Here is a 72,089-nt window from a genome sequence, read left to right on the forward strand (position 1 = left end):
AAAACTTTTGTGTTATATTATTCCATAAATATTACAAGAGAGCTTCGAGAGCTAGTACACGATCTAAAAGATCAGATTATTTGAATGACAAGTGACCTTTAATTTATGGATTAATTCTCTAACGGCTAGTTGGCTTGATCCCCGTCAAAGTAATCTCGACCATTGATAAAAATTTAATTATCTTTTAATCTTCTCTGTCGAAATTATTTTATTTTTTGATTAAATTCGAATTTTTCATTTAATTGAATTTTAATCGACTCAAACTTAATTATTTTGAGTTGATTTCTTCAAAAATTGACTTTGACTTAACTACCAAGGCCCAAAGGTCTAAAATCTCTTGAAATTTTCAATATTCCCTTAGCCAGAGACCTCCAAAAATTAATTCTTCTAGAACCCACAAATTTTTTAATTTGGAGAATTATTTTTTCCTATGACTTAAAATTAATTAAATTTCTGGCTTATGATTTTAATTTATTTTTGTCAGAGAAATTAAATTGACTCATGAAGGGATTAATAATTTTTCCAACCCTCGAATAATTTAGCCATGGTGTCTAAATATGAAGGACCATGCACTAAGATATTTTTTACATCAAGATATTACATTTTAATACATGAAGGGGGAAAACCTGTTCATTATAGACCTTCATTATTTTTACCAAATTCTGCGACTCAAATATAATCTAGTAGACCAAGTGATTTGTAATAAAATAGTTTAGCCAATTAGCTAAAATTATTCACAAATCACCTTTACAAAGACTCTTATCTAAAAACACTAGGACTCGCCTAAGATCTTGACGACAAAATCCACCCAACTTTGAGGTGAGGTTAGAGGGAAAAACTTTGCCAATCGTTTGTCTAGAAATACAGATGAATCAGTGAGATGAGAAACATCCTAGGACGAAAATCGTGATCAAAACAATAAGTTTACCTAAGTTGTTACATACAGATATGGTCTCTGTCTTACTAAGATTATTTACATTATAGACATGTAGAATGGGTTTACAACTTTAAACAGTCTCTCTTTGATAAATGCCCATCAAACAAAGAGATAATTGACTCAAGCAAATATGCATTTCTCCCCTTGAAACAAAACTAGCAAAGGTGTACAAGAGAATAGCGACAATAGAAATTAGAGGGAGACGATTCTACAAAGAAAGACTAGATTGACTATAAATTGGTAAAAATTATGGTAAAAAGGCAAAGTCAAGTGATACTCCTAGGAGAAAGTAGAGAAATTTTCCTTAATCTCCTCCCCTAAAATCATTTGGGGCTAAAAACCTCCTAAAATAGGAAGGTAGGATTCAAAATGGATCACTATATAATTTGTCGTCATTTTTGGTGCTTTATAAGGTAAAAAATCAAAGTTGTGGACATATAAGGGTTCTTTTCAACACTAATCCTAAAACTCACTTAACATGGAGAAAATCAAAATTGGTCATTTTGGGCTCCAAAATGCACTTTTTAGCATCAAAAAGGGCATCACCAGCGTACTTGAAGGCCCTGAGGGTAGTACGCATTAATGGCTTCGAAATGAGCTACCATGGATCTCCAACAAAGCCCATGTGAGAAAGTTATGGACTTAGTAAGTTGACCTATGCTTTAACCATCACAATATCAAGTCAATGCCACATCAACCCCCATTAGGGTCAAAACTCTAACCATAATAAAGAATAAAGACATGCTAAAACCCTAATGCCAACCCTAGTGGTGAACATGACATGTTAAAAATTGAACAAAGGAAGGCTTCCACCTCTATTGTAATGATTTATATAATGAGATACATGAAGGAAAAAATATACTAGGATTTACATCATTCGTTTCGAGTATTTGGCATCTAATGGCATATGTCCCAAGCTACATGTTCATTAATGTTTCTATGTTAGGTGCTTATTGTTGATTGTGCAAAGAAGGTTCTTATTGTTGGTATTGTAAAGAGGTTGGATATCAAAGCAATTCAAAGGAAGAAGAGCACACTATAGCATCTTACACATGCCATAGTTTCTACTTGCTTCACAATGAGCTAATCATTCTTTGGATCTTGCATTGCAAATCTAAGAAATAGAAGACCAAGACATCATTTATTTCTCGTTAGAGCCTTCCTCTCATGGGTTTTTATAGGGTACATCTTGTGTTCAATGTATTAATGGTGTGCAGTTTTTAATAATATAATTTTGTTATTTTCTCAATTCATTTTAATATTTTAGGCATTATGTCTTTAATATTGCATCTTAATCATAAATTATCATTGCACGGTAGAATCTGATCTCACTATAGTTGCAATAACATATTCAAGGCTATTGTGATTAGTTGTTTTGTGTAATATCTACAACAAATCACAACTCACATATAAAGACCTTGGTGCATCAACTTAATTTACAGTAGCATTGATTAGGTGCATCAAAAACACAAAAAACTATGTTTTATTCTCACATCCTTTACCAATTTTATTGTAACTGATTAGCATATGGGCATTGGGAACATGTGCCATTTTTCTCTACTTATAGCCAATTTAGTGCAATGCTTAAAATGTAGAGTGTTCTAGTTATGGCAATCACTTGAATAACCTCAAAAAATCTCTATAAGCAAGAATCCTATAAATAGTTAATAAAGAAGACTAAATTAATGGTTTTTTTTGTAATTAACCTTGTCAACAACTTTCAAAGTTTCTATTACACAAAAACAAAGGAGATTTCACAACTTTGGGTGCAAAAAATGTGGCATGCAGAAACTAAAATAGGAAAGAAAAAACATTTGGCATCCAACCTCCAATGTCAAAAAGTAAATTCAAACTATCATAGATACATCTTAGCCCCAAATCTTTTGAGGTTAGCACCCTTACAATTGGAACTCTTCCTTAACTCTATAAGGGAGCTCATAGATATGCTGCAATCCTAGATGCCAAAAAAGGAAAATTGCATTTTTCAATGATGATGTCTCCACAACAGTGTACTGAATATAAATCACCCTTACAATTGGAACTCTTCCTTAACTCTATAAGGGAGCTCATAAATGCGTTGCAATCCTAGATGCCAAAAAAGGAAAATTGCATTTTTCAATGATGATGTCTCCACAACAGTGTATAGTGAGATACCACATACTACATACTGAATATAAATCTACATGTATTTTTTTGTTTATCTACACTTATGTGATATCCTCTTGTGACTTTTTTTCAAACCTCACTTTTTAAAGTTTGTTAAAAAAACTTCGGCTTTAAATTTGCATAAACAATAATCAATAAAAAAATAAGCTCATTTCTCTTCAACAAAATTAACCAATCTAACCTATAAACAAGGCCATACCAAAAAAAAATTATTTTTTATTTGAGTCTAGGTATGAGAAATCATTGTATTTAATATTCTTTGTAAAATGTTTTCAACTTCCTCTATTCCATAGAAAGTTACCGTGGATACTTAACATCACATTAAGTTCCCATATATAGTTCAAGATGCCCTGGGAATGGAATCCCCTTAAAGTGCGCAATCGTTTTGTGCACGCTTTTATGAAGGAAACAGTTACTACTTTCACTATTAACATAATCAACATATTAAAAGGCATAATAAAAGGAAGCAATGACATCTTATCTGTTAACTCCAAAAGGATAACACGATGAAATTGTCATCCCCAATGAATCCCCAGGGAAATTTGTACGCTAGCAAAACACAAACCCCAGTATCAATCTCTACTAAGGATGTAATCAGCGCCACAAGAGAACGGCAATATGCAGAGCCTATCAAAATTATGGGTATGAAGGAACCCAATCGAAATTATGGGCGCGAGGAGACCCAGCGGAAGCACATGTCCATATGTCACCGGTCCAATACAAAAATAAGAAGCACGAGTCTGCTTTGACAAAATTTGTTGCCTATGCCAGACCTATATTTTTAGATGCACCGTCTATTTCGCAGAAATCAGTGATACAAAATTATGGTCATTTATAAGACAGCTGCTAAAACTAAGATATATGCCCTTTACTGTGCATGGTCATGAAATTGTCACCATGATTTCTATCTAAAGGCATCAAAAGATCTAAATATGAGAATTCTTAAAACCATAATGCGGGAGAGCAAAAATCTTGTTCGATTTGGACAATCAGTTATATCAGCCAGAATTTGGACACAATGCAACTAAGACATGGTGCAGTGATAAACTATGCTCATTAAGATAATTGCGTTGAATCACATTAACTTCTAGATAATCTCCATTGCTCTGCGTTGTAGCCAACACCAGCAGTTAACATTTCAAATAGTCTACTATAATAGTCTTCAGAGATAGGGATATAGAACTTTGGGTCATCACAGCTTTGGAAGATCATAATCTAGATTTATGGTCCAATAGCTCCATTATTGCATTGCTTGGAACTTCATCCAAACTTCTTTCCAATCTTCTCCCGAAAATAGCTACATTCGAGCATAAAGGGTATCTTATTCCCATCCCATCCATTTGTGACAATAGATGAGTTTCTAAATGTTAAATTCACTAGCCATTGAAAAGATATTTCAGAGGAAGGGGAATCAATGAACATTTGATCTTGGTCCATCATCTCTGATGACATCATAAAATCATTCTGACAGGAGAGGTAAGCTACAAAGGCATTTCCAGCTTGGTCTTGAAGTTTTATTTCTGCCCTAAGGCTACAATATTGGCATTGTTATACATGATTTTCTCTTCTTCAACAACTAAATTCAAGTATCATAAGCTCTGGTACTTAACTGTCCCAATAAAGCATTTCTAAATCCAAGCAAGGATTTATTTTCTTCAACAACTAAAACCAAGTATCATAAGCTCTGGTACTTAACTGTCCCAAGCAAGGATTGGCTAAAACTGCAATTAGCATTTTGCATAGGACCACTAAAAATATTGGATATAAACTGCAAAAATTGGTTGGATTTGTGTCACAGGCAATTTTCCTCTACAAACAGCAATTATTGCAGGACCATTAACTTCAACACCATTTGACATGCTATTTCTGAGCATCTGACGCAACAAATTGTGTGCACTGAATATGTATAACATTAAGTAAACATGAATTCCTATTTATATTTGACTTTTATTTTCTTCTCAATTCCAATATATTACAAACAAATTGACAATATGTAATCTAGAAGACAAAAAATTGTTTCATGAAATTGAAATTGACTGGCATTCCATTTCAGACTACGAATGCACCATGATTCATAACAACATCAATCAATATAGAGAGCTGATTATTAACTAGAGACAGTGTACTTCGACTATTAGGGCGATGAATAACTTATCATGTTCTTCAATAAATTTAGACATATTGGAAGAGAAAAACAAATCCAGTGCAAGCAAAACAAAGGAGAGGTCACAATTGGTTTCTGAGACTTGAAACATTTTCAAATCAAATGTACCACATAACCAAGGCCCCATAGAGTTTAGTCCTAGAAAACCAGCTTCTAGTAGATTATATGATATCTAGAAATCTTTAACTGAATGCTGAACAGACCATTATAGGTGTTCTTACGATATAACAAACTTGTAAATGTACTTGCCTAATACATAAGCAATGCCCACACAAAAACTGCTATGGCACCTAAGAAAAACACAAAAAGTAAGCCAGCATGCAACCCCCCTGATGTTTTTCGTTGTGTGACCAAATCTGCTGATTGGAAGCCAACAAAGCTGCTTGCAGGCCAACTGGATGCAAAAGACCCTTGCACAATGCCATTACCAACACCACATGAGCAAGTAGGTAATTGAGCCCCAGATGAATGTTTTATCTTGGGTTCTAGAACCATAGAGCATGCAAAGGTAATAGATACAGCAGCAACATGATTAATTGCAGTTTCAACAGTCACTGAATCGACCTTGGGCACTAGTGAAAAATATTTGCTTTTGAAAGGATATTCAGCTGCCAACGCAAGACATGCAGGAATAAATGCCAGCATGCTTGCAAATTTGGAAGATGACTGTTGAGCCCTGAACTTGCATCTCTCCTACACACTTTCCTAGACTTTTTCCACTCACCTGAACCTCCTAAGCTATCAACATCATTGCATATTGATTCTAAAAGAGCACATAAAGTGGTTTTCTAACTATGTTTTGTGTTTTTTGTTTAAACTAGATTTTTGCTCATTAGCAAAGGAATTCAGTCACTTTCCGCAGCTGATTCAACTTTCCGCAACTGTTTTTGTTAAACTCTATGTTGCAGGTGTCACCAGGGAAAACAAGCCACATGGGCAAGTTAGAAATGACCTAGACATGGATCAGGGCCTATTGGTTCAGCCGAATTCATCAAGGGAAGCTGTGGTCAACGGTGGTCCTACATAAGAGTCCTACGGCAGCCAGACTCTGTTTTCCAGCACGTGAATGATTTTGAAGGATGCGTGGTCATTCCTAACTCTCTGGGGTCTGTTGCCACCTGTAGACTGACCCATGACGAGAATCTAACAGCCACAAGTTGATAGATTTAATATTTTCGACAACTAGTACACTAAATCCATGGACACTGTCTTTTACATGTCCCCTGTTCACGCAGTTCTACAAGGAAACAGTTATGTAAACTTTGTTATAAATAACGCGTTTCTATACGCATAGTAGTTAGTCCTTTGAATGTAATTTTTGTTGTTCAAGCCCACTGTGCCGTGACACTAGTTTTATTGTTGTAACCGTGTTATGAAATATATGAGAAGACTCTGTTTCTACATGATTGCGTGAACATAATCTTGAAATGATAGTCTGTTGACCGAGGTTGTGCAGAGGGCCCCTGTACGCTGAGGTTTCGTTTCCATTGTTGCTGTATAGTCTTTATGTCTTGTTTCTTTATTTTCACTGCACATGTTTTATAATCATTCACCTGTATATATTTCTAACATTTCACTTCTGTTCATGACTCTACAAGCTTTGTATAATGCTGATCAGTGTATGCATGTTTCAGGATAGAGTAGGCAGCCCGGGCATCTGCATATAATTTTCACAATGACTAATGACATGGGATTAATTCTCCGCTGACTTTGTTTTTCCTAGTTTTTTATTCCAATTCTGTTTTGTTGATTTCAATTTCATTTCCTTGCTTTATTAGTTAGCTTAGATATTAAATTGCTCATATCATTGACGGTTACCTCCGAAAGCCATAGCTGGACTACTGGCGAGGGATCGAATTATGAATGTGTAATTTGATTTTAGTTTTACTTTTCTGCAATTAGATATTAAATTGTTCATCTCATTGACGGTTACCTCCGAAAGCCATAGCTAGACTACTGGTGAGGGATCGAATTATGAATGTGTGATTTGATTTTAGTTTAACTTGTCTGCAATTAGATATCAGATTGTTCATGACATTGATGATTACCTCCGAAAGCCATAGTTGAACTACTGGCGAGGGATCAAATTATGAATGTATCATTTGATTTTAGTTTCACTTTCCTTGCAATTTTTAATTTCTTTGAGTGCAGTAGCTTAAATCATTTTTCTGTTTCATTTTTTAGACAGCAGCAGAGACAATAGTTTCATGTTCAGTAGTTCATTATTTACTTGTTTTGAATAGCAGCACATTTCAATTCTTGTTCAAGCATTACTTCCATCACTAGTATGTTCTAAGACCTTCTGGAGTGTTAAGTTTTGGAAACCATTATAGAGAGGACATAATTGCCTTACAAATTGTATCCATACTTGCCTTCTAGAAACTTAGGAATAGGAATTTCATTCACATCAGGAGATAAAGGGAATCAAAACCCCCAAAACAACATAAAAATCAAAAACGACAAAAGTAAGAAATAGGTTATCTTGCACATATAGTGCACCACACTTCATCGGCTTACGAATCCCGGATTGATAATTAATGTAGCAATTTAGGACACACTAAATTGACCAAACATTTTGGCGATATCAGAATCCTCGTGATTCTTTAAGTTTTGCATTCCAGCACTTGCATCTTGTCTTTTTGTCATAAACTCATAATCTGAAAAGGAAAATTATATTAACAAGAAGGAAAACAAAATTTAAAATTCTCTCTCTTGCCAGTAATTAGTATTTGAAGAATTGTCTATACCTGCTGAAGGAACCAGATTTCTTGCATCATCTACTTCCGAAAAGGTAAAGCCATTACTAGCATTATTGATCCATTGTTCTTGCATCCAAGATAGAGATCCCAAATTTTCCCCTAGTGGACTGGAAAATGGGTGTCTTTCCACATTAGAAGCCTGTTGTAAAAACAATATTGAATGCATAATGAGAAAATGGACAGGAAATACCATGCCCAAAATTTTAACTTTCCTGTTCAAGTTTACTGTGTAAGATTTATGTGAAACCGCAGTACAAAAAATACTCTCTGACGCTCAAAGATCAAACCTGAATGAATGCTATATTCTCTGCCAGAACATAGAAGTGCATACCTCTTGGAGCACACTGTATCCATATGTTGGACTATGAGTCTGGTCTGACACTTCAGTTGACATCTTTTGTTTACCCCTAAGAAAACGTAAATCAGTATTCTGGTTTTGACTCTCCTTAGGATACAAGGCAATCGATGAAGCAGCAAAATTATCTGGGGAATCTGAGACATCGAAGAAAGTATCCTTTATATCAAAGGTCTCCAGATCAGAAGAGTTTAGCTCAACTGGATTTGCAGGATCCTTCAGCTCTAAGAAAGATCCATCAAGAAATGCAGGCGATGGTTCATGTGGATTTGATATGAATGGATCAATACTTGTAGATACCCGCTCTTCAACTCCCCTGCCATCTTGCAAATGAAAGACACCTGCATAATCTTCCATATTTGTCTGCACAGGATTATTTATGTTGCCAAACAAGTCTCCGAAATCATTAAACACCTCAACATCTTCAGTTTGCACAATGGTATGTTCTAATGTTTCTTTTGAGATCAGAGCATCCCAGTCCTGCACATAATTAATAAGTTACAAGTCAGTCTGAAAAAAATTTGTCTTGTTATTATGCTTGAAAAGCATGCAAAAGTCAAAAATGATAACATGAATATCATTTGCCATGCTTAATGACACATGCCATAAATTAATCCTTAGATATGATGCTTGCATTATTTACTTCTTCAAGAAAGAAATAGCCAACATTCATTTTTTGGGTTTGACAACAACCACTGGATCAAGTGCCAAATACAAAACAAGAATCGAATATAAGCATTCAGTTAGCACAAGTTCAATTTTATAGAAATAGAACATTTATCTCACAGAAGTGAGTATTGTCGCCTTGCAAATTGATTACCTGATTTCCTTGCACCAATTCATTTTCATTAGTGTTTGGCTCCATATCATTTGGGTTGTCAATCCATTCTTCCACGATCCTATCAATATCATAATCAGATCTTGCAGGGGCTGGTTCGTCGACTTGGGCAACAATCTCGTTATCCAATGGATGATTCTCTCCACGGTATGAAATAACTTCCTCCATGGTTTTGCTCAAAGTGGAATCATTTGTACTAATGTGGTCCATTTCTACAGAAGATTTTGTTTCAGCTTTGCCAAGGATGTCTGCATTCCAATCCTCTTCCCTGGAAGGAGCACCATATTGTTCCCCATTTTTGGGACCAGGACCACCATTCTGGAATACCCGACATAGTACATAGGAGTCCTGCAACCACAACATAATTATAAGAATTCAAAATTTAGCCATTTCATTGATGATTTAGGCAAGCATATTATTAGCAACAAAAATGTGACATTGTTTTATTGCGCCATATATTTCTATTTACTACAGGGATTTGATATCAATAAAATCCAATAAAAACGTGGAACACTTCCAGATCAAGATATTGAATTTGAACTTTGTAGGCCATCAATTTTGCAAATAACATGTCAACAATTAGTCAGTCAAGACTCAAGAATATTCTGACAGAATTCCAGCAGAGAACTTCTGACCAGAAGATTTGAGTTAGCTTTCAAGTTTCAACTCTATGCTTCCCCAGATCAAAATATTGAGTTTCAACTTTGTAGACCATCAGTTTTGCAAATAACATGTCAACAATTAGTCAATCAAGAAAACTTCTGAATAGAAGATTTGAGTCATCTTGAATTCCATGCACCACTGGCAATCTGTCCAGGGTAAGTTCAAATTTCACGTGTGAATGCTAGGGGAAACAGTGAACACGTCCAAAAGGATATACTCTCATGAATGAAAGAGATGCATCTGATCCTGTTTCTTTATGGCATGAGTATGAAGCAAACCAGCCAGAACACACTGAAATTTTCATGCCAAAAGTGAGGTGGTCTAAATTTCCCAGAGTAAGAAATCTACAAAACCCATTAAACTGCTGGTTCAAGAAAAATTTTAAAATATATTAATAATTTTAAAACAGCCCAGTTGTGCCCACCAGTCTTCCCCAAAGTGTCACCCTGCCCTAAAATGAGCCCTATCTATCCTCCCTCAATATTTTTCTTTCTAAATTTATTTATTTATTGACATGTTGTCTGTATATATTTTTCAAGGTTGAAGGGAGTCTTCAGTATGGATCTCCAAATATAGGCTATGCAATATATAGTTACATCAAATAAACATAAATATAAAGATAGATCGATATGAAAGGAGGATGAGATGGAGCAGGGAAACGACAGTTTTTTGCAGAGGGGGTTTGATGGTGGAGGACCAAAGAAAAAGTCAATAGATATTAAGGAAAGTTTTTTCTCTCCTAACGACTTTTCAACTAAGGATTTGGAGGTCAGAAATAGTTCTAGTGGACCTGCATTTTACATAGGTCCCCTCGTAATATTTCTTCTCCCTCATGGAGAGACATTGTAGTCCAGACTCAGACATGACAAGACAGGAGGCAATCATGATAGTGTCAGCAGTACAGATGTAGGTGTTGAGAGGATCCGAGGAGGCGCTAATCCGTATTCATGATGGTTCAAGGCCACGTCTGTCTCATGATTCATCTTCCATTAATACCAGCAAGCAGTCTGAAAAATTACTGCAAGAGTTGGGGGGAAGAGGGTATTTTCCTTGTAATCCAGAAGAGTTATGGATGGATCTTAACCTAACCCCCCAATAAAAGACTGTGGTGGCTACTTTGACTATGGAGGAACTTTCAGGGAGTAATCCAGGGTTTGAAAGATATAAACAGAGACCTAGAAAGGAGCAGCTTTTGGGGGATCTGGTGAGGGAGAGGAGAAAGAGGGCAAAGTGTGTAAAACAAAGAGCAGAAAAAATGAGGTTAGTAACTGAGTTAGGAAGTAGTCATGGATCAAGTTTTATTGGATCAAGAAACTACTTTAGTGGGCAAATTTCATGGAGTGATGATTTGAAACAAACAATGAGTATGTGAATTCATCAGGTTTGACATCAGCAGCTAGACATGCCTCTATTTTCCATTTGTTGACTAGGAGCTGTATCAACTTCATCTGCCAATGGGTGAGGGCTCAAGAGAATATCAGGGGGTATAGTGGTATTGGGACAGCTCCATTCAGCCCCTGAAAGGTTGGACGCCATTATCTAATCCAATGAAAGAAAGCGCTGGCATAAAGCTGCTCTAGATTAAGTTGCACTCCCTGGAATAAGATAGGTGGATTCTTGGATATTGATAAGAGGACAAAGAACTTGGATAAACCTCAATGGCTAGGATATGCATGGAGATGAAACTTCAGAATGGATTCCCTGATAGTTTAGATATCGAGATAGGTCCTTGTTCCTAACGAGTGTTGCCAACAATGCAATATTTTTGCGAAAGCATCACCACTGTATCACAATTTTTTGAAGGAGACAATAATATCGTCGATTTTTTCCATGTTCATATTATTGCAATAATATAGTAAAAATTGAGAAAAGTTAAAACAATGTGAGTCGATCAAAAAAAAATCATGGAGCTGCGCCCATGTCAATTTATAAACTCAATTTTGGTTTCTTTTTCCTCATTTTGCAAATAGAGGCCACAATTTAGAGAGCAGAGAAATAGGAAAACGAATTTCCTAGGGTGAAGGAGGAGAAAATAATTATTTTTAGGAGCCAATCCCGAAAAATTTTGCACTATGGACTGAGTTTCCTCAACAGGCCACACACTGGCAGGTATGGGCATCAAATTCGGCCCTGTTTTTTTTGTTTTTTCTTAGTTTTTCTTTGGGTTTTCAGTCACCCATTTATTTTCCATGGTTTTGCTAGGAGGAGGGGGTGTACTTTTTTTGCCATTTTCATTCATTCAGTGGAGAGGGTTTCGTGATTGTAAAAATGCTGATTTTTATTTTTTTTAATTTTCCTTCTGCCCTAGGTTCAATCTTACATTGAAGTTTAAAAATGCTGGGAAATTTGGGCCCTATGTGGGAATATGGTAACTTCAGGGGGGGGTTCTGTTGGAATTTGAGTAGCCATGGTCGGTATTTTCATATGAAAAACATCAGGTCGGGTCCATGATAAAAAGGTGGTGACTTCAGGGGGGGGGGGGGGGGGGGGGGTTCTGTTGGAATTTGAGTAGCCATGGTCGGTATTTTCATATGAAAAATATCAGGTCAGGTCCATGATAAAGGTGGTGACTTCAGGCCGGAGGGGGGGGGCCGGGGGGGGTTCTGTTGGAATTTGAGTAGCCATGGTCGGTATTTTCATATGAAAAACATCAGGTCGGGTCCATGATGAAAAGGTGGCTTTTTAAGGGTTATGACCCTTCACATCAATCACTATATATTGGCCAGCGTGCTCATTTTTTACAAGATTTCGGGTTCTTCTATGGCAAGGTATGCGAGCCTACTGAGGCCTGCAAAAACAACATGGTATCAGAGCTGGAAAAAGATCGAAGATCTGAGCAGAAGGCTCACACCTCAGTGACTCGCAAATTGAAGGCTCGCATTTGATCTCTGTGACTCCAATATCTCTGTGATCACTGTGGCTCGCATCACTTACAGTGGTTCACATATGATAGCAATTCCCTTAATTGGAAAAATAACAGTTTTTATGTTCAGTTGTGTTCGTTATAATTGTTCTAAGCTCCTTGTTGTGTTTACCAGTGACAACTGTAAAAATATATTGGGACTTGCAAATGAGTGCGACAAACCATTCAAATTGAGCCAATGATTTGCCTTTCTGTAATGGTTAAGGCCTGATATTTGAATTAAATACCAGAGGAGCTGTGTAATGTACCAGGTCATTGAAGAATAGTGTAACTCAATCCCCATATGTGAATTAAGAGCTCAATGTCAAACTTGCCTATCGTGAATGAGATTGAATGTAAACCTCAACCTTCAGAAACATAAACGAAGCTCAAATCCCTGTTATGGTCTGGTAAAATTTGAAAGGAAATGGGAATCCAAGTAAAATTAAGAGCCAGTGAATATACTCAAACAAACAGACACTGAAAAGAATGCATACTTAAGATTTACCTTAAATCTTATGTATTGGACTGCAAAACAATTCAAAGACTTTGAATCGACTTCTGGATCTCATAAGAACGGAATTCTGCAGGGTTGATACAATGCCCTCGCCATGAGTGCACATAACAAATGAGGATTCAAATGAATACCATGAGTCAATTGATTATCATGCGACTCCAGAAAATGGGAAAAAAATTTTTTTTATTGTAGTACACATCATCAACCATCTAGAACAATCTAAAAGTCATAAAGTATGTAGTTTCATCTGCAGCTTAAATTTAGATGAGCTTGTGAATAGACTAACATGAAATATATGACAAACGAAGGTTTAAGATGTGTGCTCTCTTTGTTACGCAACCAATAATTAGTGTTTTACAGAGCTTGATAATGCCATGTTCAAGCTATTACTCCATGGCATTGTTTAACTCCTTATGTTTTGTTTGTCTTTCTTTTTTTGGTTGGAAAATGGTGATATATTTTTGGGCAAGATTATGATCTTTGGTTGTTTAAAATGTATTTTTGAATGCATAAATGAATTCAACACTTTAAAAAAGCCTGTGGCATGATTGTATAATTGTCAAGGTTCTATACATAAAATGAAGATCGACCATTCTTCAAGGAGGCTGACCTAATTGATTTGATTTCAAGAAGAAAATTATTTCTGCTTTGAATAGAAGCCTCCAACAAGGAAGCCATAGGAATGACCTTGTGGTTGTCAAGCTCCAGAAAAGGGGAAAACTTGACTAATCTTTCTTTTGTTAAAGGTTGGAATCAAGAAGGCTAAAGATCAAGAGGGAGAGGTCTTGATCAAGATAAGTATCTTGTATCTCTTTTATTGTTTTTAAATTATTACTGACGTTGGTTTTTTTATTGTTTGTAAACCCTAGGTAGGGTTTGGAGAAAGAAATCCAAGGCTTATGGACCATTATGACCAATTGATAACACTTTAATGTTGATATATACTTCTTGTTGATGATGTGGTCTCCTCGATGATGTGGATTCCTTGTTGATGATATGTTTCTGATAAATGTTGAGAACCTCTTCTGTGTAAGAGGGAGCTGATCGAAAGTATTGCATGAGCCTGATAAAATTCTTGCTGAAAAAGTGGCATGATGAACTATGAGTCCATGGATACTTGCTTAAGAAGTTGCAAGACTCCGCTGCTAATGTGTTGATTTGGCTCGTTAAGCTAGGAAAGAACCTGTTAGGTTGTTGATGTTTGCTTCTATACAAAGCTCCAATTAGAGCTAGATAAATAGTTGGATGTTGTTACTGAAACAAGTGTTGAAATCCACCATGGTTACTTTTCTTCTTTTGAGCAGGGTGATGATTATGTAAGAAGCCTAGAATAGTTGAGGATCCCTTCGAGAGGGAGCTTTGGTTTGGTAGCATATTTAGGTTATTGTAAGACCTATGTGGTCAGAAATTTGGTTATGAGGATTGTAGTCATGAGGGTGTATGGTGGGGGAGATTGATGGTGTGATCTCTTCCTTGGATGTTCCATGAGACCTATGATTTGGTCTGGAAGGATGAGTCATCTATGTGAGAGATGGATTGTGATGTGTATGGCCTCATGAACAATGGTGTTTGGTTTGATGCTATCAGCTTTCTTTATGTTGAGATTGATTGAGAGAGAGAGAATGAAAAAAATACCTCCCTAGCTAAGAGGGAGTGTTGGAATTTGAGTAGCCATGATCAGTATTTTCATATGAAAAAGATCAGGTCGGCTCCATGATAAAAAGGTGGCCTTTCAAGGGTCATGACCCTTCACATCGATCACTATATATTGGCCAGCGTGCTCCTCATTTTTTATAATATTATGGGTTCTTTTGTGGCAAGGTATGCAAGCCTATTGAGGCCTAAAAAAACAACAATTTCAATGTTGAAAATGTAGCGAGCAAGGTCTTCTTAGCCAATGAAGACCTTGATTTGTCCTCATGAGTTAGACTTCAATAATGGTGAGTTTATTTCAAGTTTACGGGAATAATCATCAAGAGTTCATGCGTAGTGTTGTAGGTCCAATTAAGTGGAAGTCTTCATCAACTTGAATACAGGATTGATTGGCAATTAGCAGTTCAGTTAGAGAGAGTTAGTCTCCAGTCTTGATTGAAGGAAGAGCAACTTAGATCTCCAGTGATGATTGGAGAGAGCATGAGATAACAACTTTAGTGATGATTGGAAGGAGAGTAACACTCTCAGTTAACTCACTATCACAACTTGAGTTCTAAAATTGAATTAGCCTAATTTAGCAAGGATCAAATCTATAAAGGAAGGACAAAGGCACAAGTAAATTCAATTGTTTTGTGCACTGAGGTTGTGAGACAAAGCAAGCTCACGAGATTGTGAGAGAGAGAGCCTTGATTGTGGAGTGTTGGCATTGTGTCCTAAATAATAGGAGCACAAGTGCGCTAGAATTCAGCGCATTGATTGTGCGCAAGTGTGGAGTTGGGGTAATAAATAATAGAGTTGAAGTGCGCATAGAAATAGGGGCCAAGTGCACTACAAAATAGGATATTTTGTGCACAAGGAGATAGGCCCAAGTGCGCTAAGAAATAGGGCCATAAGTGCACTAGAGAATAGGAGATTAGTGCAAGGATTAAGGAGGCTCAAGTGCGCAAGGAGGAGTAGAATTGAAGTAAGACAACAAGGTTTGCAGAGCAATTCAAGGAGGCAGCAAAGGATGAATTGTGTGCTAGGAACCGAGATCAAGTTGTGATCAAGGCAAGCCAAGATCAATTGTATTAGCTAAGATTTGTGTGAGAAGCAAAATGCTTTCTCAAGAGAGACAAGTTGCTTTGTAATAGATCCAATTGCTCCAAGGACAATCAATAAAATAGCAAGCAGATTTTCCCTGTTGGGTTTCCTGAGAAAAGTGTGTCAATTTGTGTGATGTTTTAATCTCTATGTTTTTATTCCGCTGCTTATAAGTTGTTAAGAGGCTCTGTATCTTGGTGAAAGTTAACTAATTTCAGTTTTTAGTTATTCATATAAGTAGTTGCAGAGTTTCATGAAAATTTAACATTCAACAGACAAAATTTGAGTTGCAAGTTGTGTGGGAAGCATATGATAGGGGAAATATCCCGATTGCAATACAACCTTGCACAAATTCTGGGACATGGCATAGAACTTTGCTTATTAGATGCATCTCTGAAAGTCATCTGTATTTCCATCAAATCATTAGAAGATAAAGATTCTGCCAAAAGTAACAAGGTAGTTGTGAAACTTCAAATTGCATAGGGAGGAATGGGGACAAGTGAAAGTGGTTCTTTAGCATCACCTTCCACAATGGCCAACCCCACATCTACCTCATCATTTTTTGTTCCCATAACCACACTTGGTGCACAACCTTCTATCAAGTCAACACTTAAAAGAAAGGAGAAGGAAGAAGTCGACAAGCTGGTTGGTAGGTGTTTTTTATGGAGTGACATTCCTTTCAGCATTGCCAAGTACAATCCATTTTACTAGGCTATGTTTGATGTTATTGTTATTTTGTGTGGTTCTCTCTTCCGGATTCATCGCATTTTACTTGTTTTATGTATCGACGTTTCGAACCATCCTCCGTGGTTCTCTGACTTCTTCACATATCTAATCTTGATGATGAACCACAGAGGATGGTTCGAAACGTCAATACATAAAACAAGTAAAATGCGATGAATCCGGAAGAGAGAACCACACAAAATGCAGATCGCAGAAGTCTCAAATCTATTAGTGTTATTGTTATTGTTAACCTGGAGTACAAAGCCCCTTCCTATGATGACTTGAGAGGGACTATTCTTCAAAATGAAAAGGCCAGTTGCACTACAAGGTAGTTGTGAAACTTCAAATTGCAAAGGGAGGAATGGGGGCAAGTGAAAGTGGTTCTTTAGCATCACCTTCCACAATGGCCAGCCCCACATCTATCTCATCATTTTTTGTTCCTAGAGCCACACTTGGTGCACAACCTTCTATCAAGTCAACACTTAAAAGAAAGGAGAAGGAAGAATTTGACAAGCTAGTTGGTGGGTGTTTTTTATGGAGTGACATTCCTTTCAACATTGCCAAGTACAATCCGTTTTACTAGGCTATGCTTGATTTTATTGCTATTGTTAGCCTGGAGTACAAAGCCCCTTCCTATGATGACTTGAGAGGGACTATTCTTCAAAATGAAAAGGCCAATGGCACTGTTATGTTGGAGGAATTTAGGGCATCATGGGAACACACTGGATACAGTACGATGTTGGATAGTTGGACTGATCAAAAGTGTAGAACCCTTATTAACTTCTTGTCTAATTGTCGCAAGGGAACAATGTTTATGAAATTTGTTGATGCATTTGCACATATCAAAGATGCATGATTCCTATGTGATTTGTTGTATGTCATTCAAGAGGTAAGTCTATAGAAAGTTGTCCAAGTCATAATGGACAACGCTGCAAATTATGTTGTTGTTGGCAGGTTGCTTATGGAGAGGTATTCTAACTTGTTTTGGACTCCCTGTGTTGCACATTGTATTGATTTGATGTTAGAGGATATCGGGAATATGAATCCAAACCATTATACACAAATATGCAAAGTTTCTCATATACATAGCAAGGGTTCATATAACCAAAATAGCACCTAGTGCAATCCATCTTCGAACCAAAAATACATCAACGAAGAGGCTCTATATGGCCTCTAGAGTCCAAAGAAAATCATGCTACAAAAAATACTTACATATCATCAAAATAATTGCCTATATTGGGATTCTCATCATCAATATCACCTTATAAGCATTAAAATAATATGGAAAAAGCTTAACCTATCAATCGAGATTTTGTTTGAGTGATGGGTACATTTTTACTAGAACCATGATAGAGGAGTTCAAAAATCAATGCCACCAACATTGAGGTACGTAAAGGGCGTGCTACTCTCGACTAAATGCTAGTTTGAAACACTCATACATGACAAAATCCAATGAGAACACTACAATCCCCCTAATCCTCATATCCTGAAAGTTGTTATATTTGTTGGATTTTGGGCGGGATCTAAAATTCTACTTTCTCCATATAAAATCCAATGAGGTTGGAACCGCTCTCAAACATCCTAAAACAATTAATGGTAAAGTTAAAATTTAAGTAAAAGGATGAATATTAGTCTACACCACTCAGATTATTATTTTTTTGTTAATTTGCATTTCGAGGATCCTTATTCGCATTGTAAGAAATTGGCCAGTTCCATACTAAACTATAACTAGTTTGTGGAAAAAGGAAAGCTTGGTACCAAATTGGCCTTTTCTAGTTCTATGCCACCAAGCGGACTAGTTATGGCCTCAAAACAATTGGCCCAATTGATTCAACCAGTTCCAATTCAGTTCTAATAGCACTCGTTGATTGATGGGTCAACCTAAGAATTGTTCCTTCCCTTAGGGTTGGAAGCAACTTATAGGGCTTTTGGATAACCCACCCATATCTAAGCATGGTAACTTGTTTACAAACCCTAAGCTAGGAAGAAATTTGAAGATGATATGTGTAACACACCTCCTCTAATATCTACCCACTTTCACAGGCTTGCCCGGGTAAACATGAGCTCAGGGGCTACTATGATAAGACTCAACCTCCTATATGACCTTCAGGAAATGGAATCGACAACTTAAGACCTCGCTGACTTCTCTCAAGTGCTACGGGACCTCCAAGAGCAACCCAACCCCTCCAAGTGTCCAACCCCTGAGATAACTCTCATTTTTCCTGACTTAGAGCCCTAGTCACTCCCTTGCCAAGGCCTACAAGCGACTATGGATCTCCAGTCACTCCCATGAGCCTTCCCAAGTGCGACTGTAACCTTTTTCTGCCAATGTTATGCCAGTGACTACGAGATTTAAGGCTATTTTCCAGGGTTGGGGCTTAGCCTCTGCCTAGAACTCTATGAAACTTTCAGAACTCATAACAGACATGAAGATAATGCTTTTGATAACAAACTTGATCAAAGACTTGACCTACCCTGGTCTAATCATGACTGACATTTCGTCAAACACTTGGTAAATATGCAACCTATAGGTCATGAATGCAAGTTTGAACATAAGGGACTGAAAACTTATCTGAGGTTTAACAAGGGTCACTGCCTTCTCACATTAGCTGAAATAACACCAATTAGGTCTTGCATTCATTATTCATTCAGTTACAAATAAAAACATGAAAGAGCCATGACTGAGAACTGTCATATAACCATGCTTATAACCAGCATATAACCAGATAAATAACAATGAGAGAAAAGCCATTAATCCACATAATAACAAGTACATTTACTCATCAAAAGCAAGGGAAACTTAGCTCTTATTAAACATAGGCAAAAGCCAACCAGGTTCGGGACTTCCACGTACCACCCAACCATAGATTGGCTTAACCAAATCTTTCTTTCAGCCAATCACCCTCATGCCATATTCCAAGCATGAATGTGGGATCTCATGGGATAAACCAATCCATAAACAACCAAGGGAATCCAGAGGTTAAACCACCTCCACCCTCACCATACCGTGACCTCACCTAAACGATGTCGAGATCACAAAACCAAACCGAGCTTGGATGCCTCAGAATTTCTTCTCCAATACCTTGAGGAATTTTCCCATCTCCACCCTCAGGCTTTACCGTGTATCCCACCATTACCAGTCAAGGGATTCCTAGGCCTTTGGGAATTTTCTTGAGACCACCTCACCCAGATCCAAAATCTTCCGGCAATCCAAAGCTCAAACCGAGAAAAGTCCCATCACACCATGGCTATCCGAAAATGGCAAGGTTAGGCTAAAATCCATTGTCGAAACCCGGCAAAATCCATGCCAATGACAGCAAAAGAACCAAATACCAACATGCACATACCATGCATGTCAAAACCAGTTAGGAAATCATATATGCAACCTGTTACCTGCAAGTATTCCTGCTGAAGTTGCTTGATCCAACTTTTCCTTGCTTGATCCTTGCTTTCCTTTGCTTTTCTTGTCCTTCCTTTGCTTGCTTGCTTTCCTTCTCCTCTTGGTGCTCTTCTCCTCTCTGAGACTAATTCCAAAACTGAACTAACAAAAGGCTACCAACTGATGCTCTGATGTCTTTTTATTATTCATGTCTCTAATTTCTTCAATTTTCATCCATTTTCCTCCATTTTCCTCCTCACATGCAACCTGTGACCTTTCACCTCCCTTTTCTCCTAATTTCATTTATTTTCATAAATAAAATGCCAAAAATACCTTTTTTCCTTTTGAAAGTCTTTGCCATTGTCTTTGCCAATTTTCCTTTAGCCATAAACACATCAAGTGATGCCCACTAAGATATTTTGCCCAACATTCAGCTTGGAATAAGTGTCCCTTGACCGTGGTCTTATTTTTCCTTTATTAACTTTTATTACATGAACTTTTAACCCAGAGTTGTTACAATATGTGGGAAGTATTTTGGTGCCTTTTTCATAATATATGGCCCATGATGCTACTCTTATGGTTATTATACCTATGATGATGATTTCACCTAATTTTGATGGTATGACTTAGATACTTTCTCCCATAATTTCCATCCCTTGAGGGACTATTTGAGACTTCTCCAACACTATAGAGAGGACGTCCAGCCCTACTTGATGACCCTTCTAGGCACCATAGTCAGGACATTGACCACTTTATGAGGAGTGTTGACCTTGGGATGTATCCAGCACTGATGGTGACCTTTTCCTCTCCCTCTAGAGCCTAAAACACTACACATTGAAGCTAGGACATTTCCTAGAAGACAGATGTATTCCAGAGACCATAGGATGCCCCCAGGCTAGCATCGTACCTTCTTGATAGGCATTTCCTTATTGTTGGGGCAGACTGATGATGATGATGACTTGAGACCCATCTAGAAAGGATGGTACACTTTTCTAGATGATGATATCATGCCCTAGCCTTGTGACATCACCCTCATGTGGTTTGCAGTGATGATGTGGGCTTGGTTGATGATGACATGTTGATGAGGAGGGTTTTGCTTGATGAGTAGGCACCTTGTTAATGAGGAGATTTTTAATGCTTGGAGGGATTTTTCTCTTGGATTGATGAAGTGATTCTATGGTGATTTGTGCAAATTTATTGTGAGTAATCTTCTTCCACTTTTCAATTGTAGAATTAGGGTTTCATTGACAATTTCATTTTAATGTATTGAATCTTTTATGGCTTTAACCTCCTTTTACAAAATTTTTAAAAGTATCTATCAAGGATCCCTAGTATAGCTTCCTTGACCTTAAATCTCCAATTGATTAAAAATCACTAGGGTTTTGATTGAGAGGTTTTCTCTCTCTTAACTTGCTCAAATCAAGTCTTTTGCCATTGACCTTGCCCTTTGATTCCATGTGCCCAGGATTGAGAAAGGCACAAGTCTATTTATCGTGTCAATCCTTATAAATAATAAATATTAAACTCTAATTTAAAAAAAATGCTTTTAGGGTAAATTTGGATTAGGTTACAGCAAAATTTACATTTAATCGCATAATATACCTTGGACCTCATAGTCTTAGGGTTAGCCTTTGCATCTTCTAATTGAAAACGCAAATTATCGGTGTTTATGTATTTTTCAGCCATCTTTTTAAGGCTAACGTCTAGAGTTTTGTAGCTATTTTATGTACTTTCGGCGATTGAAAAACTTATGCAACTTGTGTCCTTATTTACTCATTCAACAACCTTTGTTTATTTATGGCTATTTATTATTTATAGGCTATTTTTCTATTTCTTTCATAAATTTGGCATGTTATGAATTGTGCTTATTAAAAACCCTAATTTAAAACAACAATCAGTAATTTAAACATAGAATGTGTCTAGGATCTATTTGAGCCTCTCCAAGACTACCCTTGCCCTATAGATTTAGCCATAGGTCCTTTGAACTCATTGCGTCATCTCACCAAGAGCCAATTTTTTTTTAAATTATGCTTGGGTGTTTTATTTAGCATAATCCTTGGAGGGTGCTTAGCCTAGAATTCTTGGGTTACCTAAATTTTTAGATTCGTTGGTAAAGCCTCCCTTGTAGGGATATTATCTATCCACAGAATAACAGAGGAACAGTTTGATTCTGTTGTTGCCCTTAATCTAGAGTGCTTAGTGAGGCTTTGCACTAAGGTGCTAGATTTTGTGGTAAGAAGGCCAACATGTGTTAATTTTAGGTAACAATGGTATGTTCTATGCTTTAGAGCAGTTTTACTTCAATTTCTTTATTAGCCCAATATCAATATCCAAATTAGCAATCACATCAACATGATAGTAAAATGCAGATAGAACATAAACATAAATTGTAGAAGACAAGCCAAGACAAGAGGACACAAGATGTAGCATCAGCCAAGGACAAACCCCAATGTCAGAAAACCCTTGATCAATTCTTCTTATATTATTCAATAGTTCACCAGAGAGAGAGAGATAGAGTACAATGATTTAAAGTCAATATTGACTTGCCAAATAGAAGATCTGACATCAAAGCTCTTAAACATGAAGACGACTCAATGAAACTGCAATTTTGGCACCAAGGGCTGGAGATTTCTATACTTGTCCACACCATAGTTTTCAAAACCGTTTTAAAAAACCGGTTACCGGTCTAACCGGCCGGTTAGCAAGGCCGCCGGTCTAGACCGGCCAAAAAACCCGGTTGGAAGGCCCCCTTCGCCCAGTTTTTGCCCTAACCGGCCGGTTTTAGGCATGCTCTTCAGACTCAATAATATGCCTTCATCTAGTTGTAGAACTTATCTGGATGTCCCAAACAGTAAGTCTACTTCCTTAAAAAGGGATGTTCAGAAGATAAAGAACTTGATCTTTATCAAAGAGGAAACGGTTGCAACTTGATCCCTTTGCAAGCCAGAGCACAGGTTGTGTCCTTACATTTGGCGAACCAGAATGCAGTCTGAAGTTATCATGACAACTGGAGAAGATCTTGAGAATCCTAAAACCACTCATTAACACTTTCCAAGTCTTAAACAGGTAAGAGAAAAAGGGATGCAGACACCAGGCAGATCTTACACTTTGTTGTGCCAAATTCCATGCAAAAGCAACCAATTATGCTTGTTTCCTTCAAACTTATCTGCAAAATAAGAGAGGCTTATAATTCTTCAGCAGCACCATCCAAGATAGTTGTGTGATAACACAGATTTTACCTTCATTTCAAAGTTGAGACATAATCCCCAATTTGAGATAAACTATCTTAAATTTGTGGACATCTTCCCTCTGTCATGTGAAACTTTTATAGACTTTCTGGCATCATCTGATTGACTGCCTTCAATGGCGATATTTCCCATTGCTACTTCAGCATTCTTCACAGCCTCTATTGCACTTTTGTCACTTGTCTTCTTTTCGAGGAGAGCCTCATTACAATTCTCAGTTTGCCCAGAGGGCACTGATGGTTCAAGTAGCCGAGGTACAGCATTAAACCACGGGTGAAGATTCCAAACGAAACAGTTTACTAATCATATAAAATACCACTGGTGACTGGTTAGAAGGTTGTCAAGGTTTACAAGATGTACATGCAGTTCTACAGTTCTATGATGAACTTGAAACTTGAGAAATCAAAGGTCCTCCCTTGAAAAGGTCAAATCTTTTGCAGTAGGCCAAAGACATAAAGGACATGTTGGATTGAAGATTGATGCCATATGCATTTACTACTATGAACACTTAGGTTCTGAAATCTAATGCTAAGGCCTGAATAATGAAGATCATTATTTGCACAAAATGTTGCTACAGTGATTTGGAAGCAGTGATGGACTTCATCACATGAGCAAAGGCTCTAGGGTTTTGACATTTGGGTGTGAAAAAGGAACTTGTGAAATTGGAAGGACTGTAGGCCAATGGCCTCATAGCTTGCACCATTGTTTTTGGACTTTATAAGCCATTTAGAGCCTCATTTCTTATGTATTTTGCTATTTTGTCGATGATATGTATTGCACTCGGTGCCATTTTGATATATTCACCTTTACATGGTATATAAATGAGCAAACTTTGCATATTTTGTCTCTATTGGCTTGGAATCATGGTTTTACATCTTAAAAATAGTTTTGTTTCATTAAAAATTAATTATTTAATGTTTTTTTTAAAACCGGTTCGTTTAGACCAAACCAGTCCCGGTTAGACCGGTTCCGGTCGGTAAACCGGTTCATTAGGTGGACCGGTCCGGTCACCGGTTCCGGTTTTAAAAACTATGGTCCACACTAGGACACCATCCAAACTAGCATCAAATCAACACTATCTCATCAACATGCCTCTAGTTGGGCATACTGTTGTAGCTCTTCACTGGTTAGGGCACCCACAGAAATATGCCAGCCCTAAAATTGCTCCAACAATCTCCTAGAGGACTGCGGCTTTCCTTCCACAAGACCCTCCTTCCTTCGCTGCTCTATATGGCACCCTGTTTCAGCTTGTTATGGGCAGCAGTCCCAACAAAACTCCTCTACAGGCTTGCGGCCAAGACTGCACACAATGAATAGGGCTACGACATCTTTACACAGGAAAGGCAGTCCTCAAAACTCCATGCACAGGTATCCAGATTCTCCTCAAAACATTCAGCCTCCCTTTCTACTCAAATCGGACCCAAAACATAAATAATTATCACCTTGAATTGTACCCAAATTTGCCTTTAGGTTTGCGGCCTGTAACAAAGATACACCTCACCAAATAACACAGAAAACCATCCAACAAGCATTTCTTTGATTGCGACTCTATTCAACAGGAAATCTGTACCCAAAATCAAGAGGTACACTTCCCAGACAAAGCTCCTATCCTCCATGCATGATGCCACAGACCTGCAGCTCTTTCTCCCAAGAAAACTGAACCCTAAACAGAGATGGGTCTCATCATAAACTCGACCCTTGGCACTTATGCCCTGCATCAGATGTCGTCCTATTTCAAAGGAGAGGATGAGCACTTGGATCAATCAAATGAGGGAGAAAGCACCTCTATATATACCAATCGGTGGGGGTCAAGAGACGTGACTATTGGATTAGGTGAGCCGACATATAGAAGAGGTCGACTTTGATAATTTGTCCATAATCAAAATAAATTCATAACTTCATTTGTACATGTCAGAATCGAATGATCTTTAGATCAATCCTACACCTCTCGGAGAGAGGAACACAAGAAAAATATCAGTGGTCATAAATAAGATGACCCACGTGGAGTTTGGCCCTAGTTGCCAATTTTAACAATCCCTCTCAACTAGGGAGAACTCCATCTGCTAATCCATCTGCTAATCTATACTATCTTTGCCATCAATGCACTGCTCTGCTGAACTTATGAAGAAGAAGAAGTGATTGAGAATGTATCATATCATTCTCTACTGACCCGAAGTTAGTGCCAATCAAAAGATAGTGTCCCATACCACTCTTACTGACCCACAGTCAGTTCCAATCAAAAGAGAGTGTCTCATACCACTCTTACTGACCCGAAGTCAGTGCCAATCAAAAGAGAGTGTGTCATACCACTCTTACTAACCCGAAGTCAGTTCCCATTGATCCCAGATCAATATCGGTCATCCTAGCATGGGGAGTACGGTAGTACACAATGCGTCCATCGGTAGTACTATGGTCCCTATCCTCATTTCCCTACTCATTCGCCAGATGACAGGTACTTCCCAAGAGTCCTAGACTGCATGGGTAGGATATCTCGGCAGGGGAAGGATGAACCACTCATCCTGCCTACATGTCGCCAAGGGGTATCGCAGAGGAAGGTTGAACCACTCACCCTGTACACAGCAAACCACTAGGGGAAGGTTGAACCATTCACCCTATGGTTGCTCATTGCTCCAAGACGTACCCCAAGCCCCTCGAAGCTCCCAGAGCTCAATGTCCATCTCATATAGGGCCCTTATAAGAGGGTCTCTCCACGACTTCAAGTCGTTCTCGGAAGGCCAAGAACTTGACGTTCCACAGGGCTTTGTTTGAATATCGGTGACCTGCTCATTAGTCCCATTGTGATGGAGCCTTATTGCTCCTCGTTGTACCATATCCCAAATAAAGTGGTACCTGATATCTAGATGCTTGGAGTGATCATGAAACACAAGATTCTCTAATAATTGGATCCCACTCTACTTGTCGCAGAGGATCACGGTGGTATCCATCACATGTCCAAATAGCTCACTGAAGAGCTTCCTCAACCAAACAGCTTCACAGGAGGCCATACTAGCAGCTATGTATTTGGCCTCAGCGGTGCTCATGGCCACTGATTTCTACTTCCTGCTCATCCAGGATATCGAAGCAGAACCCAAAAAACAGCATCCAAAAGTGCTCTTGCGATCCACCACACTGCCAGCCCAATCAGCATCAAAATAACCATGCAACCTCACATCTCCGGCAGAGTATCTCAGTCCATGAGTGATTGTGCCCCGAAGATATCTCAAAAGATTCTCAGCACCAATCCAATGTATTTGATGAGCCTCAACCATATATAGGCTCAATGTGTTAACTGCAAAACATATGTTCGGACGGGAGTTCACCAAGAACATCGGTGCTCCTATGAGTTGACGATACTCAGAAGCATTTTTCAATTTAGGTCCAGCGACACTACCAAATAACTTCTTAAAGTTAAGTTCCACCAGAGTAGTCACAGGCTTGCAGTCCACCATCCCAAATCTTTCCAATATCTTCACAACATATTTTCCTTGAGAGAGGAAAATTTCACCTGGCCTTTGCCAGACCTCCAACCCTAGGAAATAGTGCATCGGTCCTAGGTCCTTCAACTCAAATTCAAAAGCCAACTCCCTCTTACATGAGAGGATCTCAATAAACATCATGGTTCTCTTTAAACATTGGAAGTGTATGCTTGTTCAGAGTATATCCATCAAGTCGTTTGCACCCTGCTATTCATCCTTCGGTCTATACATCAAAATCAGCCAATCATGTTGCCTCTTAAGTAACAAGGACATCATTTTTAGAGTCATCAGATATCATATTATAATCAGCTATCATGAATCAACACCCTTTGGCATGGTTATCTTTCTTGAAATAATCTATGGCTCCCTCTGAGGCCATACGTCAGATGGTCATTTAGCTTTCAATGATGAGCTTGCTAAATGATTTTTGCCATGTGCATGAAACTACTCAATAAGGATGATTTTCTCATTCAGCCATTTGTATCCATATGACCATGATAAGTGACTTTTCTCTGACTTCTGAATTTCATCATCTTCCTTTGAATTGAGGAAGTATAACATCAACTACTACACGAGGAATAAACAGTGCTGCTATATCAAGGATATCCAATTTCAAATCATCTGTTGAAATGAGCGATATGCCAAAGCCATTCCTAACCACGATATTTCTTTATGTTGAATTCCTCCCAAAACTTGTCACACATCTACTTTTGTACTCCATCAAAAGTCGTTTGTGCAAGATGTCAAGGACAAAGAAATAGATATGTCCTTAAATTCATCAGATTATCTCGAACATACACATCTTGTTCACAACTTCGATTGTGAACAAGATCCATTGCCAATGCTTCTGTCATTGATGACCTTCCATGCTTGATGTTGAGTTTCTGAATATAATTGTTGCAAATGGATAGAAGACTGAACTGAAATAAAGTAACTGTGTTATTCAACACACGACTGTGAGACCGACTGCTACAAAGATGCTAATACCACAGTGATGAAGCAGAATAACCAAGTCGTGATAAAGGTTGACTTCAAATGATCCTTCTTGCACGTGATCTTTGATCTTCTTTAATTACTGAAAGATTATCAGAAAGATACAGAGTACAAGATCTCATGGATTAAGCTATCCAAGATGTGAATCAGTCTTGTTCACAACTTTGTTACTACATCGTAATAACTGCTTCACTGAGATGCTGATGTGCTGAGATATTGTGATACAGATATCAAAATTACAAATCGATATTACTATGATGCCACTGTCATCAGATTTGAGGGATAATGTCAAGTGCAGGGATGACAAAACATAGCATCGAAATCATTATTGTAAATTACAATTATAGATCCTCATGGCAGTCCGGTCCATAGTTCAAGTCTATCATTTTAAATGAGAATGAGCCCAACAAATTTCTTCAATCTCAATGGAATATCCATTGCAATTTTGTTGATCCAGAAGACCAATAATACCCACAAAAGATTGTTTCTTCATTCAAAAATTTGAACACTCAGTGAGGGGAATTAGAAAGATGGAACCTGGTAAGTAAAGTCTTAGAGTCTGCCCCAAAATTGATATACAGACACAACATTTCATAACGGTGCTTGTATCACTGTCAAACCACGTAAAGTTTATTCTTGAGATAGCACACAGTCCCAACAGAGAAGCTACAGCAGCATTGGAGTATACAGGAATGATCTTCATCCATCTTAGTATGACTTTCAGAACCAGTGGTTATGTACAGGAGTAGAACACGACCTCTAAGAAATTAGATTCATGCCCAGCATATGTAAAATGTTCTGCCTGTAGTAGTGCTTCACCCCCACACGGACAAGCCATCCACTGATACACAGCTCATGAAGAAAGGATAGCTCACTATGCTCATAGCCTTGACTGGGTATACGAGTTGCCCCTCCAAAGAGTAAATCGAACCAAAAGCACTGAAAATTTCAGAGTTATTAGAAGCATGTGAAAAACATCTTTTGCGCTAGCTTTCTCCAGCGATATGCCTAATGATCTATTTATCCAAAACAAGTACAGTAAATTCACAGAGGCTAGTCCCATTCTCCAAAGTTGACCTTCTGCCACAAACAAATGCTTAGAAATAAGGAGAATAGTCCTGCTGTTATGTGGAAAATATAGCTGGAGATTTTGACCAAAATTTGATTTAATGCCATAAGGAACTCGATCCTGGGACTGCTTTTGCCTTTTGATGAAGCCTTGAATTTTGAAGAGAGAGGAGATCATGGAGAATTACCAACGAGCTTGTCAGTGATTGCATTCCTTCTAGCTTGGGCTCGTCCTCAACCTAGCTCTGATACCATTTCAATTTTAGGTAACAAGGGTATGTTCTATGCTTTAGAGCAATTTTACTTCAATTTTAGCCCAATATCAATATCCAGATTAGCAATCACATCAACATGATAGTAAAATGCAGATAGAACATAAACATAAACTGTAGAAGACAAGCCAAGACAAGAGGACACAAGATCTGGCATCAGCCAGGGACAAACCCCAATGTGGGGAAACCCTTGATCAATTCTTCTTATATTCTTCAATAGTTCAGCAGAGAGAAAGAGAAGTAGAGTACAATGATTAGTCAATATTGACTTGCCAAATAGAAGATTTGACATCAAAGCTCTTAAACATGAAGATGACTCAATGAAACTGCAATTCTGGCACCAAGGGCTGGAGATTTCTATACTTGTCCACACTAGGACACCACCCAAACTAGCATCAAATCAACACTATCTCATCAACATACCTTTGGTTGGGCATATTGTTGTAGCTCTTCACTGGTTAGGGCACCCACAGAAATATGTCAACCCTAAAACTGCTCCAACAGTCACCTAGAGGACTGCGGCTTTCCTTCCACAAGACCCTCCATCCTTCGCTGCTCTATATGGCACCCTGTTTCAGCTTGTTATGGACAGCAGTCCCAACAAAACTCCTCTACAAGCCTGCAGCCAAGACTGTGCACAATGAATAGGGCTACGACATCTTTACACAGGAAAGAGAGTCCTCAAAACTCCATGCACAGGTATCCAGATTCTCCTCAAAAACATTCGGCCTCCCTTTCTACTCAAATCGGACCCAAAACAGAGATAATTATCACCTTAAATCATACCCAGATTTTTCTTTAGGCTTGTGGCCTGTAACAAAGATACACCTCACCAAATAGCACAGAAAACCATCCTCTGACTGCGGCTCTATTCAACAGGAAATATGTACCCAAAATCAAGAGGTATGCTGCCCAGACAGGCCTCCTATCCTCCATGCATGATGCCACAGACCTGCGACTCTTTCTCCCAAGAAAACCGAACCCTAAACAGAGATGGGTCTCATTATAAACTCGACCCTTGCCACTTGCGTCCTACCTCAAATGTCGTCCTATTTCAGGGGAGAGGATGAGCACTTGGATCAATCAAATAAGGGAGAAAGCACCTCTATATATACCAATCAGTGGGGGTCAAGAGACGCGGCTATTGGATTAGGTGAGCCGACATATAGAAGAGGTCGACTTTGATAATTTGTCCATAATCAAAAAAAATTCATAACTTCAGTTGGACATGTCGGAATCAAATGATCTTTAGATCAATCCTACACCTATCAGAGAGAGGAATCCAAGAAAAATATCAGCTGTCATAAATAAGATGACCCATGTGGAGTTTGGCCCTCGTTGCCAATTTTAACATATCATTGGGCCAAAGTTTGCACTTTCATTCTTTTTGCTTCTTGAGAAGAATGTCTTTTGCATGCACATTTATAATTAGTAAATTTACTTATTTGGCAGGTGTAGGTACTAGTCATGGTTCCTAACGAACCACTGAGGTGCGATTTGGGTTTCCTTTGCATGGAAAAGTGAAGAGTTAAAGAGCAGTGTTTCATCATTGGTTTGTGTCTCGAGTTGACACTTGGAGTGGATCTGAATCATGTCTGTAGCTAAACTCTCACGGATTATGACCTTAAAATCATAAACTGTAAAGTGATTGATTTATTTAATCTTCATTTAATCCATTTATAAAGGTTGTCACAAGTAAAGCTAGTGAAAAGTGAGATGTTTCATTTCATGGATGACACAAGAAAAGTGAATTTTCTTTGATGTTTATATTCAATGAATAAGGTAAGAAAAGCATATTTTCTGCTTTTACCAATCAATTGAGATAAGAGGCTCATTCAACCTCATTGCTTGAGGATTTTATTATTCTTTGTAAAGTGATTGATTTATTTAATCTTCATTTAATCTATTTATAAAGGTTGTCACAAGTAAAGCTAGTGAAAAGTGAGATGTTTCATTTCATGGATGACACAAGAAAAGTGAATTTTCTTTGATGTTTATATTCAATGAATAAGGTAAGAAAAGCATATTTTCTGCTTTTACCAATCAATTGAGATAAGAGGCTCATTCAACCTCATTGCTTGAGGATTTTATTATTCTTTTGGCAAAAGAATTCTTGTGAGTCAATAACAAGAAGTAGCGCACACTTGAGGAATGATATACTAATTCTTTGAGTTATATTTCGCTTATCAAAACAAAAATACAGGTACAACAAATCTCCTTGATAGCTGACGTAGCTCAAAGACAGTGGATAAGGGTGCCTTGAGGAACTCCTTCATCAATTTGATGCCTTTTAGTACTCCTATAGAACTTAGCATTGCTAATCATTTTTCCACAGAGAATTAGTTATTATTCACCATTAGATGTATCAATGATGAGAGTAGCTCGAGCACGTACTTTCACATAGGCCTAAGTGTCCAGGCATAAGTTACCTAATTGACCTTTAACCTTAGTAATGTTGTATTTCCATGGCACTAGAGAATCTAGGTTAGGGTCTTAGAATCTCTAACACTACCAATCCAAATGCCACAACAAACTACTTTGCACAACGGAATATAAATAACAATAAATCAACTAGTGCACAAAATAGACAACTCTTTACAAAATTTTAAAAACCCAACTTCATTATATTATCAATCTATAATACAACAGATTAGGGCTCCTATACCAGGGATCATGGCCCTCATACAATCACTGATACAAGAATACAAACTAGGGTTTGGTGTCAACAACTATGACAACTAATCTACCCTGAACAAGATACAACTGACTGTCTAGCTGATGTAGTGCACGATCACAGCTCCTCTTGGTCGTAACCTGAACACATCTACTGGTCCTTCTGCTCCCAATCTGCATCTTTGCCTCTATCAATGGTCCTGCTACTTTAGGTCATTGAACACAACTCTCCAATCTGCCCTCTAGTTGATCATTCGTCCATCAATGGCTCAACACATAGGGACTCATGTTGAGTTGTTCACAACTCCGTTTGTGAACAACTTCGAGACTACCCACTGTTGCTCCTCAATGCTTAGGGACTTCTTCCCTCTATTGCCTTCTTGTGCTGCTCTAATGAGGCAAACTTAGGGCATGGAGGGCTTCCCTCTATCACTATAAGACGTCCTTCTCTTCAGCAGACTTGGGCTTGTCAAACTCCTCATTTGACTTCCTTCTTTAGTCCTTCAAATATTAACCCCTGAGCTTTCTTCAAATCTGCCTCTCCTAGCAGATCTATAGTCCTTCAAGGTCTGCACTTATAGCTCCCAAGATCACCTACTTGTTGCCCTCCTTACAGCCTTAAGATGACCTTCAACAATTGTCCAAATCTTGTCCTTTTAGCCACTAGCAACACATCAACAAAAAGAGACAAACATACCTTGTTTTCAGTTCCTTTTGTCCCTGGCTCCTGTGTACTTTCACTGAGTTCTGTCAGCCCTGGTTAGGGCACACATCAGCTGTAACACTCTGCTAGAAACCCTGCATTTTACCCTCCAAAACAAGCATTACTTGCTCGCTACTATTTCCTGTGCTTGCGGCCTAGGTTAGGCCTCTCAGCCTCCTCCAAAAGAGGAGCTGACCTCTGCAATTTACACAGTAGGTCTGCGGCCTAAAACAAAGATAAAATGCAGCTCAAAAATGCACCAAAACTGCCAGACTTCACCCCCAAATCCTTGGCCTGAACTCCAAAGAAACTCACACCAAAAACAAGTCCCAAGAAGATACAAAACTTGTCCTTCTTGACTTCGGCTAGGGCTACTTCAAATCTGCTTCTATTTCAGAGATGATCTTTTGATATGTTGCACTTAGGATTGTGTAATGAGGTTGCTCCACTCTTCTATTTATATGTTTTCTTAGGGTGTGCAACAACTAGCCCTTGGGGGCTTATTTCATGTCAAGCCTACATGAAACCTTTTTGCAAATCCACATAAAAATTCATATCTCAACTTTGACAAGGGCTCTCTTGGTGCTTTTTGTTGCCCCTTGCTCCATTAAGGGTGTTCTACAATCTCCAGGTGCCAAGTCATCAAATCTCCACATGGATTCATACCCACAACTTTGGGTGCAAAACCCCCACGCCGGGGTTCTTAGCCCACATGTGACTTTGTGGTGCCAATTCCTCCACAACCTTGTACCCTAAGGTTTGGAGTATCTCCCAAGCTATCAATCTCAACAAGTAATTGCTTTAATTATTGAAGTAATTGACTTTTATAAGATAGAGTGAGTTAATCTAATGGAATGCAAAGGTTTTTTGCATTAACGAATTAGATGAATCTCAACTATTGATCTCAAGTGAGGTTGAAATTCAATCTCAACCATCAATCACTTTAGAGATTAGGTTGTGGATTCGGCCAATAACTCAAACTTATAAAAGGAAGGCTAGTCTAAGGGAGAAGAAGCAACACATATTGAGCACAAGAAATGTGAAAGTGAGATCTCAATGATTGGGTGGAGAAGGACTTCCATTCAAATGTGTAGGGTTCAAGGAAGGTGCAAGGGGCAAGGGAGATCCAGATCAACCAAACAAGATCGAAGGACGGATCTATGGTTTGATCAGCTAGATCAATTCCAAACTTATTGTTGTATGTGTTTTCCTCAAAGGGTTGGTATCCCAGGAAGAGAGCCCTTATAAGTTATGAAGTTATTTCAGTGCATAACTAATTTGAGGGGCAAAAATCTTGTGTGCATGTGATTATCAGATTGGTGTTTAATTTTTCTTTCATTGTTATAAATGTTAAAATTCTAGTTGTGCTTTTATGTAGTAGATCTGCATAATAATTGTTTTTACAGCAAAGAATCCGCTAGGGAATACATTGTCAAGTTACTAGTGTTAGAAATTAACATGGTATCACAGCTTTGTCTTTGAGTGACTGACATTCAAGAATTGCACAGAATCCAGATTCGAACAGAAGTCGTAGGGACTAGGTTCTCCAACAACCGTACGAGGCAGCAACGCGGTATTATCATCCGTATGTTGAGTTTGTTTGTGCAAGTGGCAAAGTCGTACCAATGTCAAGTTGTACAGAAAAAGTTGGCCCATACAAACAGTCAATCAACTAAATAAAAGAATTAGAGAGAGAGAGATTGAGAAAGAGAGAGAAGCTCATCTAAAACATGCAATTGGTAGCCTACAAGGAAAAGGTTTCAAAATTAAAATATATGTGTGTGTGTGTGTGTGTGTTAGCTGTCAACAAACACAACAACCGGCAGCCAAGAGTCAGGCATCAAGGAGACAAGGTAGCAATGTGTCAGACACAGTTGGCAAGGTGTTATAACAGTCACCACAGACACAGCTGCCAAGGGGCAGTACGATGCAGACGCAGGCCAATCGCAGGCTCACGCAACTTGCAAGTAACAACAGGATCAAAAGAATATACCCACCAATTGAGCCAACAGCTACAGTCAAACTGCATGCAAGAAAACTTGGCCCAACTACCAATAGCGGCAAGCGTCGAAGTGGCAGCCAGGGAAATAGAGCAAAGCCATGGGTCTAAGAAATCCAACCGCTCTCAAGCCACAAGTCATGAGGTACACAAGAGAAAGGAATCGAGTTGAGTTGTTGCTGCAAGTTCAAACCACCACAAAGGAAATAGCCAATAGAGGAGTCCAACCACGAGTGGAAGAGCGGAGCCACCTGTCGCCAAGGCCATAAGAGGCAAATGCTAGAGAGGAATTGCCATCAGCCAGTAAAGTGAATGTTGCAAGAAAGATGTGACCACAAGTATAGGGCCGACACTACAGGTTAATCTTCGAGACTGCAGAAGTGACTAGCAAGTAAAAAGGACATCCAAAAAACCAAAGAAAAAACATCAGAGCAATCAGAGAGCCAACAATAGCAATGCAAAGAGACAATCATACAGTCATATAGCCAACACAGGTGACGCAAGGATGCATAGAGTTTACATGCAAAAGGTATGAAGGGCAATATCACCTTGCAACTAGTAGTGATTGGAGGAGGTCACCCTTCAGAGAGAGAAAAGGAAACCACACCAGTCAAGGGTTTGGCCGAAAAACTATTTTTGTGGGTGTTTCAAAGGACCGAGACAAATCCATGAGGAGATCCCAACGGATCTATAAATTAGCAACAACTTTTATTCTTGAAGGTGCTAGAAGGATTTAGCACAAAGCATAAATATTAGATCTAGAGATGGCAATAATCAGTCTGAGGTTCAAGGACTAGTTGGATGGAGCATCCAACTTCCCACCCTAGAAGGCAAGTCTTACCTTGTTGTTGAAGGAAGGTGACCTTTAATAATCTGCTAAAAAGGTTGTTTCTAAACCAACAGATCTACTAGATAAGATAGCTCATATGAAGAAGGACATCTAAGCCCAAATAAGATAAGATAAGATAATTGTATTTATGTCCAACTAATGACCACAAAGTAGGTCAAAGGGACTGTTGAGTACAATGATGTCCATAATATGCGGGAGAACCAAACGGTTCCTATAAAAAATACAATGCATGAATATAAAAGGTACAATGCAAGAACATAAAAGATACAATGTATGGAATGCCCTGACGAAGAGTATCAGACCCGTCTCTCCTAACATCCGAGACTGACTGAAGAGCACTGAAAAAAAATTCCACAAAGTTTGATGGCCTGATGAAGGGTCGGTGGGAGGTACGGACTGTCCACTAACTTGTTGTCTGGGGGAGTTTGTGCACTACTGAGGTCTGGAGGACCTAGTCTGTCTCCCAGGGACGGATCTGAGATGGTTTAGTTGTTGGGGTCTCATGTGGCAAAGAAGAAGACTACCAAGGAAATGTTTAATGCTCTAGTGGACCTATTCCAAAGTGACAACATGAACAGGAAGATGATCTTGAGAAATGAGCTCAGATCCATCTAGATGTCAAGACCTAATAATGTTACCAGCTTCTTCATGAGGATCACTCAAACACAAGAGATCAACTTGCTGCCATTGGGGAGAAAGTGGAAAACATAAAGCTTGTAAATGTGACACTGATTGGTTTTCTCAAGTCTTGTGAACCATTTCTCAAGGGGATCTACGCTTGAAAGCACCTTCCTAATTGGGAAACGCTTTGGGATGATAACATCTAGGAAGAGACTCGGGAAGAGTCTAAGGTCAGCAAGTAGGGAGATGGAGAAGAGAACCTGGCCTTGGTTCGTATGGCCAAGAAGAGCAAAGGGAAGGGTTCCAAGGATATCATTGAGGGGGCAACCTCTTAGCCAGGGAAGGACTTGAGCAAGCTCAAGTGAAGAGGGGGCACTATGCATTATAGTGTCCGAAGAAGAAGGGGAAGGGAAAGTCGCAGCAAAAGCACCACAAAAAGAAAATTGTGCTCATTGCATAAAATGACTGTTCACAGCAAAATATCACCGCCCACAATAGGAAAATGATGTCTACAGCTGCAAACAAGGATTCCCAGCTACAAATCAGCAACTGCAACTGGTTTCCAGTTCTCGCCTGCATTTTCTGAGATCCAAAATGGCAAGTAATGTTTGCTGCAGCATTCTTTCAACTCCACAATCCTTCCAAGCAATATTTATGGACATCAAGTGTTGTCCTTTGTTTGGATATTTTTTTATATTATATTTGCTTTCCAAATTTTTTTAATGGTTTCTCATAGTGAAATTCCCCATTATTGGGGGAGAGGCACATGCCCTTTTTGGGAAGTACCAGGAAATGTTGGTTTCCTTCCTTGTGAGGTCTAGGGAAACGTCCCCATGTAACATAGATGTTTTTCAAAATTTCTGCATCGCCAATTCTGCGATTCCTGAATTTCATCAGTATGCTGCATTAGAGTCCTTCATTTGGTAACCTTGCTTCATTGATATTTTACTGTTCATATCATTCATAACCATTCTCTTCTGTCTACAATCTTATACTAGTCAAAGAATTCTAATCAACAATCCGACTAAATAATTTTGCCAATTTTATGCAATAGTCATGTCAGTAATGAAACTCTCTTCTGAATATAATAATATATACTATCGTAAATTAAAGAATTCTAACCAACTTTGTGAAAAAGGATTGTCCCCAAATATCTATTAACAATGCATATCATGCTGATAAATTCTAAACAGGAAGCAAATACGGAATAGAAAAATCCACTGCCCAATTTACACGCACATTGTATTGTGAAGTCTAACAATGCTTCTTACCTGAGCTATGTTGGACATCTTTAAATCCTTCCCTTCAAGTCTGTATTCGTGCATCACCCAGTTGGTCCTTTCCGAACGGGGAGCTCGTCCTATGTGGTATACTAGTATCTTTTTCATCCCCACGGTTTTTGAAGCTAAAGAAATAGCTCGTTCTTTTCCTGTCTTCCTCCAGTAACCATCTTTTGTTGGTCGACATCTCCTTGAACCATTGGGATATTCTCTATCCATGGGATTGAAAAAATACCATTCCAAGTCTCTGCTCTTTAGGCAAGATTTGCCTGCATCCAATATCATGCGAGAAGGTGAGAACCTGGCACGTCTTAATTGACAGGTAGTGACTTGATAATGGAACTTACATAAGCACTAAAGACCAGACATGGTCTAGATTATGCTAAAGAAAATCTAGGCAATACTATATTTAATCATAGTTTTTCCCCAAATTTCTTAGTTTTTTTAATGCTTGCCTGCAACGCATCCACAATTTAATCTTTACTTTTTAAAAATTTAAGCACGACCCATCTCAACCAACCAACCCAAAAACAACCCATACTCAGATCTAGCTGTAGATTCAAAACAATTGACCCAACGCTTTGCTCTGGAGGGGCATTGAGAAATTTCCTTAATTACATATCTTATGCAGATTACTTGTTTTCAGAAATTAATTGTGGCAAAGAACGAATAAATCACTACTGCAATTTTCACAAATAATGACAGTAACACAAAATAGTGAATACCAATAATTTTTGCACAGATTGTCCTAAAACCCCGATGTATGGAAAACCAGTTCGGCAGATGAAGATTTTATTATTAATCTTCAGCAAAAATTGAGAATTACAACTTCATTTTCACCGCAGAATCAAACCAATTGAAATCCTAACAAAGTATACTCTTTGACTACAACATCATTTCACTGTAGATTCAAACCAATTGAAATCTTAAGTATATTCTTTGACTACAAGTTCACCTTCAAATTTCATTTGGCATAATTGATTCTCTCATAAAATCCATATGCTTGTATAACTTTTTGGGATAGAAATTCAAAATTGAGAAACTGAGAGACGAATAGTAAGTAGATCACCAGGTAAATCCCAAGGCTCAAGCTTATATAGATCAATCTCTGAAATTGCATTGAAACTAAAACGTTGTCCACGAACTTTTCTCTTCAAGTAGTAACTGACTAGCTCTTCGTCAGTGGGATGGAAACGGAATCCAGGTTGCAGAGAAACTTGATCCATTGAAATCTCTGTTTGAATAATTTAATCCAAATTTCTACTTCTCCACTAGCTTGTTAGCCGTATCCCATGATCAAATCTCTTGGATATGACAAAATATAGAAACAATAATTAGACCCAGTTTGACATTGAAATATCTATACTCTATACCATGCAATAATGATTAGAACTGCTAAGATCTATCCCCATTCACTGAAAGACTATATAATAATAATTATGCAAATTGGACTATAACCTTCGCAGAATGACACACATAAACACACCTAAACCCATAGAGTACTCAAGTCCAGCCCTTGATAGCCAGCCTTGCTTTTCTTCACATGAGAAACAATGGTTTCCAGCCATCATGGACCCCTTTGTCATCCTCTTCTGCACCGAAACTTCTCACATCATACATAAGCCCGTCATAACAAACCAAACGTAACGGGACCCCTCCAGTGAAATTTCTGTAAATTCATGACATTACAGGCAACCCATCAAAACAAACCTATAACAAAACAGCTCCAACTCTGAATTTTGCATATATACAATTCCTTATGCAAGCTACATGAAGACGAACACCGCGTAAATCAACTGAACTCAAATTTTCACAAAAAAATCAACCCACCAATACAAACACCATATCTGAACTGAAATTCCCTAAACACCATGAGCCCCTTACAATGAATCCCATAGGGCTTATTGCGGAAAATAGAGACATAATTTGCCTCATAAAAACACATGAGCATGAAGGGTGCAAGACACCTTTGTTTGAAGGATACTGGAAGATGGTAGTGTGGAACAAGGCAGCAGGGAATGGCAAAGGGCACGGGGGTATCATGGTTTTAGTAAGGGAGAAAGAAGGTCGTCTCATTCAGTTAGAAAAAGAAGACTCAAATAAGCAATTCATTTGGTTCAAAATATCAGAAAATGGAAACCACATCAGAATTGCAGCATGCTATTTTGCGCCACAGGTCTCAAAAATCTACAAAGGTAGAGGGCTTGACCACAAAGATCCATTTGCAGCTTTAAAAGCGGATATTGCAACATATTCTCAGCTAGGTGAAGTCCTTATAGTGGGTGATTTCAATGCTAGGACTGCAAGTGAGCAAGCTAGCATTCTTTGTTGTAAAGATGATTGTGACCCTATTTGGCTTACAGAAGAAAGCAATCATCAATGGGAAAGAATTTCAGAGGACAAGGGCTGCAATCTCTTTGGTGAACAATTGCTTACTCTATGTGGGGCCTTTGATTTAGTCATTTGTAATGGCTTGACTAGATGGGCAAAGTCCGGTAATTTCACTTGCAATACTTACAATGGAGCAAGTGTGGTAGATTATGTAATTTGCTCGCATGGTTTGTGTGAGAAAATGGACGAAGTTCTGGTTGGAGATCAGCTGTGGGATTTGAAATCAGATCACAAGCCAATTTATTTATGTTTCTCTTGGATTGGAAAGAAACAATTAGAGTCAAAAATTCAGCATGTCCAACAAAATCTCCCACAAGGCAGAATTCTTTTGACCCCAGAAAATTGTAATACCTTCAAAATGACGTTAGAGAGGCTCTTTGAGAAGGAGAAAATTACAATTCACAGCCTTCATAGTCATGAATTAACACATTTAATTCAATGCGCACTTGCAAAGTGCAAAAGAACAAAAATTAAGAAGTCTGAAACAAATTGCTTTCCGGTTAATGCTTGGTTTGACGAGGAATGCAAAAAGGCAAGGAGAATCTGGAAAGAGTCAAACAAGGACAACATAAAGCTCAAATCTTACAAGCATTTATTAAGCAAGAAAAAGGCTGATTTCATGGTTTCAAGGAGGGAAGAACTAATCTTCCTTGGGAAAAATAATCCCAAATTATTTTGGAAGGAGCTCCAACCGAAAAAGATACAAATTGGAAATAATATTACAGCGTCTAAATAGTTTGACTATGCAAGACAACTCTATGAGCAGGTTCCCAAGGTTGACCCTCCCCCCTTGGTCAACACGGATACTAAACTCTTCACGGTACAAGAGGTAGAGATGGGTATCAAAAAGTTGGGTGTTGGAAAAGCAAAAGACTTAGCTGAACTCCAAGCAGAATATCTAAAGTGGGGCTCAAAGATCCTTGCACCTCACATTACAAAAATCTTCAACAACATCATACAACAAGGGCTCCCCACAGATTGGACAACTAGTCTGGCAATACCTCTTTTCAAGAGCGGTGACATCAATAATCCCTCCAATTATAGGACCATCATGATAAACCCTTTGTTTGTAAAGCTATTTGGAAGCATGCTAGAAAACAAAATTAGCAAGTGGGCAGAAGAAAGAAATAAGCGTGCTAAAGGGCAAGCAGGTTTTAGACCTAGGCATTCAACAGTTGATCATTGCATAACTTTAAGGCACATCATTGAAAAAGTTTGGGAGAATAAGGAAGAAGTCTTTTGTTGCTTTGTTGATTTCAGAAAAGTGTTTGACTCGGTTCCTAGGGATAAACTTTGGCAAAGAATGGAGGAACTTGGGGTTCCTAAACATTTGAGAGCAGCTGTGCATAGGCTGTATGAAGAGGTGAAAGTCAAAATTAGAACTTCGGCAGGCATTTCTGAAAGTTTTAGAAGCGATATCGGGGTCAAGCAAGGTTGCCCACTGTCTCCTACCCTTTTTGGTTTATATATCGACAAGCTTGAGGAGTGGTTAAATTCGCAAGGGGGTGATGGTATCTATTTGTGCAAGTTTGTTATAAGGCTTCTTTTGTATGCAGATGACCTTATTCTGATTGCTAAATCGGCGCTTGGTTTGCAAGAGCACTTACTATCCCTTGAGCATTTTTGTAGAAGTGTGGGGATGCAAGTCAATATCAACAAAACGAAAGTAGTGGTCTTCTCTAAGAAAAGAAAACATAACCAACATAAGTTCTACTTTGAAGCCAACATTCTGGAAGAAGTTGCGGAATACAAATACCTCGGAGTTGACTTCAACAAAAATCTAAGCTGGAATGGTTGTAGAAAGAAAAGAACTTTGGGGGGTTGGAAAGCATTTTATGCTTTTCAAAATAGGTATAGAGAGGCAGAGTTATGGGACTGGAAGACCACTCAAACTCTTTTTGGGCTTCTAGTGATTCCAGTGATTCTATATGGTTGTGAACTGTGGGCTAGCAGTACTTCCGACATGCAGTGGAGACAAATTGAGAAAATTCAGAAGCGATTGATTACAAACAAATTTAAGATTAAAAGTGCAGTGCCTTATGATATCTTGTTAAGTGAAACAGGGGCTGCTCCTATTGAAGCAATTGCTATGGTGCGAGTCATAAGTTATTTAAAAAAAATTGAGCAAATGGAAGAGGGTAGATGGCCTAAGGTTGTCTTTAATGATAGATTGTGCAAGAGCAAAAAAACTTGGATGCAACAAAATAACAAATAGTTTAGTAAATGGGATATTTGCTTGAACGCGTGCCCCATAAATAGCAAAGAGATAAAAGCTTTTGTTATGGAAAAGTTCCACAAACGTACTTGGGAGAAGGAGCTAGGAAGAAAGAAAAATTACTATATTGAAGTGTTTAATCCCACTCATAATCATCAACCAAAAGCATACATAGAGGCCAATATCTCTTGGAGAGCCAAAATTCTTATTGCTCAGTTAAGGACTAATTCTCATCAACTCCGTTGTGAAACAGGGCGCTGGAAAAGGCCAAAGGAAGTGTGGGAGGAAAGGGTATGCATTTTTTGTTCTTCCGGAAAAGTGGAAACAGAAAAACATTTCATTTTAGAATGTGAGGCCTTCAAAGACAACACGGAAAGTTATGCAGATACGCTGGCAGCTAGCTCTTGGGATAATCTATTTAACGAGGGGTTTGTCGAGAAGACGGGAGCATTTATTGTGAAGCTTCACAAAAAAAGGGCCGAATACATCAAGCAGATGAAAAAGCAATCTGTCCCATAGGCTATCTTTAGCCTCGTGGACGTTAAAATAATTTATTTCTTTCTTTCTTTCTTTCTAGGTCAAAACAAATACACGCTCTCTTTAAAATTCCTAAACTCCTATCATTAAACACAGTCCAACAACAACGGAAACACTACTCACCAAAGCATCTCAACTTTCATAGCCATAAATTCCTTTAAAGTTTAAGCCCTACAATAAACATCTCATATTACTTTTCTCCAAATTTCAAGCATTGAACAGAAACCCATAAAATACAAAAGCCATGACACAGCATTTCACAAAAAACTCTGTACTTCATAAGCAACCCATTGAAGTAAGTAGCCAGGTACCACGAATTAATCTTCTCGGACCGCCATCGTTCTAATTGACACAACATTTGGGATTTCATTTTGAATGGTTAAGGGGCTGACTCCAGATATGAGTAGAGTTTTCCACGAGCCTTCCATGAATGTTGCTTTCATAGTCAAAGCTTCCGCCGCAAGCAAGCTTCTTCCACCATTGGTGGTATAGTAGTCAAGCTTTATTTTAGAAGTTGTGTGAACATTTTATAATTTTCTATTCAAAAAGTCTCCAACCATAAAAAATAACAAAAATGGAGATTTGTTCCATAGCTAATTATGATTAGCATACTTTTGAGCATAATGACAATGTCACTATTCAGTGCAGTAATTCCTGAAATGGACATGCTTTGAGAGGTTTTTTCAGATAAAAATCCTGTTAAAAAGCCTTTGTAGCCAACGCTTCGCGACATAATTAATTTGAAAATATATATTGGATTAAGAACATGGCATTTTCTTACTCAATAACGTTTTTTTTTTTCCCAAAAGTATACATTTTTCTAAAAGTCAAATATCTTTTCTTCAAAGGATGGTATCTACTTTCTTCAATATCCAATTGCTAATTAGCAGCAGCAAACTCCACGTACCCCAACCAATAACCTCACGAGCTCTTGGAGAATAATGACAGGTATGTATATGTATAGACTAAGGTCTAGGCGTAACCCAACCAATCACCTCACGAGCTCTTGGAGAATAATGACATGTATGTATATATATATAGACTAGGTCTAGGCACAGTGGGAATGTGAGTTCTAATATGCTGTTACTAAGAATGTGAGTTCTAATATGCTGTTACTAAGATTATGTAATATTCAGACTAGGCCTAGGTCTAATGGGAATGTGAGTTCTAATATGTTAGTTACTAAGATTATGTGAGGTTCAGTAAAGTTTGGATGTCTTTTGGGATAGTTTATATTTTTACAAATTATAGTGGCAAACGTTAAGTATGATCATGAGGCAATAGAATGGTGTAATCTTGGGTCTCGCATAAATTACTCTAACAAGTTATTGATTCACTATGGTTAAAAAAAATATCCTACCCATAAACCATCCCATGAGAGTTGAACTTAAGACTTGATAGAGATTGAACCCGACAAATCAAGTGGTCTACAGCATGAAGAAATAAAAATATTTATCTTAACACAAAACTTTATAGATTTGTTTGCTCGATCGTATTAAATGTAAATAAAAAATCGTAGGATATTTTTAGTACTAGCAGTTACTTGTGACTTCGCAAGGGATTTACTAGGTTGAATTTTGCACACTTGGACAACAAACTATTAGTAGACATGGAAAGTGTTGTGGTTGGACATTGGTGGCATTCAAATAGATATTGGATGTAGTCATTCAAAATTCAAGATAGAGACTTTGTAATTACTTTGAAATTACAAAGGCATCTAATATGGATTAGATCATTATTTAGTTTTTCATTCATCTCGATGCTTTTAGAGTGGAAAAGGTGGAGGAATCAACTCACAAGACCATTTTTACCAATGGGACCAGTTTGCCAAATTCGGGTTTGAAGTCTTCCGAGAGCATTTTGAGGCATTAAATGACATTTTTTAGGGGTAAAACTTTGACGCATTAATGTTGCATTTTTTTTCATATTCTACACACATGGACCTTTCCAACGATACAAGAATTACCTCAATCAAAGTTTGTATGCAAAATTTATGCCACTCTGTTAGTATGAAATTTATTGGAAGGTCTACCAAAAATATCTTACTTAAGTCACTAGTGACATGTGACCCTAACAACAATTTACGAATGTTTACGCTTCAAATATGCAATAATAAGACTAGAACAACCTGCAACAAATTGACAGATGTGATCCAAAACAGCGAACAACAATATATATCCAATGTAATAACCCAAATGGAAAGACTTTTAAAATGAATAATAATTTTTTATTGATAACACCTGGTAAAGAAGATCTACAAAAGGGTCTGCAAATCCCCCTCCATGGGATGGGTCCTTTGATGTCCTTGATGCTCCAGTAATCAATTATTTCTCTTAATATGTGAAAAACCCAAAACAATGTGTAGAACTCAAGTGGGAGCTCGAGTGCAAAAAGACGATAATGTTGAAATGTGGCAACAAGAATATTCCAATTTAATTTGTCCTTGAATTAAATTGTGAATTAAAATCGAATTTAGTCTTAACAGCTTCTTGGAAATAATTAATTAAGTTATTTTGACTTAATTAGTTGGAGAAATTCAAGTTAGAAGTCTTTTTGAAGTCATGCAAGAGTTATCCCTTAAATTAAGGAGATAAGATTGAGTTATATTTGAGTCGTAATTATTTAACTCAGTTTACTAAGTTAAGTCCAGTTAAATTAGTTCCAAACTATTTGAGGAACTAATGGTGAGTTAACAGTTAGTTGATGCATGCATGCACTCAACTAGTGTACTCTAGTTCACTGAAGATTCCCTCATCAGAAACTCATGCATGTCTATTCTGAGAAAGACCAGTTGAGATTAAAGACAAGGTCAATGTACTATCAATTGCATGTGTTTTCTTATAAAGAAAACTCATGCATGTAATCAAGGTGAATCATTCCTTGAGGATTATGCAGTTCTGACAGTGTGTGAGATCAGGAGATCATCCACTTGTTAAATCGAGTTTTTCCACTTGGTTGAAGGAGATCATCCCAGAGGAACAGTGCAAGGAAATAGGAGCTTGGAGGGCAGAGAGGAAGGCTTGAGAGAAGCTTTGATTATCTGTGAGCATCTGTGAGGATTGTACTAAGAGCTGGCTAGCTGTGAGAGCTAAGGCTTTGTATAATCTCTATGTATTTCCGCCTTGTATGATAATACAGATAGTGGCGTTTTAAGCTGAGGCTTTCCCCAAAGTATTTTCATGTGTATTGTGCATTGATTCTTCTTCTTTTGGTTATATTGTTCAGCTCGATCCTTAAGCTTCCGCAAATTGATAGTAGAAGTAGGTTATAGTATTCTGCTTTGATTTATATTACATGATCGGGTTAACCTACATACAGATTTTCTACATGGTATCAGAGCTAGATTTGTAGCTGGATTTGTAGAAATTTTCTACAAGATATCGGAGCTATGAACAGTGTACTGAGAAGAGAATTCGAAGTTTGAAATTCGGGGTTGCAGGTGCAAATCGAATTCATATCATACTTCAAGGTTGGTCAATGGTGTTCTATGGCTTGAGACTCAAGTATGCCTTGGAAGGTAGCTCGAATTACATAGCATGGAAAGATAGAATGGAGGTTGTATTAGAAGACAATGGCTTGAAGGAATTCATTGATCAAGAAATCCCAAAGCCAGCTTCAACTAATGCACAAGAGTTGGCTGAGTGGAAGAAGTGTGTGACGAAGGCGAGACGGATCATCCTTGAGGGAGTTCGAGACCATATTGTCTCGATTCTCCATGGGAAGGATACTCCATTTTCAATGTGGAAGACATTGAAGGACCTCTACCAAAACAGTAGCGACCAGAGGAAATTGGCACTCAAGGATAAGCTTCGAAGAATCAAGATGGAGAAGGGTGATACTATTTCCACATATCTAAACAAGCTCACCACCTGCAGAGATGAGCTTGGTAGTGTGGGAATAACTACTGCCGATGATGATATGGTGAGCCTCACTCTCCTTGGCCTTCCAAAGAGTTGGAATAGCTACCAGGACTCTGTGAATGGAAGGGAGAAACTGCCGGATTGGGAACGACTATGGTCGGATCTTATGTAGGAGGAGATTAGGAGGAGCACACAAGATGGTTCTTCATCCAAGAATGATGATGAAGAAAATATGGCCTTAGCAAGTAAGGCAAGGAAAGGGAAGGGGAAGGCTTCTCATTCCAAATCAAATTCTTCTCATGGAGGGAAGAAGGGTGACATGTCTAAAGTGAGATGCTTTAATTGTCACAAGATGGGACATTATGTGACTAATTTCCCATCGAAGAAGTCCAAGAAGGGATCCTCAGAAGGATCGGAAGGTGAGGCATTAGCCTCTCAGTTCGAAATGGACTTTACCCTCATCGCATGCATGGTGTCATCGATGATGGGTTGTGTCTGGTATCTTGACAGTGGAGCCTCATTCCACATGACCGGTGATAAAAGTTTATTCAGTGCCTTGGAGGAGAAAGACCTCAAGATGCACATAGAGATGGGTGACGACAGAAGGTATAGTGTTTCAGGAGTGGGAACGGTTGCTTTTCAGAGGGAGCATGGAGCTCCTCTCACCTTGACAAATGTGATGTATGTGCCTAGACTGAAGAAGAACTTGGTATCGGTCGCGATGTTGGAGGACAAAGGCTACGATGTTATCTTTAGTAAAGGAAAGGTGTTCCTAAGACACATAGCCATAAGTCAGACTAAGACGATAGGGATTCGGGTGAAGAATCTCTATAAACTAGAGGTAGATGATTGTGCAGCATTGAGTACGAAAGCAGAATTGGTGCAAAGCCAAGATATTAGCAAGTTGTGGCACATGCAGTTGGGCCATTTTCATCATGGGGCTTTGAAGATAATGCAGCAGATATCTACAGGACTTCCCAAAGGTAAACTTGAGCAAGTTGACACATGCAAAGGTTGTACCTTGGGAAAGTACACCAAGTCTTCCTTTCATGATCGAGACAGTCGAGCAGAGGCTATATTGGAGTGAGTTCATACTGATGTGTGTGGACCATTCTCGACGGCATCCACAACAATGCAAAGGTATTTTGTGATTTTCATTGATGACTATTCTCGTAAATGCTAGATTTATTTCATGCAGAGGAAGGACCAAGCTTTCACAAAGTTTTGTGAGTTCAAAGCTTTGGTCGAGAAAGAGTCGGGGAAGAAGATCAAGGCCTTGAGAAGCGACAATGGTGGAGAATATGTCTCTTAAGAGTTTAAGGACTTTTGTGCAGCGGAAGGAATTAAACGAGAGTTGACGACACCTCATAACCCATAGCAGAATGGGGTGGCCGAGAGGAAGAACAGAGCTATTGTACGGGTAGCACAGGCAATGCTACATGACCGAGGCCTACCACTTCACTTGTGGGTTGAGGCATGCAACACAGTGGTCTATTTGCAAAATAGAAGCTCGCATTGCATACTTGGGATGAAGACACCAGAGGAAGCTCCAGTAAGAGACCAGATGTGGGTCACTTCAAGATCTTTGGCTCATCGGTATATTGCCATGTGACAAAGGATGCACGGAAGAAGCTTGAGCCGACAGCAGAGTTGGGGATACTTGTGGGGTACACTGATACACCTCAAAACTATCGAGTGTACTTGCCTACCAGTGGGAGGACAGTGGTTCGCAGAGATCTCAAGTTTGATGCGCAGAAGGCCATGCGAGTTTCCCTTGAGAGGGAGCTCCAACTACAGGCTATGGAGGAACTATTGGTTCCTAAGGAGGAGGAGCCTCAGACTGATGTGGAGCAACTGCATGCAGAGGTTCCAGGAGTGGAGGCATCCACTCAAGCAGAGTCTTCCAGAGATGGACGAAAGCGCACAAGAGAAGCTGACAGATTGTTGGAGGATGCGAGAGAGAATGTGGGAGCACCATATTCTTAACGCAGACAGAGGAGGTCACCTAAGAGGTACACTGGATACATGGCCCTTGTTGGGGAATGTGTTGAGACCGAGCCATCTTCCTTTGAGGAAGCAGTGCAGCAGCTGATTTGGGTTGATGCTATGGTGGAGGAGTATGACTCCATAGTTTGTAACAGTGTTTGGGACGTGGTTCCGAGACCAGAGAACAAGTCAGTTGTGAGTTCCCGTTGGCTTTACAAGGTAAAGCAAGCTGCTGATGATGGGAGGATCATGTTGCTGCAGTATATTTCGACAGAGGAGCAAGATGTTGACATTTTGACAAAGGCATTGTCAAAGTGTAAATTCGAGTTCCATAGAGACAGGATCGGGGTGGCAGATAATCCCTTTCTTGTTGAGAGGGAGTGTTGAAATGTGGCAACAAGAATATTCCAATTTAATTTGTCCTTGAATTAAATTGTGAATTAAAATCGAATTTAGTCTTAACAACTACTTGGAAATAATTAATTAAGTTATTTTAACTTAATTAGTTGGAGAAATTCAAGTTAGAAGTCTTTTTGAAGTCATGCAAGAGTTATCCCTTAAATTAAGGAGATAAGATTGAATTATATTTGAGTTGTAATTAGTTAACTCAGTTTACTGAGTTAAGTCCAGTTAAATTAGTTCCAAACTATTTGAGGAACTAATGGTGAGTTAACAGTCAGTTGATGCATGCATGCACTCAACTAGTGTACTCCAGTTAACTGAAGATTCCCTCATCAGAAACTCATGCATGTCTATTCTGAGAAAGACCCAGTTGAGATTAAAGACAAGGACAGTGTACTATCAGTTGCATGTGTTTTCTTATAAAGAAAACTCATGCATGTAGTCAAGGAATCATTCCTTGAGGATTGCGCAGTTCTGACAGTGTGCGAGGTCAGGAGATCATCCACTTGGTAAATCGAGATTTTTCCACTTGGTTGAAGGAGATCATCCCAGAGGAACAACGCAAGGAAATAGGAGCTTGGAAGGCAGAGAGGAAGGCTTGAGAGAAGCTTTGATTACCTGTGAGCATCTGTGAGGATTGTACTGAGAGCTGGCTAGCTGTGAGAGCTAAGGCTTTGTATAATCTCTATGTATTTCCACGTTGTATGATAACACAGATAGTGGGGTTTTTAGCTGAGGCTTTCCCCAAAGTATTTTCATGTGTATTGTGGTTTGATTCTTCTAATTCTAGTTATATTGTTTAGTTCGATCCTTAAGCTTCCGCAAATTGATAGTAGAAGTAGGTTATAGTATTCTGCTTTGATTTATATTGCATTATCGGGCTAACCTGTAGCAGATTTTCTACAGATAATAGTGACGATGATAATGATCATGGTGAAGAATAAATGGAAAACTCTCTTATTTATAACAAAATAATGAGTTAATCTCGAAAATGGAGAATAACAAATTTATATTGACCAAATCAAGATCTAACCGTTAGGAATACTTTATTATATTTTTTGGAAAAGGAAAAGATATTCAAAATGGTCAAATATATTTATTTAGAAATAATTACAAATAAAATGCTTTATTAATTATTTCGTGAGGATTAAGAAGGGTGTGAAATTTAAATAATTTCTTAATTCAGGCTTTTGTGATCCATATTGAATGTTAAGAAAAAGTTTTCAGTAGTAATCACATAGAAAAAAGATTTGTCGGTGCGTTTCGAACCATCCAGTGTGATTCATTGTTGGGACAAGATGAAGAGGCAAATCTTGGCACCAGTTTAAATAGAGAGCAATGTAGAGATCCTTAGTCAAGCTAATAGCTAGTTTTTGAAAAATAATATTTTAATAAGTAACATTAATTACTAAGACCAAATAATTATAAATAAAATCTAATAATAAGTTAGGGTCCAATATATATATAGTTGACTATGTATTTTAAAAGAAAAAATACATAGTCAACTATATATATATTGGACCCTAACTTATTATTAGATTTTATTTATAATTATTTGGTCTTAGTAATTAATGTTACTTATTAAAATATTATTTTTTAAAAACTAGTCATTTCTTATAGTCGTTAGCTTGACCAAGGATCTCTACATTGCTCTCTATTTAAACTGGTGTCAAGGTCTACCTCTTCATCTTTTCCTAACGATGAACCACACTGTGTAATGCCCCACTTAATCTTATCATGCAAATTTTGTTAATGTTTACATTATCTGAAAATATTGAGAAATATTGGTGAATACCTTCATTTGGGAAAATGTAAATTTTATTTACTAATGTAAAATTTATTATTGTTATTATTCAAATTACCAACTTGTCTTCTCAAAATTTATCTTGGATAGGACATGGTCTTTTGCCACTAATTACCAATTTATATATTCATCTCATATTCCCAAATGTACTCTCACATTTACTTGGGAGAAGACATGGTTCTCTCCACTAATTACCAATTTATATATTCATTTCTCATCCCCAAAATGTACTCTCACATTTACTTGGGAGAAGACATGGTCCTCTCCCACTAATTACCAACTTATATATTCATCTCACATCCCCAAAATGTACTCTCACATTTACTTGGGAGAAGACACAGTCCTCTCCCATTAATTACCCAATTTTGTATTCATATCACATTCTCAAATGTACTCTCAGATTTACTTGGGAGAAGAGAAGTCAACTGTAAGGATGAGGGAGAAGTTATGACATTAATGAGAGGTGGTTGAGGTGGAGAAGGGAGGAAGGGCATAAAATGGGGAGGAGAAGGGAGAAAAAGGGGGATGCTAGGTCTTGCCTTTAGTTTTGGATTAGCTGTGATTTTAGGAGAACTTAGGGCACCTGTGGAGGTTTCCTAGGCTTGGAGTTTGGAGGAAGTATTGTTTATCTTGGTCTGGATTATTCATCTTGGACACACTACATTTGGTTGGACTTGGGCTCGGAGGGCTAAGGAACCTGTGGAGGTTTCCTGGGCTATGAATTATTTCCTAGTTGGCTAGGAGGTAAATCTAGTCGGTAGTCAAGGGGAGCGTTTTAGCAGGAGCAACAGCTCAAGGGCATCTCCACTGGGCCATCGGTACAGGTATTCCTCTATGCATAGATTACTCATGTAAGTTATTGAAATGAAATGTTCACTATTAAAGTTGTAGGGATTAGAATGTAAATGGTAAACTATCATTGTTTAAATGTCTTGTAAGAAAATAAATTATTGCATTTAATTCCTAGAGAATATATATCTGTCAGAAGAACCTAGGGTGGGTTCTTACATGTGGTATCAGAGCCAGGTTCAAAATCTGGACCCAAAACACACTAAACCCAAATTCCGCTATAAGAGCTTGTAACCCTCATAAGGACTCATAATCCTAATATATAGGTTCTTCAAATTTGCCATCCAAAACCCACCTTGCACCCATTTTCAGATCTTAAATCGCCTCTCATAAACCCGATTTCTGGACTTGAGAGGGTTTATAGTACTGGAGTAACGACAATGGGAACAACAGAGACACGGATGCATTGCAGTTTCCGCAAATCTGCTGACCCAAAACGAATTTTCGCAGCGACTACTCATTAAATCCGGGGGCCGTTTAGGCGCTCTCGTAGCCCATAAAATCCAAGGCTCCGTTCAACCCCTTTCATCTTCAATCGTTCCAAGGCCTCTTTGGTCTGCCTAGGTGCGTTTCTAAATTTCTCGCCGAGTGAGTGAGTAGATCTAGCCTTGTTTCAGCGAAACCTGTTGTGGTTTGGGGTTTTCTTGGCTTTTTCCTTTTCATTCTTTGTTTCCTTGGATTCGAACTCGAGAGCTCCTGAATATAATGGCCCAGGAGAGCTGGAACCAGGAGGAGACCGGGTGCCAAGTCCCGGAAGGGCTCATGCGTTGTGCCAACAACTGTGGCTTCTTCGGAAGTCCAGCCACCATGAGCCTCTGCTCCAAGTGTTACCGTGAATTCGTGCTGCTCAACTCCCCCAAATCGTCCTTCGATAAGCCACAGCAGTAGCAGCCGATGCAGGGCGAGGTTTCTATCCCGAGACTTGACGTTGCTGCTGAGGAGATTCGATCTGAATACCTGGTCGTCGACGGGGTCTGTGCGTGTGCCCGTTAGATGAATTTACAAATTTGGTTTTGGTGAAATGTAGTCATGACGGTTCAATGGGAACAAAGCACAATACCCCCATTGTGATTGGGGGTCCCGAAGTTTAAAATTTTGGGGTTCTGCACGGGAATCGATCCTGTGACTGCCTGTTGGCAAATGATTCTTGTTGTGCAAAACCCCATTTATGAATACAACAAAAATGCCTTGAATGCTTCTGCTTACATGGCAGGTAGATGCCATTTTCCTTCCTCTATCACTTGTTGTGTTCTTCTTGTTTTATTTAACCAACAATGGTGATTTTGGGGTTTTATGTGCTCCAACCAGAGCTGTTTTATTGAGGGGTTTCGCCATTCACTGTGGAGAATCTCCAAAATCTTCCATTCACTGACGCAGAACCTGCCCCAATACGAGCTGTTGCTTTTATTCCTTATATGGGTTAGTAGGTTTTGACATATTAAGGTATGATCCATATTCTTGAATAGGCCTTCAAAGATGAAATAGACACAGTACACACAGTAGAGCCCAAGTGATTCAAGTAACATGCTGAACAATGGATCATGTAGCAACCAAAGATAGGATGAACGCAAAAGGCTTCCACCTTAAAGCCTGCAGTATTGTATAGTTCTTAATGGAAGGAATCCTCAACAAGGGATTTGCCACTTCGTTTTTAGTAATCTGGCAAGGAAGAAGGCATTGTAAAGGCAACGGGAAGGGGCCCACAAAACATACACGGGCACTTCTAAGTGGTACAACAAGTAAATTTGGGATAAAGAACTAACTTCTGTGGTAGGAGATGAGATGGTGTCCGTCAAGGCAAAGTGTCATGCCACTCATTGGAATTAGTTAATATAGCTAATTTGAGATATTACAGTCAATTGTTGGTATATGTATGTGAGATCAAGGTGTAGTTTAGATATTATCAGTGTTTCTGAATCTGCATACTGCTTTTGGTTGGTTCTAACTACGATCTACTTCTGGATCACAATGACATGTTTAAAACAATATCTAGATTGGCTTAATTGTAACCTCTAAGTAGAAAGACAGAGAGATAAGAGGTCGATTCCCTTGGGGTCTTTATTACAACAGTGTATTAAAGGTTGGGCATCATATGGAGGAGATAACACTGTTCCAACTGGGTTCTCTAATGTGCCCATTATGATGTATTTTATTATAGGAGTTTAGTAATATGAAAATATACCTTTCAGTTTGTTGAAATACAATTTATATCAGCAGAACAAACTATTTTTTGAATGTTACTTGTTATGAAATTGGTGGGCTTGAGGTATGGTAATGTAAATGTGCCATTGAGCATTGATACATAAACAAATAAACCAAAATACACCTATAGCAGTACATTAACAAAGTGTTTGATCTTGCACTGAAAAAGCATTTAAGATTCAGAAAAATCAGTGGCCATAGTGGGGCATTTCCTAGTTGGGATCTTACAAACAATTGCTTATGTAGAGACAAGTCAAAGCTTATTGCCTAATTTCAAGTACGTCCAAGGCTTTCATGATCATACAAATCCCTAACCTCAACATTTCCCTTCCCATTTTAATTACTTGTTCATTTTGGTTATTTCATATTTTTTTGCTTTTTCCCCATAACTGTCTATTGCAGTATTATTTGGTTACTTTTCTTCTATAAAATGCCATTATTTTTCTATATTTACAGTGTCAATGCATTTAGGTGTCCCACATGTCAATGCAACTATGTTAAAAGCCCTTTTCTTTCGAGAGGAGAAGATTGATGGACATTGTATATAGCAGAGATGTTTTATAGAAGAATTTGAAGTTTAATTTCAACCATGGTGTTCTCTTTGGAAAATAGGCCTGTAAGCCTATTTGCACCATTGAATTTCTCAAACATTCAAGGGTATCCAAATCCATTCCCTGTTGGAACTAAATGGAGAGAGAGCATCTTCCAAATTGTAATGGTCATAATTGTTCAGTTAAGTTGCATCTCAAATCTTCACTGAATTTGCTGAGCTTTTGATATTTTCCATGAGGATGCCTTGATGACAATATTTGCGCAACTTTGGAAGATGATGTTGAAGAGTGGCATGAACTGAGATTGCATACAGGGGAGATATTTTCATGAAAATATTTGCCATGAGCATATCTTGATAAAAATATTGCACTAACTTTGGAAGATAATGCTGAAGAGTGGTATGAAAATATTTGCCACAAGGATGTCTTTATAAATATATTTTGCACTAACTTTGGAAGATAATTCTAAAGAGTGGTATGAACTGAGATTGCATACAGGAGAGATGTCTTTGTTTACTAATTTGATCAAAGCATTCAAAGACTACTGGGATCTTGTTATGAAAGAGGTGTGTATAGGCAACTGCCCTATGACTGCCATGTCCTCTTCCTTTTTAGAAGATTCTTCAAAAGATGATAATGTTGATGAAGAATGCTCAAACTTTGTGGAAGATCCCAATGTTGTCCAAGATTGGGTATGTGATGCTGGTCATATGCCAGAGGATGATGTTGCCATGTGTGTGAACACACGATGTAGATTTTCTGATGTTAAAAAAAAATATGAAGGGTGGTTAGGGCATGAAGATGGTAATGCTGAACCCAATTCTCTTCTTGTTTTTCTGATGAAGTATATGACACTGTAGAGTTCCCTTTTCCTAAAGATAGCAATGAATTAAATGAAGAATGCATACATGAAGAAGCTTGTGAGCCCATGAAAAGTCAACTTCATTTCTATGATTGAATACATGGAGAGAGACAAGAGGATTGAAAAGATCATTCACAGACAAGAATCTTCAATGATTTTGGACATAATGGTAATGGAGATTTCAAATATTTTGATGGAGACCCACTTCATGATTCTGAAACAAAATACATAAATTTGCAGAGCCATTCATATTCGGAATTCCTAAAAGACTGTACACGTGTTTGGAAATGGTCTTCCCATGCCTGAAGTTTGATAACCCTCATATAATTCAAAAACTCATCAGTTGCCTTCATACGAAGATCAAGTTAGCCTATTCGTAGTAATGCAAAATCTGGGCAAGTTAGCCTATTCGTGATAAGAGAAGTCATTACTAATTAGTGGTGTTTTAATCAATTTTTTTTTATATTTTACAAGTGTCATCCTTTGTGCCATCCATTGTAATTTGGCCCTACTTCCCAACCATCTCAAAAACCGAATTCCCTATCAATGTAAGTTTTTGGTAGACAAAGAATTACTGACTATGGAGATGCTATCATTGTCCCTTGCATTATCATTGTTGCAAGTGTGGAAATAGAAGATGATACCAACTGGCACATGAACAAGTTTTTTTTTTGCCCTTCACTTTATCTGGCTCGAACAACCTGAAAAGTTGGTTAGTTGCAATCCAAAGTCACTCTTTGACAAATCATTATCACATTCAGGTTCTACATGAAAAATGAAACTGTTTAATGTTTAGAAGGTCAACAGTCAGAGCAGTGCATATATACTTTTGATCATTCTGATTTATAGCTCATTTCATTTTTCCTGTTTGTTTAGGGAAACTCTGCTTTGCTGGAGACATACAAAATAAATAGAATTTTGAAGTAAGAACCTGCTGTCCAGATATGATCTGGCATTCATTCTGTCACCAAGGTGCGAGAACTATAATAAATAGTGGGAGACTGCTTACTTTAAAAGCAGCACAATCACATCTTTTTCATAGGCTCCGCCTATTTCCCTCGAAACAATGAATAATCACTATAGGAACACATCTTTTTTTTTTGTTAGATACTTGTCTCTAGGATAATGCCACCAATCTTTAAAGTGATGGAGATGGTGGGGGTATCTTTGTCAACCATTTCTCTTATGACAATATTGGAAATCTCTTTGGTAGTAGTGGAGCAGCCACAAACATACGGTACTGAAGGATCCCTTCCCTTGTTAAGTGCTCATAAACTCAAGGCAAATTCTTAGCTTTTTACAATGTTAGAAAAGAATAAATTCGTTTTGATGTCCAGCCAAATCTGCAGCATAGGTTTCATGGCCCTCTTCTACTTGGAATCATTATCAGAGGTGGGAAGGTTCCCAATCTAGTATCAATTTTTAGTTGTAGGGGTGCAAGCTACTTCCTACAACAAAAGTATTCAGTTTATTATTCGAACCAATCCAGCTACATCCTGGCATTTTTTTTTACCCTCCTATCTTTCATTATTCTTCGCATTTTCTGTACACCATCCCACCTGCCAACAGTTGCATACATATTTGACAGCAGGACATAATGCGCAACATTCTCGGGATCCAATTCAAATAGGTGTTCTGCCGCATACTCTCCTAGCTCTACATTGCCATGGACTCTTCAAGCAGCAAGCAAGGATCCCCATACAATGACATCTGGTTTCATTGGCATTTTGCTGATAATGTCCCAAGCCTCAATAAGCCTACCAGCACGGCCAAAGAGGTCAACCATGCAACTATAGTGCTCTAATCTAGGTTTGATCCCATAATCACTAATCATACGATCAAAGTACTGTCGGGCATCACTCACTAAGCCTGCGTGGCAGCAAGCAGACAGAACGCCAACCAAGGATTACATAGTCAGGTTTTGTACCCAAATGTTGCATTTCTTTGAAGAGATGCAAGGCATCATAGGCACACCCGTGCATTGCATACCCGACAATCATGGAACTCCAGGAAACAACATCTCGTCTAGGCATTTTGTGGAACACCTTGTCTGCAGTATCTATGCTCCCACATTTAGCATACATATCTATGAGGGCATTCCCTACAAATATATCAGACTAAAATCTATTTCTCTTTCTCACCGTACATCATATAGAAGATAACCTAAAGTAGTTTGAATCCTCCATTAGCTTGAGAAATAAGTCAAAGTTGGATTGCATTGTGTGATGAACATCGTGTCATTGATCTTAGGCTACAACAAGCATTCACGTTTTTTTTTTCATCTTCAACAACTATTGGAAAGTATCAGGACCTTGAGAGCAGATGTCAATTCTTCTTCAACAGTTTAAAGTGCATTCTCTATTTGCCACATTCTTTTGCAACAACACTGAATCTTTCAAGAAAACTAATACATCAGCAGTTATATATATTCCAAGCATATTGATGACCTCATGAAACTAGCATATGATAACATGTTCTAAAGTTAAATTGTGGCTAAGAAGTAACTTGGCATAACTTGAGTTGATCTATTGCTTGGGTTCTCTTTGGACTATCTAGAATGCGGTAGAAAATGTTAGGAATAGTGCTAATAAGGGCTAGGACTCTGAACCAGTGTTGCATAAGACACCTTAGCATAATCAGACTCAAAGCAAACAATTCAAAAGGAACAGAGCAGATCATTCCGAGGCAAAATTCATATCAAGTCTATTAGTATCTTCAAACAGTCAGAAGTACTTATCATATCAGTAACATAAAGGTACTATTGATGTAGGTATGATACTGCTATTGATGCTTGTCAGTTGAACATGTTATTGTTTAGAAGTTGTTATTAAATAGGAAGAGCATGTGAGAGAGATTTCCCGTGCATGTGTATTGTTGGAATTTGGTAATTGGAAGTTGGTTGATACAATTGTAGTGTGATATTGTCTCATCTTAAAATGAGCAAATTGATGAAGGCTAGATGACCAATTGAAGTAAGACTTCAAAGGGAGCTATAGAATCACTGGCATAACACTTGATGACTCGTCTTGCCTAATGATTATTACATGAAGGAAGCCCATGATGAAGGATGTTGATCCAATGACTCTGATGATTCATTATATCTCTGAGAAGATGCATGGAAACTATATGATTATGATTGGATGACTTGGCACATGAACCAAAGAATTAATGATAGGAAAGTTAGTAGGTTGCAGATAAATCGATGGTTATGGGCAAGGTCACTTTCCCGACATTCACAGGGATCTATGGTCAAGCTATGATGAGTGGTTTGAGAAGATGTAGCTATTCTATTTCAACCTGCAGTCCAAGTTCATTAATTGTATAGTTAAGTCTGCCACATCACAACGATTAAATTTGGCTGAAGGATGTGTCACTTGAATGTTTTAAACAAACTCTGTAATGGTCTCAGAATTCTGATTGAAGAATGATGTGAACTATATTTTACATTGAAAATTGTAGTTTGTTCCCACTAATCTGTACCTGAGGTCTTTGTTTTGATGCCAACCTCAATGTCTATTAAATATATGGATGGTGTGAACAATATTTGCACTGAAAATTGCAGTTTTTGAGCCAGTAATTTATACCCAAAATGTGTCCCAATCTAAAGAATGTAGTCAGTCCTATTTTACATACGAGGGTGGCTTTTAATTCTGTTGATAGTAGATTATCATTATTTAACTAATTCCCATTTAATAAAAAATTTTAATTATTAAATTATACATTTTAACTAATTATTAAAGTAAACCCCTTCTTAAATTATTTCATTTATATAATTATATATTTATGGTCATTACTATCTTCCTTGAAATAATCAATTTGACCTTTTGACTGTCCCTAAGTCAAAGCTAGCCGTTATTCTAGATAGCTGTTGAAGGCCCTGCTCAGACTATTTAACACGCAAAGTTGGATCTGTTTCTTCAACTTGTCCTGACGATGGGCCACACTTGCTGGCTCGAAACGCGTCGACAAAGGTCTTTCTATATGTGATTTACGCCGAAGCTCTTCTTATAATCATTATTCTTATTTAAGATATAGTAGATTTTCCATTCGGATAGTAGGATTATCTTTCAGATAGTATATTTGTCATTCTTCACAGAGGAAGTCATAATAACAAACCTCGAGTTTGAGAAGTAAACAACTATGAAGCATGGTAATTCATATTAGGATGTGTTGAAATATCCTATATGTCACGTTAATGATTATTCTATGGGTGGTGGAATATTCTAGTGAAAACATAGAATGAATACCATGGACTTGTGAAAGGCTTACTGTGATAGTTGTTCTTAATGATCTTAAATTAAATGAGAAGATCAATTCGTAGAGAATTTGGGATTTTAGAATGGAAGCTTATTTAGTCAATAAAAGACCAGTGAAAATATTAGAATACACTCTTACCCTTATTCTAGCGTTGAATAAAAATGTCGTGAAAAACAATATGTCTCTAGCTTTGGATAAAAGGACCCTCAACTTTCTTCGCAACTTTTGTGGTCACTGGCCACTTGTGAAAGGAGTAGGCATCTTTAGAGATACGGTACCATTTAGAAAGGAAATACTAATAGCAATAGGGCAAAGGCAATTATTCCATTCGTTTAATTGTTTCTCATTTGTCTAGTCATATTGTGAGCTGCAATATATATCATGAAATTGTTTTAGTACTAGTAAACAATGATTAAATATATAATAAATTTGAACCTTTGACATTTAGAGGACATTTCTCTCAATTTACAAAAAAAATAAAGTATGAAAATCATGCTGGAAACAATTTCTAAAGTTTTGAGTCTTTTATTTTCAAGATTAACTAATTGGTTTTGAAGATGAAAAACCAGCAAATTGGAAGAGTGGGACTTTTATATTCACTAAGGTATTAAAGAAATTATATGCATAAAACTTATACTAGCGCCTTCTAGTGGAATTGATAGTGCACTAATCCGTTGCTTGCCAATATTTTGGTTTTGGTACCACCTTATAGCATATCCGGGTTCAAATGCTATTTTCCATGGTGGACAGTTGAATCTATTTCAACTCTAATTGTTATCGAGGGGTTTCACAAGGTTGTCACATGAGCATCTGTGGTGCCCATTTTGACTTAGATAGCTACCCATGCTAAGGCTCTATTTTGCAGTCCCATGTTATTATTTATGAACATTATGTAATATTGATGCATTTGGTTGGACACGTGAAACTACTTATATAAATCAATTGATAGATTTGATATTGATGATGGAAATGGTTGATGTATGGCCTAAATGTATGATTCACTTGGTGCTGAATTATCTAGTGCATGACTTATCAGAATTATTTTGTTTCATATATGGCTCAAGTGGATATGGTTTGTTTAAATGAATGGCTTAGTGAATTTATGATGTATTTCCAGTATGAACTGCAAGATTGACATGTGGATACTAGACTTAATAACATGATGATTATATATCTTGTTGTTATATAAATGCATGAATGAGAGCTAACCCGCAGGGGGAAAGAACTATATGATAGCCGAGATCTACTCTTCCATTGAGGGAAAGTCGAGACATCCCATGAGGAAGGTATAATGTACATTGTTCTATTACATTTGGTATCTACTTGATATGCACTCATATGACATGAGTAAAATGCAAATGACAGGTGGCAAGACTACCTGACTGGATTATTCGATGACAAGTCCAACCAGCATTGTAGTGTGGTCCGTATTAGGGCGTTGACCCTAGTTGTGAGGAGGGGTGGAGGCATTTCCCACCGTGTATCCTCTGAAACCTGGAATCGTGGGAGGGCAGTGGTGGACACGCTCCCCTAGACGTGTGATGACAATTGCCAGTTGCCTGCTGGGGAAGTTAGGTCGATGTAGTCGACGCTTCCACCATGTTGGTTTTATCAGTGGTTAGATTGGTATAGCCGATGCCACCGTATAAAGTAGCAGAGGACGGATAGGGCGAGAACGGAAGTAGGTCATGATGGATAGGAGGATATAGATCAGTTGGAGACTCTTGGGGGAAAGTAATGTCATTGTCTGACTTATCAATTTTACTACTATAACTCTCTTTTTTTTTTATGCCTTCGAACTCCTTGTATCTTTTCACTCTAACTTCGGGACGAAGTTTTCTGAAGGAGGGGTGTATGTAATGCCTCACTTAATATTATCATGAAAATTTTGTTAATGTTTACATTATCTGAAAATATTGAGAAATATTGGTGAATACCTTCATTTGGGAAACTGTAAATTTTATTTACTGATGTAAAATTTATTATTGCTATTATTCAAATTACCAACTTGTCTTCTCAAAATTTATCTTGGATAGGACATGGTCCTCTCCCACTAATTACCAATTTACATATTCATCTCACATTCCCAAATGTACTCTCACATTTACTTGGGAGAAGACATGGTCCTCTCCCACTAATTATCAATTTATATATTCATATCTCATCCCCAAAATGTACTCTCACATTTATTTGGGAGAAGACATGGCTCTCTCCCACTAATTACCAACTTATATATTCATCTCACATCCCAAAAATGTACTCTCACATTTACTTGGGAGAAGACATGGTCCTCTCCCATTAATTACCCAATTTTACATTCATATCACATTCCCAGATGTACTCTCAGATTTACTTGGGAGAAGAGAAGTCAACTGTAAGGATGAGGGAGAAGTTATGCCATTAATGAGAGGTGGTTGAGGTGGAAAAGGGAGGAAGGGCATAAAAGGGGGAGGAGAATGGAGAAAAAGGGGGATGCTAGATTTTGCTTTTAGTTTTGGATTGCAGTGATTTTGGGAGAGCTTAGGGAACTTGTGGAGGTTTCTTGGGCTTGGAGTTTGGAGGAAGTATTGTTTATCTTGGTTTGTATTATTTATCTTGGACACACTACATCTGGTTGGACTTGGGCTTGGAGGGCTAGGGAACCTGTGGAGGTTTCCTGGGCTAGGAATTATTTCTTAGTTGGCTAGGAGGTAAATCCAGTCGGTAGTCAAGAGGAGCGTTTCAGCAGGAGCAGCAGCTCAAGGGCATCTCCACCGGGCCATCGGTACAGGTATTCCTCTATGCATAGATTACTCATGTAAGTTATTGAAATGAAATGTTCACTATTAAAGTTGTAGGGATTAGAATGTAAATGATAAACTATCATTGTTTAAATGTCTTGTAAGGAAATAAATTATTGTCTCTTATTGCATTTAATTCCTAGAGAATATAGATCTATTAGAAGACCCTAGGGTGGGTTATTGTTTTCAAAAACTAGTCGTTTCTTATAGTCATTAGCTTGACCAAGGATCTATACATTGCTCTCTATTTAGACTGGTGTCAAGATCTACCTCTTCATCTTGTCGTGACGATGAACCACACTGGATGGTTCGAAACGCGTCGGCAAATATTTTTCCTATTTGATTACTACTGAATTTTTTTTCTTAACATTGAAATAAATATTAAATAGTGATTTAACAATTATTCCAATAATAGAATTAAGGACTAATAAATAAATAGTGATTTATTTGAGCTAAGACTTCTGTGATCCATAATATTATTAACAACATCTTTTGGAAAAAATCACATAAGAAATATGTGATTTATTTAATTATTCCTAGGGGATTTAGTCAAATGTGACAAGGAATAATTATCAAACAATGATTTAATTATTCATAGAGAAAATTAAATAAATAATGATTTATTCAATTATTCTCATGGGGTTTTTAATTTTAATAAAAAAATAATTGAATAAAAATGGTTTACTAAATTATTTCCCATGGTGAAAGTGATTTTATACTATGGTAAAATTAATCCTACATGGTATATTTCAATCCACCTAGTTAGAAATGGCTAGGTGATCATTTTTTGGTGATAACAAACTGCCCCCCAATGTATGAGTATTAGGAGCAAATCGTATGGTTGAAATACGTTGTAGGTTACACTTCCACGAGCAGGGAAAATTTTAGGGGCTAATATTCATAGGAAAGCTAAATTTCCATGCTTTTTCCACAAAAAAAGCGTTATTTTCCATTTTTAAGGAATGGTTCGCCCTAATTTTATGGTATACAAGTATTTTACCTTAAAAATCGCCAATTTTTATATAGACGCTATATAAAATTTTTAGAAATTTGAATATCTTTATGAAAATATCCCTAAACATTTTACAGATTTCGTATCATGGACTAGTGATATCCGCTAAGGCTTCTAAACTTTATAATAAATTTCCATCCTTAAATTTTTCCCTGTCCACAAGACACCAAAGGGGAGTGAGAGAGAGGGGCAATTGAAGCAATGCAAGGAAGGACAAAATAGAGGGGGTGAGACCTACTAAATCGACAGAAGTCTCCTTTTATGTTAGAGTACATGATCTCAAATGAGGTGAGGAGGCATACCCATACCCGCCGAGATAACTGAGTACAAAGAATAATGGTGAGTCTAGCAATGTGGGACTGAGCTACAAAGTACATGATACATGATATGTTGACATCAATGGGCCATAAAATAATACAATGAATCCCATATACATAATGTGCCTAGAAAGACATAGGTCAAGACTGTATACAATAACATTTGAGTACATGAGACATAATGCCCCTCAAGCTGACATGGTGAGGGGGGATCACAACCAAAGAAGCCCTGTTGCATAGGAAAGGGCTCTGAAGATCTGAATAGATCATTTGAAGGAGACATGCATGTTGTGGGTGCTGCAAGCGGCTGAAACCAAACCCATCACATCTGCAGAACTGCATCTAAGGCTGGTCGACATCTGCGGAACTGCATCTAAGGCTGGTCGACATCTACGGAACTGCATCTAAGGCTGGATCGACATCTATGAACATTCAGGCATGTGGGGGGCTACCTGAAGGGCCACCCCCTCATGATGTCTAGAACATCTCTCACACACCTGGGAATCATTGGGACAATCGTCTGGATCACCGAACTGTCAAGTGTACGATTCCCAAGCGTGCCATAATAAGTTGGCATCGAGCACGTGAGAAACAACCAAGTCAAAGGGCAATGTTGATTCCCTTTGCTTGATCTAAGGAACCAAATAAAGATGAAGTTTGGAACCAAGGTACACCATCCTCTATACCACACTGCTGGAATAAATGTGTTGAAGTCGACAAGAGAGGGCCTGCCAAAGTTAAGGCAATGAGGAATCCTTAATAAAGGAACGAGGTATCATATTAGAGTGACTAATGAACTGACACCGGGGATGATGATGGAAGGAAACAAGACGAGTGGCAGACTAATGAACTCCCTTATTAGAGCATGATATGCATGGTTGAGCTAGTAGCGATTGACTCGATTCCAGAGGGGATGGCTAATTACTCAAACGGGGGCTTTTCAAAGACGGAGCAGTATAGATGGAGGCCAAATATGAACACGATGGGATGGTTGTGACACAAAGATGTATGGAACATTGTAATTGGACTCAAGGGGACTTGGAACAAACTCCATATATACAAGGGTGACTCATCTCGGATGCTCTGAACAAGGGTGACTCGATGATGCTGCCACATGGGGGAAGCCCGAAGGGGACAATAAAAACATGAGTAAATGATGGTTACTCATGACGAAAATTGACACATGAGTCAACCAATGCGTGGGTAAAGTGGTATGAGAGTATAGATTGCTCAAATGAAGAAATTCAATTTTTAATAGGGAGAAAAGTGAGACCTCTTGGAAAAAATGGCTTCCTGGTGAAGTGTCACATTACCAAAAACAAATGGAGACCCATTTTAGAACTAGATGAGAGATTTCCAACAGTGCTGACAATTCGTCAAACAGAGCTAGGGTTTGGTCAAAATGGGCGTTGAAAAAATAGGGTTTTTCCTATAAAAGGGTTTTTTGCCCCCAAATCTAATTCATTTGCATAGTGAGTTGTTGGAGAATTTGGAGAGGAGGAGAAGGCCCTAAATTTTGAGGAGAGCGTAGCAGACAAACTGACCATTGGAATTTGGATCTGTGACTTTCAGGTTGATGGCCTTACTTGTCTGAAAATGGCCTTAATGCTTCTTGGAAGGATGGTTCTTGGTGAAGAATCAAGGAAAGAAAGGAATACATGAATGAACTACTAGAGAAGGTCTAGGATCATCCCCGACCACCAAGTCAAACATGGGGACTGAGTAGTAAGTGTGGCATCACATATAGTAGAATTTTTCAATGTATGGTATGAATCATCTACGATATGTGATGTGTATATGGCTCGTCGGAGAGGCCGGTAGGACAAACTATCCAATGAATGAAAGGATAATCGACCATACCTAAATCGTTGGGGTTTAGGCTGAGACTTGTGTTTATCAAGTGAGAAGGTGACCAGGTGTCATTATGCCCCCAAGCATGAGATACTTCCCCCCAACATATGATGATGGAGAGGACTAATCAGGTGGGAATGATGCTCCCTAGATGGATGAGTTTGTTGGGTTCCATTGTGTTTCGAATGCTAAAATAAGGGATTCAACCATCTAGTTCAATGGGCACAAGATCCTACAGAGCAACATGAGGAGATATAGGGGCAAAGGTGCCCCCTAGCTTTGTATGTATGGTTATAGCATGTTATGGACATGCGAGATGTATTTATAATAGTGGATTCTAAAAAACATTTTAATGGGGTGGTGCTCCATTTGTTTATGTTATGGATGTCTTCTTGTGGGAAGAATGAATTAATACAGTTGGAGAAAGACAATGGTGGATTGTCAATCTTGTTTGGTACTACATATATATGAATCAAATGGACTGAATTTCTGGGTTTGCATACATGGTGTCACTATACCAAAGAGTGGATTCAGATATAATGAATCGATGCTCACTTAGACAAAACTGGGGTTGAACAACACCAATGTCTAAGGGACGGGGTTGTTGATGGAAGATGGAGGAATGATTAAGTGGATCATCCCCATGGTGATCTGGAGTGATATGAGACTCTAGAGGTTCTTCTAAATGGGTAAGGATAATGGTACTAGAGTCGACACTATGAGATGCACTAGGAAGGTTGGGGAGAATTGCTTCTCCTGGACTAGTGAAAGAAGATGCCCCCTTACCCAAACATTGTGTATAAATGTAATGGCCACAAGGTGGATGTGGTTCGAAGTAAGGGGTTATTGAACCAATTGACCTCACTATGGATGAAGTCTTTGGACTCCACAACATATTGATCATGGGTTTGTTGTGGAAGGAAGTATGAACGATGGTGCATATCATCTCAAGGATAATCAAGGGTGGTCATGGCTTCCATGACGTCTTCATCAGAATGGAATATGGGGAGACCAGAAGAAGAGAGACCACATTATGAAGAGGAGATACCTAAGGCATCTTCATAAGAGATATGGTTAACATACGCATCGTCAAGGTTGGGAGACACGTGACTAGTAGATGTGACATCTACCGATGTTGAGACCGAAGTGTTCGTCGAAGAAGGTTCAACATAATCAAGGGAGTCCCAATATATCGATCCCATGGATGATGATAGGTAGAGAATAGGAGCGGTACTATCTGCCATCTTGACCTCAGGGGGAGGGATCGTGATGGGTGGTTGAGATACCTTCTGCTCTAGCATAGGAGTGGGACCAGAACTCACAGGTAGAGGAGAGGTGGAATCACTATGAGTGACCTCTAATTCGTGAATCACTTGAAGTGTATCACGAAAATCTTCAAGACGGGGACAACGATGAGAATAATGGCCATAATTATCACACAAAGCACAAGGGTGATTCGTGCATAATGATATGTTCTTCTTAGCTAACTCGGGTAAGGTGACATGGACCTCAGGAATGTTAGAATCAGGGAAGGTATCAGAGACCACATTCTTGATATGAGGGAGTTCAGGACAATTATTGGTGGCATGACCAACAACATCACACAAAACAAGGGAGAAGTAAGCTTTAGCGACTTAGGATCAGTTGGAGTTGGTTGGGGTGCCTTGTCTTTGGTTCCCTTTTTCTGGGCTTTTCCCCCCTCACCATATGCTTTCGCAACAGGAGTAGGTTCCTATTGAGGTTGTTGTGGAACTGAAGCAAAGGAAGGGGTAGGAACAATAGGTTGAACCAGGGTCAAAGCAGTGTAAGGTTTGAGTTGATCAAGGGGAGTATTTGCGGGAGGATCAATATACTAGACTGGGATCCCCAAGGTAATGTTAGGTAAACTCAATGTAGCCATAACGGATGTAGAATAAAATTTCGGGGGGTGGAAATAGGAATGATATTTGACCAGAAGGGTAATGGCCTTGAGGAATGGCTCCAAGATGGTTAAGACCCCAAGGAATGGTTCTGGACTAAAAAGGACTAGAAGAGATACCATCAAAAGGAAATGGACCTTGAGGAGTAGTACCAGAAGGTTGGGTTGAGTTGGGAACAATAGGTTGCTAAGGTGTTAGCTATTGTGTAGGCATACTAGACCACTTGTGAGTAGCCCGTGATGTTTGAAGCATGCAAACATTGGATAAGCTAGGCTCATAAGGATTAGGTTGTGGACCATAATAAGCACCAAATAAGGTGAAATCTTTGTCCTTCCTTGCATGGCTTCAGTTCTCTCTCTCTGACTTCCCTTTGGTGTCTCGTGGTTACAACATATTTCAGAGATACGATTTTCTCCTAACACTCATACGTTGTGGGGCAATATGTTATCACCAAAAAATGATCACCTAGCCATTTCTAACTAGGTGGGTCGAAATACACCATGTAGGATTAATTTTACCATAGTAAAATCACTTTGACCATGGGAAATAATTTAGTAAACCATTTTTATTCAATTATTTTCTGATTAAAATTAAAAACCCTGTGCGAATAATTGAATAAATCATTATTTATTTAATTTTCTCTAGGAATAATTATTAAATACTTGTTTGATCATTATTCCTTGTCGCATTTGACTAAGTCCTCTAGGAACATTTAAATAAATCACTATTTATTTATTAATCCTTAATTCTATTTTTTGAATAATTGTTAAATTACTATTTAATGATTATTTAAATTTGACACCATTCTTAATCCTCGTGAAATAATTAATAAATCATTTTATTTGTTAATTATTTCTAAATAAAGATATTTGACCATTTTGAATATTTTCCCCTCTCCAAAAAATATAATAAAGTATTCCTAACGGTTAGATCTTGATTTGGTCAATATTATTTTATTATTCTCCATTTTCGAGATTAACTCAATACTTTGTTATAAATAGGAGGGGTTTTCATTCATTCTTCACCATGATCATTATCATTGTCACCATTATCGTCTTTTTGCGCTTGAGCTCCCACTTGATTTCTACACATTGTTTTGGGTTTTTCACATATTGAGAGAGAGAATCGATTACTGAAGTATAAGGACATCAAAGAACCCATCCAACGGAGGGGGATTTGTTGTAACAACCCTGGTGAAAATTTCATGTAATAAAAGTTAATAAAGGCAAAACATGACAATAGTTAAGGGACACGTATTCCAAGCTGAATGTTGGGCAAATATATCCTAGTGGGAATCACTAGATGTGTTTATGGCTAAAGGAAATTGGCAAAGGCAAAGGCAAAGACATTCAAAAGGCAAAAAGGCATTTTTGGCACATTTATTTATGAAAATAGAGGAAATTAGGAGAAAAGGAAGGTGAAAGGTCACAGGTTGCATGTGAGGAGGAAAATGAAGGAAAATAATGGAAATTGAAAAAAATAGAGGCCTCATTGATAAAAGGGCTTCTAAGGATCAGTGGGCAGGCTTAGTCAGTGTAATCTTTTGTTAGTTCTATTTTGGAGCTCTCTCATTATTCTCTCTCTCTCTCACACACACACACACACACACTCTTGGACACTTCGAATTTTCTTGGAGCACTCTTGCTTTGGAGCAAGAAAGGAAAAGTAAGCAAAGGGAAAGGAAGGAAAGCAAGGATCAAGCAAGGAAGAGCAGCATCAAGTAACTTCAACAAGAATACTTATAGGTAACATATTGCATGTGTGATTTCCTAGCTGGTTTTGACATGCATGGCTTTGCATGTTCGTGTATGGTTCTCTTGTTGTCGGTGGCATGGCTTTTCCAAGTTATGGGAGTGGTTTTCAGCCTAGCCTTGCCTTTTTCCGGGTGCCATGGTGTGTTGGAATGTTGATCTCGATTTTGAGCTTTGGAATTGTCGGATGGATTTCAGAATCCGGGCCGGAGGTGGTCTCAAGGTTCAGTCCCAAAGGCCTAGGAATCCCTTGACTGATTTTGGTGGGATACACAGTAAAGCCTGAGGGAGATGTCTTGATTTAGGGCCTAGTGATCCAGGATTGGATTATGGTAAAGCCTGAGAGACGGGGAGATAGAAAATTCCTCATGGATAGAGATGGATTCTAGATGGAATTCCAAGTTTGGTTTGGTTTTGTTATCGGAGCACCGGTTTTGGTTTGATCGATTGGTGAGGGTGGAGGTGATTTAACCTCTAGATTCCCTTGGTTGTTTTTGGATTGGTTTTTCCATGAGATCCCAAATTCATGCTTGGAATATGGCACGGGGGTGACTAGCTGAAAGAAAGATTTGGTTCAACCATGTCTATATTTGGGTGGTACGTGGAAGTCCTGAATCTGGTCATATTTGCCTATGTTTAATAAAATTTAAGTTATATTACTTTTGTACTTATTAATATGTGGATTTAATGGTTGATATCTCACTGTTATTTTCATGGTTTAATGCTGGTTATAAGCATAGTTATATGACTGGTTATTGTCATGGTTATTTCATGTATTTACTTGTAATTGTTAAAATGATGGATGCAAGACCTAATTGATGTCTTAATGGTTCAAAGGAGAAGGTGGTGATCCTTATTGTCATGTCTCATAAGAGTTTTTAGTCATTCATGCTATGTATTGTATCTTAGACCTGTAGATTGCATTGATGCCAAGTGTTTGATAGAATGTCAGTCCTAGTTGGGGATGGTCAGGCCTAGTCTTGTCATCATGTGTTTAATGGATTTTGGATGTTACAACAAGTTCTAGGCAGTGGGCAGAATTTTGGGCTTGAAAAGTTCCTTAAATCTCGCGGACTTTGGCACAGGTCTGCTGGAAATAGTCCTTGGACGCAGGCATGAAAGCTTGTGGGAGCATCCAAAGCTCTCTGGATGCTGTTATGCCCATACCATGGGAGCGTCTAGAGGTTTAATAGTTTAAAAACTCAGTAGGACCTAGGGGCATGATACTTGTGTGGTCGGAATGGCTCCTTGGAGTGTTGTTGTTAATGTGGAAGGTATGTTAGATGGATTTCCATCGATTCCACTTCCTTAAGGATACCTAGGAGGTTGAATCATATCATAGTGGCCTCTCATCACATGTTTACTACGGTTGTCTGTTTACTTGGGTAGATATGGGAGGAGGGTGTTACATTTGCAGAGCCTTTTGTGATCTCCTTCACCAAGTGTTATCAATAAAGATTTATTATTCATTTTAAAAGTCTTTCCGTTTGTGTTATTGCATTGGATATATATTGATTTTTGTTGTTTTGGATCACATCTATCATTTTGTTGCAGGTTGTTCTGGTCTTAAATTATTGCAGATTTGAAGCAGAAGCAGCGATAAATTGTCGTTGGGGTCATGTGTCACCAGTGACTTAAGTGAGATATTTTTGGTACACCTTCCAAGAAGTTTCATTAATTGAATAAAAATGGTTTACTAAATTATTTCCCATGGTGAAAGTGATTTTAGTATGGTAAAATTAATCCTACATAGTGTATTTCGATCTAGCTCGTTAGAAATGGCTAGGTGATCATTTTTTGGTGATAACACGCTCAAAGGTTGATCTTCCTGTTTTGGCCACAATAATTTGAGAGGATGCCATGTCAGCCCCCATTATTCATGTTAAAGGGGCTAGCCATGTGATCATGATAAAAAAGACTTAAGAAGGCTCAATTTTGTAACTCTAGTTAAGAGTTGAAAGAGCCAAACCTAACCACTACTACATTATCGAGTTGTGTTATAACCAGACCACTAGGAGGAAAAGGGGTTCCATTCTTTTTGAGCGTATCTTGTTCCATATATGAGCATATTAGTCAAGAGGGATAGGGAGAGAGCACACAGAGAGCATTTGTGCACTATAGTAGCCCATGGGCCACAGGCCTTACATTTTGTACTTGTATCCATTTTCTATTTAGAGAAAGAGAGCTGAGTGGCGTCACCTTTCAGCTGGGTTTTCTCTCGAAAAGGTTTCCCAAAATATATCTTGTGTCAATCATGGTGCATGAGTCTTTATTTCACTATTCTTTATTTTCCACATAATTATAATTTGCATACATATGAAATAAACAATAATTTATAGATCTAGAAATGAACCACACTTGTTGGTTCGAAGTGCGTCGACAAAGATTTTATGATGTGATTTTTTCCGAAAATATTTCTATAAACTAAGATCTAGAAATGTTATGAATTCAGCTCCCAAAAAGATAGAAAAGATAGATCAAGGTCTTAAAAATTACCCTCTTCGAGGGGGCAACCTCCTTTACATTACACAAATGAACAATTCTTGGATGATACAAATGACAAGACCTCCTTTCTATATATAGGAGTGTAAGGGGTCACAATATAATCAGAGTCGACATAACAATAATAATGTAAGGGCGCAACAATAATGATAGTGGGTTTCTATGGGGCACAATAATAACAATATGGGGACTACATGGGCACAATAATATAATAAGGGGTTACAATAGTAGTATAGGGACCTAACATGCCCCTATCCTTCAAAAAGTGTTGTCCTCAACGCTTGAGTAGTTTTGGATGCTTCTGTATTAAATTCTCGTCTTGCCATGTGGAATCTTCAGCGGGTAAGTTCTTCCAATTGATGAGATACTCTGAAATTGATTGATTTTGTAGTTGTTGGGTTCTTGTTTCCGTGATTGCTTCAGGTTACAATATGATTTTTCCTTTCTCGTCAAGTTCCGACAATATTGTTTGAACTGGGAGCTTGTCACCTATAACCTTCTTTAAGCATGAAACATGGAAAACTGGGGGCACTCGGGAAGATGCAGGAAGCTCCAGTGTGTATGCCGTAGTACTAATCTTTTGCAGCACCTTGTAAGGACCATAGTACTTTGGTGATAATTTATTATCCTTCTTAGCTTGCTTGAGGGACATTTGTTTGTATGGTTGTATCCGTAAAAATACCCAGTCGCCTATATCAAAAATTCTTTCGTTGCGATGTTGA

At 38.2% G+C, this 72,089-nt stretch overlaps 1 protein-coding gene across 4 annotated transcripts; it reads right to left on the bottom strand.

Moving 5' to 3' along the window:
• Positions 1–7,640: 7,640 nt before the first annotated feature.
• LOC149221096 (uncharacterized) lies at positions 7,641–42,964 on the bottom strand. 4 transcript variants are annotated; one of them, XM_089384996.1, is made up of 9 exons: positions 42,774–42,964; positions 42,586–42,633; positions 38,806–38,988; positions 38,389–38,623; positions 37,311–37,588; positions 9,202–9,567; positions 8,358–8,861; positions 8,015–8,165; positions 7,641–7,924 (listed from the first exon to the last, which is right to left on the bottom strand). In XM_089384996.1, the coding sequence occupies exons 4-9, from the start codon at positions 38,543–38,545 to the stop codon at positions 7,815–7,817; spliced, it is 1,566 nt and encodes a 521-aa protein (XP_089241122.1). In that variant the 5' UTR covers positions 38,546–38,623; positions 38,806–38,988; positions 42,586–42,633; positions 42,774–42,964; the 3' UTR covers positions 7,641–7,814. The 4 variants fall into 4 exon arrangements, with proteins under 4 accessions (XP_089241122.1, XP_089241123.1, XP_089241121.1 ...); XM_089384997.1 differs by lacking the exon at positions 42,774–42,964 and adding an exon at positions 42,738–42,755; XM_089384995.1 differs by lacking the exon at positions 42,586–42,633.
• Positions 42,965–72,089: the final 29,125 nt, after the last annotated feature.

This window comes from Pinus tabuliformis, chromosome Q (genome assembly GCF_031772625.1).
Source record: "Pinus tabuliformis cultivar Carrire ecotype Pingquan chromosome Q, CPIR1, whole genome shotgun sequence".
Classification (NCBI taxonomy): Eukaryota; Viridiplantae; Streptophyta; class Pinopsida; order Pinales; family Pinaceae; genus Pinus; species Pinus tabuliformis.

Bases quoted from the DNA above. Each gene is read 5' to 3' on its own strand.
- LOC149221096 (XM_089384995.1), bottom strand. From the start codon at position 38,545: ATGGATCAAGTTTCTCTGCAACCTGGATTCCGTTTCCATCCCACTGAC. The intron at 37,589-38,388 runs GTGATCTACTTA...TATTGGATGCAG, and splicing joins TGAGCCTTGGGATTTACCTG to GCAAATCTTGCCTAAAGAGC. The intron at 9,568-37,310 runs GTAAGAAGCATT...TTGTGGTTGCAG, and splicing joins AGATGTCCAACATAGCTCAG to GACTCCTATGTACTATGTCG.